This window comes from Nerophis ophidion, linkage group LG09 (genome assembly GCF_033978795.1).
Source record: "Nerophis ophidion isolate RoL-2023_Sa linkage group LG09, RoL_Noph_v1.0, whole genome shotgun sequence".
Lineage (NCBI taxonomy): Eukaryota > Metazoa > Chordata > Actinopteri > Syngnathiformes > Syngnathidae > Nerophis > Nerophis ophidion.
In genome coordinates this window covers 24,861,097-24,933,185 of record NC_084619.1, presented here as the reverse complement: position 1 = coordinate 24,933,185, position 72,089 = coordinate 24,861,097, and the positions used below count along the sequence as shown (strand labels likewise).

General features: G+C 40.9%; 2 protein-coding genes across 4 annotated transcripts in view; one reads left to right on the top strand and one right to left on the bottom strand.

Annotated features, from left to right (window-relative positions):
* Positions 1 to 17,503: 17,503 nt before the first annotated feature.
* tsnax (translin-associated factor X) lies at positions 17,504 to 50,098 on the bottom strand. Of its 2 annotated transcripts, none has more exons than XM_061910651.1 (6): positions 49,725 to 50,098; positions 47,819 to 47,902; positions 47,625 to 47,739; positions 45,052 to 45,182; positions 26,183 to 26,292; positions 17,504 to 18,516 (listed from the first exon to the last, which is right to left on the bottom strand). In XM_061910651.1, the coding sequence occupies exons 1-6, from the start codon at positions 49,738 to 49,740 to the stop codon at positions 18,139 to 18,141; spliced, it is 834 nt and encodes a 277-aa protein (XP_061766635.1). In that variant the 5' UTR covers positions 49,741 to 50,098; the 3' UTR covers positions 17,504 to 18,138. The 2 variants fall into 2 exon arrangements, with proteins under 2 accessions (XP_061766635.1, XP_061766636.1); XM_061910652.1 differs by lacking the exon at positions 17,504 to 18,516 and adding an exon at positions 18,579 to 18,950.
* Positions 50,099 to 63,586: 13,488 nt separating this feature from the next.
* egln1a (egl-9 family hypoxia-inducible factor 1a) overlaps positions 63,587 to 72,089 on the top strand; it is an 86,082-nt gene continuing 77,579 nt past the window's right edge. Inside the window, exon 1 of one of the 2 annotated variants that reach the window (XM_061910650.1) lies at positions 63,587 to 64,619. In XM_061910650.1, coding sequence (XP_061766634.1) covers positions 63,927 to 64,619 — 693 coding nt within the window. In that variant the 5' untranslated portion in view covers positions 63,587 to 63,926. The remainder of the gene's footprint in view (positions 64,620 to 72,089) is intronic. The other variant, XM_061910648.1, reaches the window with a different exon arrangement.

Sequence of the window (72,089 nt, the reverse complement as noted above, 5' to 3'; positions counted from 1 at the left end):
CATATATATATATATACATATATATATATATATATATATATATATATATATATACATATATATATATATATATATATACATATATATATATATATATATATATATATATGTGTGTGTATATATGTATTTATTTTTATAGCCAGGCCACCAGCCAAAATATTTTAACCCAATGCGGCTCCCCAAGTCAAAAAGTTTGGGGACCCCTGGTCTAAACTGTCATGTCGGCTCATGCTTACATTATTATTAGTGCATCTCCTGGGAGTCAAGTTCCCCCCTGTCTCTAAAACCTAATGACGCCTCTGTTTCAAACTTCAATCAATGGTCCTTGAATGCATCATAGTTATGTGCAATGAGATGCAAAAGTGAAACTTATACATAACTTCCTCCTATGCTGCCCCTGATGGATTTATTATGGTTGTACATTTCTTCTATCACCTCACCCTTGGTCCAAAATACTATGTAAAGTGGGTGAGTGCAACATTTTCATTCAGAATCTTCACCAAAAATGTATGTTGGTTTTCATAGACTGTCTCCATTATGCACATGTTGGTGACTCAGTCGTTGCCCTTTTTTATCGAGTACAGCTGCACAATAAGCCATCATAAAAAACGTGTAGCATATAGTGAAAGTCCAAACAAAGTCAACCAGAGCACTAGTGTGTGTTTTCAGTTAGCCAAACCCATCCATCCATTTTCTACCGCTTGTGAAGTGAAGTGAATTATATTTATGTAGCGCTTCTTTTCTAGTGACTCAAATCGCTTTACATAGTGAAACCCAATATCTAATTTTGACATTTAAACCAGTGTGGGTGGCACTGGGAGCAGGTGGGTGAAGTGTCTTGCCCAAAGACACAATGGCAGTGACTAGGTTGGCGGAAACGGGGATCGAACCTGCAACCCTCAAGTTGCTGGCACGGCTGCTGTACCAACCGAGTTATACCCCCCTGTCCCTCTCAGGGCCGCGGGGTTGATGGAGCCTATCCCAGCTGCACTCTGGACAAGTTGCCCTCAGTGGAAATATGGCGCTCAGAGAGAGTCTCACTGCCACCTTGATGGCAGAGCTGGAATTTGCCTCCGGTAAGAGAGATGCACGTGCTGCTTGCAGTCTGCCCCTTCAAATAGATAAGGCACGCTCAGATTACCCTAAAGATTAGATCTACCTAGTAATTCCCTGCTGATGTAAAGAGGGGAGGGGCGACCAGAACACGCATGACTGTACATAAGCCTATGTGGAATCACGACAGTGTGACGTGTTGTGCCGCAACACTGCCTCATGACTTCTTATAGAATAGAAAAGAAATAGGCTTTTCCAAAACCCAAAACCAGTGAAGTTGGCACGTTGTGTAAATCGTAAATAAAAACAGAATACAATGATTTGCAAATAATTTTCAACTTATATTCAATTGAATAAACTGCAAAGACAAGATATTTAATGTTCGAACTGAGAAACTTTTTTTTTTTATTCAAACAATGATTAACTTAGAATTTAATGGCAGCAACACATTGCAAAAAAGTTGGCACAGGCGGAGCCGATGGTCCGACAGACGGGCAGGGCATGCTGGCCCAAGATGGCGGCAAGGAGGCGGAGGATGCGAGCGAGAGGCGAGGCGTGCCGAAAGCGACGCCACAATCAAGTTCAGGTGCGTGGATCGCGCACCGGGACACAATTAATATATCTCCTAACTGTATAAAATGGGAGAAGGAGGGGAGAGCAGCAGAAAGAGTAGGAGAGCCGGCAGCAGCGACCGAAGAGCGAGAGAGAGCTAGACGGCGACGACGAAAGCGACCAAAGAGCGAGAAGCAGAGGAGGAGCTGAAAAGCAACCCGGCAGGAGACAGCTTTATTGAAAAATAAAACCTGCAAAAGAGATGTCCTTCCTTGGTGGTCAGTGGAACCCGCACGACTACGACAGTGAGGTACTGTCACAATGGTCTTTCTTTTTCACAACACTCCGTAAACGTTTGGGAACTGAGAAGACCAATTTTTGAAGCTTTTGAGGTGGAATTCTTTCCCATTCTTGCTTGATGTACAGCTTAAGTTGTTCAACAGTTTGGCGTCTACGTTATGGTATTTTAGGCTTAATATTGCACCACAGATTTTCAATGGAAGACAGGTCTGGCCTACAGGCAGGCCAGTCTAGTACCCACACTCTTTTACTATGAAGCCACGCTGTTGTAACACGTGGTTTGGCATTGTCTATGCTGAAATAAGCAGGGGCGTCCATGATAACGTTGCTTGGATGGCAACATATGTTGCTCCAAAACCTGTATGTACCTTTCAGCATTAATGCTGCCGTTACAGATGTGTAAGTTACCCATACCTTGGGCACTAATAGACCCTCATACCATCACAGATGCTGGCATTCCAACTTTGTGCCTATAACAGTCCGGATGGTTCTTTTCCTCCTTGGTCCAGACGACACGACATTCACAGTTTCCAAAAACAATTTTAAATGTGTACTCGTCAGACCACAGAACACTTTTACACTTTGCCTCAGTCCATCTGACATGAGCTCAGGCCCAGCGAAGCCGGCGGCATTTTTGGATGTTGTAGATAAATGTCTTTCATTTTGCATAGTAGAGTTTTAACTTGCACTTACAGATGTAACGACAAACTTTAGTTACTGACAGAGGTTTTCCGAAGTGTTCTCGAGCCCATGAGGTGATATCCTTTACACACTGATGTCGCTTTTTGATGCAGTACCGCCTGAGGGATCGAAGGTCACGGGCATTCAATGTTGGTTTTCAGCCTTGCTGCTTACATGCAGTGATTTCTCCAGATTCTCTGAACCATTTGATGATATTACGGACCGTAGATGGTAAAATCCCTAAATTCCTTGCAATAGCTCGTTGAGAAATGTTGTTCTTAAACTGTTGGACAATTTGCTCACGCATTTGTTCACAAAGTGGTGACCCTCGCCCCATCTTTGTTTGTGAATGACTGAGCATCTCATAGAGGCATGCTTTTAAACCCAATCATGGCACCCACCTGTTCCCAATTAGTCTGCACACCTGTGGGATGTTCCAAATAAGTGTTTGATTAGCATTCAAACACAACTTTTTTGAAACATGTTGCAGGCAGCAAATTTCAAATGAGCTAATATTTGCCAAAAAATAACAAAGTTTTAAGTATCTTGTCTTTGCAGTCCATTCAATTGAATATAGGTTGACAAGGATTACTGTTTTTATTTACGACTTACACAACGTGCTAACTTCACTGGTTTTGGGTTTTGTATTTTCATTTCACATTAAGAACAACAAAATTGCGGAACTCTGATGGCAGAAGCAGCCAAGCAAAGGCGCTAACCACAATCCATCAGGAGCAGTTAGGGGTTTGGTGTCTCAACGATGAGCTCGCCAGGCTTGGATGGAATCAGTAACCTGCTCAGTGGAGTGTCCGCCCTGAGATCAGTATGTTGTGAGTTCAAACCCCGGCTGAGTCATACCAAAGACTATAGAAATGGGACCCATTACCTCCCTGCTTGGCACTCAGCATCAAGGGTTGGAATTGGGGGTTTAATCACCAAAATGATTCCCGAGCACAGCCACCGCTGCTGCTCACTACTCCCCTCACCTCCCAGGGGGTGGAACAAGGGAATGGGTCAAATGCACAAGGTAATTTCACCACACCTAATGTGTGTGTGACTATCAGTGGTACTTTAACTTTAACTTTAACCCACTGGTTGCAAGGCAGCCACTCTACCCACTGATTGCAATGATTAATGTAAACAATAATTTGTGTCAGCTTGCAAAAAATGTCCGTACTATTTGTCGATGTAACACAAGTGCCATGTAGCACTTTTATTTAATTTTTTTTTTTTTTTTAAATGTAGATTTAAGTGAAGCAATTGAATTCAAGACAAAAGTCATAGCAAAGTCTGGCGTTTGCCAGCAGTCTCTTGTCTTTAATATAGGCAAAAGTGATATTAAACATTAATCCATCAATTTAATTTGTCTTTTAAATGCATTGTGTGCTACATGATAAAATAATATTTGTATCTATAAAAGTGTTTTGTGCGCATTTTCATACATTTATGCTTTGAACAACACCTTTGGAACGGACCAATCACAAAAACCGAGTATACCATTTTAGAACAATACAGCTTGCGCGGCATATAGATTAATGATCAGCTAGATAAAATAGATAACCCATTTTTAGACCAGTTGATCTGCCATTTATTTTATTTTCTCCTATGCCCCCCCTCTCCCTTGTGTGTGTGTGTGGGGGGGGACAGGATGAAGTGCTGGCTGTCCAGAGTCAGGACCCGGGGTGGACCGCTCGCCTGTGCATCGGTTGGGGACATCTCTGCGCTCCTGGCCCCACTATGATAAATGGGTTGTACTTGTATAGCGCTTTTCTACCTTCAAGGTACTCAAAGCGCTTTGACACTACTTCCACATTTACCCATTCACACACACATTCACACACTGATGGAGGGAGCTGCCATGCAAGGCGCCAACCAGCACCCATCAGGAGCAAGAGTGAAGTGTCTTGCTCAGGACACAACGGACGTGACGAGGTTGGTACTAGGTGGGATTTGAACCAGGGACCCTCGGGTTGCGGACGGCAACTCTCCCACTGCGCCACGCCGTCTATTATGTTAAATCCACTCTGGACTGGACTTTCGTAATATTATGCTAGACCCATACGACGTCCATTGCATCCGGTCTCCCCTAGAGGGGTGGGGGTCACCCACATCTGCGGTCCTCTCCAAGGTTTCTCAGTCATTCACATTGGCATCCCACTGGGTTGTGAGTTTTTCCTTGTCCTTATGTGGGCTCTGAACCAAGGATGTCGTTGTGGCTTGTGTAGCCCTTTGAGACACGTGTGATTTAGGGCTATATAAATAAACATTGATTGATCATTGTTTGATAATGAGACAACACACAAGCATTATTGTCTAAATAACTGGCAACAGAAGTGAGTAGCAAGACAATTCTGTACTGCCTCCAGTTAAGTATGCATGAGTGCTGCTGGAACTCGGGAGCAGCGGTTCATTCATCAAACCATGAATGCTAATAAAATAAAATACTTAATAAGATAAGATAAATGCTATTATATATATCATTGTTGATTTAGGTGTACTAGTATCTATCGTATTTGTGATACACAGCTACAGTTAGATATACATTACCGTATATATATATATATATATATATATATATATATATATATATATATATATATATATATATATATATATATATATATATATATATATATGTGCAGCATAATGACAACTTGTGTTTCTTGTGTTTAATGTATGTTTAAAGGCCTACTGCAATGAGATTTTCTTATTCAAACGGGGATAGCAGGTCCATTCTACGTGTCATACTTGATCCTTTCGCGATATTGCCATATTTGTGCTAAAAGGATTTGGTAGAGAACATCGATGATAAAGTTCGCAACTTTTGGCCGCTAACAGAAAAGCCCGGCCTTTACAGGAAGTCGCAGACGATGACGTCACCCATTGATGGCTTCTCACATCCTCACATTGTTTTCAATGGGAGCCTCCAACAAAAAAAGATATTCGTACAGAGAAAACGACAATTTCCCCATTAATTTGAAAGAGGATGAAAGATTCGTGTTTGAGGATATTGATAGCGACGTACTAAAAAAAAAAAAATTAAAAAAAAATAAAGTAAAAGAAAAAAAAGCGTGATTGCATCGGGACGGATTCAGATGTTTTTAGACAGATTTACTAGGATAATTTACTAGGATAATCCCTTATATTTCTATTGTGTTGCTAGTGTTTTAGTGAGTTTAATAGTACCTGATAGTCAGAAGGGTGTGTCCACGGGTGTCTTGACGCCAGTGTCTGATGGAAGTCAACGGCAGCTGTACGGAGGGCACAAGCTCAGCTGATCTCCGGTAAGTGGCGACTTTTTACCACAATTTTCTCACCAAAAACTGCCGGTTGACATGTGGTCAGGATCCTTGTTCGCTTGACTGCTGTGATCCATAGTAAAGTTTCACCTCCGGGAATTGTAAACAAGGAATCACCGTGTGTTTGTGTGGCTAAAGGCTAAAGCTTCCCAGCTCCATCTTTCTACTGTGACTTCTACATTATTAATTGAACAAATTGCAAAAGATTCAGCAACACAGATGTCCAAAATACTGTGTAATTATACCGTTAAAGCAGACGACTTTTAGCTGTGTGTGTGTGCAGCGCTCATATTTCCTAATAGTCCGTGACGTCACGCGTACAAGTCAGTTTTCCGCTACGTTTTCAACAGGACACTTCGCCGGGAAATTTAGAATTGCAATTTAGTAAACTAAAAAGGCCGTATTGGCATGTGTTGCAATGTTAATATTTCATCATTGATATATAAACTATCAGACTGCGTGGTGGGTAGATGTGGGTTTCAGTAAGCCTTTAAGTGCATGTAAGAAAACACAATAAATACTGTTTACATCAAACTCTGAATATGATGAACCACCAAATGTGTCTGAAGAAATGCAGGAGGAGAAGTCTCAGCAGACAATGAAGTCTTTTCATCCTCCTTTCATGCATTCAGTTTGGCGGACCAATGATGGACAAGACTCAGCGATGAAAGGCTGAGTTTCTCAACAAAACAGCGCGTTGTCTGCACTCCTCGGCCACACTTTGCATGCGAAGGACAGGATGCGAGCCGAGCCTTGCATGCAGAGGGAGATCACCTGCTCCGCATTAAACAGTAGAAGCATTTAATGTCCTTTGGGAAGCAAATGAGCTGACCTGCTTACTTGGAAGACACCTCATGAACCTGAGAGGTTATCAAGTTGAATTACTCTCAACAGAAGATAGTCTTAACCTAAGGGGGCGGGGCTGAGGGGGTCTTTGGGGGTTAAAATAAATGCTTACATATCTGTTTGTCACCGTGTCTTTAGATTTAAAGCAAGTTATCCATCTTTTTGTACCATTAGAAAAAATATTATAATCAAATACATGTGTAATGAAGGGATCATACATCAATATTCATATGGATTCACTGTTGTTTTGGCAGTGATGGGCAGCTTGACTGCATATTCCAGTACCTTAGGGGTAGTTTAGCTACTTTTTAACGAGTAGCTATTCTTGTATGTTAACTACAAAACCCAAAACCGGTGAAGTTGGCACGGTGTGTAAATTGTAAATAAATAAAAAAAGAATACAATGATTTGCAAATCCGCCCTGCGATGAGGTGGCGACTTGTCCAGGGTGTACACCGCCTTCCGCCCGATTGTAGCTGAGATAGGCACCAGCGCCCCCCGCGACCCCAAAGGGAATAAGCGGTAGAAAATGGATGGATTTGCAAATCCTTTTCGACTTATATTAAATTAGAATTGACTGCTCCTCTCTGAGCTGCCACCTTATCGTGGTAGAGGAGTTTGCGTGTCCCAATGATCTAGGAGCTATGTTGTCCCGGGGCTTTATGCCCTCTGGTAAGGTCTCCCAAGGCAAACAGGTTCTAGGTGAGGGATCAGACAATGAGCAGCTCGAAGACCTCTATGAAGAAGAAAAAACATGGACCCAGATTTCCCTCGCCCGGACGCGGGTCACCGGGGCCTCCCTCTGGAGCCAGGCCCGGAGGTGGGGCACGATGGCGAGCGCCTGGTGGCCGGGCCTGTTCCCATGGGGCCCGGCCGGGCACAGCCCGAAGAGGCAACGTGGGTCACCCCTCCAATGGGCTCACCACCCATAGCAGGGGCCATAGAGGTCTGGTGCAATGGGAGCTGGGCGGAAGCCGAAGGCAGGGCACTTGGTGGTCCGATCCTCGGCTACAGAAGCTAGCTCTTGGGACGTGGAACGTCACGTCACTGGGGGGGAAAGAGCCTGAGCTAGTGCGCGAAGTAGAGAAGTTCCGGCTGGATATAGTCAGACTCACTTCAACGCACAGCAAGGGCTCTGGAACCACTTCTCTCGAGAGGGACTGGACCCTCTTCCACTCTGGCGTTGCCGGCAGTGAGAGGCGACGGGCTGGGGGGGCAATTCTTGTTGCCCCCAGGCTCAAAGCCTGCACGTTGGACTTTAACCCGGTGGACGAAAGGGTAGCCTCCCCCCGCCTTCGGGTGGGGGGACGGGTCATGACTGTTGTTTGTGCTTACGCATCAAACAGGAGTTCAGAGTACCCACCCTTTTTGGGAGCACTCGAGGGAGTACTGGAAAGTGCTCCCCCGGGTGATTCCCTTGTCCTCCAGGGGGACTTCAACGCTCATGTTGGTAACGACAGTGAAACCTGGAGAGGCGTGATTGGGAAGAATGGCCGCCCGGATCTGAACCCGAGTGGTGTTTTATTATTGGACTTTTGTGCTCGTCACAGTTTGTCCATAACAAACACCATGTTCAAACATAAGGGTGTCCATATGTGCACTTGGCACCAGGACACCCTAGGCCGCAGTTCCATGATCGACTTTGTAGTTGTGTCATCGGATTTGCGGCCTTATGTTTTGGACACTCGGGTGAAGAGAGGGGCGGAGCTTTCTACCGATCACCACCTGGTGGTGAGTTGGCTGCGATGGTGGGGGAGGATGCCGGACAGACCTGGGAGGCCCAAACGCATTGTGAGGGTCTGCTGGGAACGTCTGGCAGAGTCTCCTGTCAGAGAAAGTTTCAATTCCCACCTCCGGAAGAACTTTGAACATGTCACGAGGGAGGTGCTGGACATTGAGTCCGAGTGGACCATGTTCCGCACCTCTATTGTCGAGGCGGCTGATTGGAGCTGTGGCCGCAAGGTAGTTGGTGCCTGTCGGGGCTGCAATCCTAAAACCCCTTGGTGGACACCAGCGGTGAGGGATGCCGTCAAGCTGAAGAAGGAGTCCTATCGGGTCCTTTGGCTCATAGGACTGCGGAGGCAGTGGACAGGTACCGACAGGCCAAGCGGTGTGCAGCTTCAGCGGTCGCGGAGGCAAAAACTCGGACATGGGAGGAGTTCGGGGAAGCCATGGAAAACGACTTCCGAACGGCTTCGAAGCGATTCTGGACCACCGTCCGCCACCTCGGGAAGGGAAAGCAGTGCACTATCAACACCGTGTATGGTGCGGATGGTGTTCTGCTGACCTCAACTGCGGATGTTGTGGATAGGTGGAAGGAATACTTCGAAGACCTCCTCAATCCCACCAACACGTCTTCCTATGAGAAAGCAGTGCTTGGGGAATCTGTGGTGGACTCTCCTATTTCTGGGGCTGAGGTCGCTGAGGTAGTTAAAAAGCTCCTCGGTGGCAAGGCCCCAGGGGTGGATGAGGTCCGCCCGGAGTTCCTTAAGGCTCTGGATGCTGTGGGGCTGTCTTGGTTGACAAGACTCTGCAGCATCGCGTGGACATCGGGAGGAGCCAGATGAGGTGGTTCGGGCATCCGGTCAGGATGCCACCCGAACGCCTCCCTAGGGAGGTGTTTAGGGCACGTCCAACCGGTAGGAGGCCACGGGGAAGACCCAGGACACGTTGGGGAGACTATGTCTCCCGGCTGGCCTGGGAACGCCTCGGGATCCCCCGGAAAGAGCTAGACGAAGTGGCTGGGGAGAGGGAAGTCTGGGTTTCCCTGCTTAGGCTGTTTCCCCCGCGACCCTACCTCGGATAAGCGGAAAAAGATGGATGGATGGATGACTGCAAAGACAGTATATTTAATGTTCGAACTGAGAAACTTGTTTTTGCAAACAATCATTAACTTAGAATTTAACGGCACCAAAACATTGCAAAAATGTTGGCACAGGGGCATTTTTACCACTGTGTTTCATGGCATTTCCTTTAAACAACACTCAGTAAACGTTTGGGAACTGAGGAGAGCAATTTTTGAAGCTTTTCTGGTGGAATTATTTCCCATTCTTGCTTGGTGTACAGCTTAAGTTTTTCAACAGTCCGGGGTCTACGTTGTGGTATTTTAGGCTTCATATTGCACCACACATTTTCAATGGGAGACAGGTCTCAACTACAGGCAGGCCAGTCTAGTACCCACACTGTTTTACTATGAAGCCACGCTGTTGTAACACGTGGCTTGGCATTGCCTTGCTGAAATAAGCAGGAGCGTCGATGATAACGTTGCTTGGATGGAAACATATGTTGCTCCAAAACCTGTATGCACCTTTCAGCATTAATGGTGCCTTCACAGATGTGTAAGTTACCCATGCCTTGGGCACTAATACACCCCATACCACCACAGATGCTTGGGCGCTAATGCACCCCCACAGATGCTTGGGCGCTAATGCACCCCCATACCATCACAGATGCTGGCTTTTGAACTTTGCGCCTGTAACAATCCATCTTAGATGAGCTCAGGCCCAGCGAAGCCGGCGGCGTTTCTGGATGTTGTTGATAAATGGCTTTGACTTTGCATAGTAGAGTTTTAACTTGAACTTACAGATGTAGCGACAAACTGTAGTTACTGACAGTGGTTTCTGAAGTGTTCCTGAGCCCATGTGGTGATATCCTTCACACACTGATGTCAGTTTTTGACGCAGTACCGCCTGAGGAATACAAGGTCACGGGCATTCAATGTTGGTTTTCAGCCTTGCCGCTTACGTGCAATGATTTCTCCAGATTCTCATAACCTTTTGATGATATTACGGCCCGTAGATGGTGCAATCCCTAAATTCCTTGCAATAGCTGGTTGAGTAAGGTTGTTCTCAAACAATTTGCTCACACATTTGTTCACAAAGTGGTGACCCTCGCCCTATCCTTGTTTGTGAATGGCTGAGCATTTCATGGAAGCTGCTTTTATACTCAATCATGGCACCAACCTGCTTCCAATTAGCATGTTCACCTGTGGGATGTTCCAAATAAGTGTTTGATGAGCATTCCTCAACTTTCTCAGTCTTATTTGCCACTTGTGCCATCTCTTCTGAAACATATTGCAGACATCAAATTCCAAATAAGAAAATATTTGCAAAAAATAACGTTTTCCATTTCGAACTTTAAGTATCTTCTTTTTGCAGTCTACTCAATTGTGTTCTGTTTTTAGTTACCATTTACACAATGTGCGAACTTCTCTGGGTTTTGCACTTTTAGACCCATGTAGCAGAGTAGCCTACATTAAAGCTACAAGCTACCAAGAGAGAAAATGGACTGTGAATCCAGGAGAAAAAATACGAAGAAAATACAATTACCTGGATGAACGAGAACATCCATATTGATCGGTTGGTGTTAAGGCAAGACACTAGGGACTGGGCAATCAGAGGCAAGATAAGAAGGTGGGTGATCGAAACTATTAAAGCAAAATCATAACAGTCACACACTCATGTCACATGACGACAAGGGAGTCAGAGACAAGCTGACGAATAAAAAAAAAAAATACTTGGCAGTTAGATTCTCCTTTAGTGATGAAGACGTTAGCCATATATATATATATATATATATATATATATATATATATAAACACACACACACACATATTAGGGCTGCGAATCTTTGGGTGTCCCACGATTCGATTCAACAATGATTCTTGGGGTCGCGATTCGATAATATATCAATTTTTTCGATTCAACGCGATTCTCGAATCAAAAACGATATTTTTCCAATTTAAAAGGATTCTGTATTCATTCAATACATAAGATTTCAGCAGGATCTACCCCAGTCTGCTGACATACTAGCAGAGTAGTAGATTTTGTTGAAAAAAAGCTTTTATAATTGTAAAGGACAATGTTTTATCAATTGATTGTAATAATGTAAATTTGTTTTAACTATTAAACGAACCAAAAATATGACTTATTTTATCTTTGTGAAAATGTTGTACACAGTGTGTTGTCAAGCTTATGAGATGCGATGCAAGTGTAAGCCACTGTGACACTATTGTTCTTTTTTTTTTTTTATAAATGTCTAATGATAATGTCAATGAGGGATTTTTAATCACTGCTATGCTGAAATTATGACTAATATTGATACTGTTGTTGTTAATATTCATTTTTGTTTCATTACTTTCGGTTTGTTCTGTGTTGTGTTTCTGTCTCCTCTCAATTGTTCCTTTTTATTGCAGTTCTGAGTGTTGCTGGGTCAGGTTTGGTTTAGTAATTGGATTGCTTTGTTATGGTATTGCTGTGTATTGGTTTGTTGGATTGACAAAAAAAAAATAATATATATATATATATATATATATATATACACATAAAAAAAATCGATTTAAAAAAAAAAAGAATCGATTCTGAATCGCACAACGTGAGAATCGCGAATCGTATCCGAATCAATTTTTTCCCACACCCCCAATATACATATATATTTATACATATATACATATACACATATATACATATATATATATATATATATATACATATATATATATATATATATATATATATATATATATATATATATATATATATATATATATATATATATATATATATATACATACCTCGTTTCCATATGAGTTGGGAAATTGTGTTGGATGTAAATACAAACGATAAAAAGATCACAATGATTTGCAAATCTTTTTCAACCCATATTCAATTGAATGCACTACAAAGACAAGATATTTGATGTTCAAACTCATAAACTTTTTTTTTTTTTTTGCAAATAATAATTAACTTACAATTTCATGGCTGCAACACGTGCCAAAGTAGTTGAGAAACGACATGTTCACCAATGTGTTACATCACCTTTTCTTTCAACAACACTCAATAAACCTTTGGGAACTGAGGAAACTAATTGTTGAAGCTTTGAAAGTGGAATTTTTTCCCATTCTTGTTTTATGTAGAGCTTTAGTCGTTCAACAATCCGGGGTCTCCGCCGTCGTATTTTACGCTTCATAATGCGCCACACATTTTCGATGGGAGACAGGTCTGGACTGCAGGCGGGCCAGGAAAGTACCCGCACTCTTTTTTTTTAACGAAGCCACGCTGTTGTAACACTGTTCTTGATGAAATAAGCAAGGGCGTCCATGATAACGTTGTTTGGATGACAACATATGTTGCTCCAAAACCTGTATGGACCTTTCAGCATTAATGGTGCCTTCACAGATGTGTAAGTTACCCATGGCTCGGGCACTAATACATCCCCATACCATCACAGATGCTGGCTTTTGAACTTCGCGCCTATAACAATCCGAATAGTTATTTTCCTCTTTGTTCTGGAGGACACCACGTCCTCTGTTTCCAAATATAATTTGAAATGTGGACTCGTCAGACCACAAAACACCTTTCCACTTTGCATCAGTCCATCTTAGGTGAGCTCGGGCCCAGCCAAGCCGGCGGCGTTTCAGGATATTGTTGATAAATGGGTTTGGCTTTGCATAGTAAATTTTTAACTTGCACTTACAGATGTAGCGACCAACTGTAGTTATTGACAGTGGTGTTATGAAGTGTTCCTGAACCCATGTGGTGATATCCTGTACAAACTGATGTCGGTTTTTGATGCAATACCGCCTGAGGGATCAAAAGCCCGTAATATCATCGCTTATGTGCAGGGATTTCTCCAGATTCTCTGAACTTTTTGATGATATTACGGACCGGAGATGGTAAAATCCCTACATTCCTTGCAATAGCTCATTGAGAAATGTTGTTCTAAAACTGTTCGACAATTTGCTTACAAAGTGGTGACGCTCACCCCATCCTTGTTTGTGAATTACTTCGCATTTCATGGAAGCTGCTTTTATACCCAATCATGGCACCCACCTGTTCCCAATTAGCCTGCACACCTGTGGGATGTTCCATATAAATGCTTGATGAGCATTCTTCAACTTTATCAGTATTTAATGCCACCTTTCCCAACTTCTTTGTCACGTGTTGCTCGCATCAAATTGTAAAGTTAATGAATTCTTTTCAACAACAAAAATGTTTATCAGTTTGAACATCAAATATGTTGTCTTTGTAGCATATTCAAGTAAATATATGGGTTGAAAATTATTTGCAAATCATTGTAGCTGAGATAGGCACCAGCGCCCCCCGCGACCCCAAAGGGAATAAGCGGTAGGAAATGGATGGGTGGATGTATTCCGTTTGTATTTACATCTAACACAATTTCCCAACTCATATGGAAACGGGGTTTGTATATATATATATATATATATATATATATATATATATATATATATATATATATATATATATATATATATATATATATATATATATATATACATATACATGTATATACATATATATGTGTATATATGTATATACATATATATTATATATATGTGTGTGTGCATATATGTATATATATATATATATACATATATATATACATATATATACATATATATATATACATATATATATATATATATATATATATACATATACATATATATATATATATACATATATATATATATATATATACATACATATATACTGTATATATATATATACATACATATATATATATGTATATATACATCCATCCATCCATTTTCTGCCGCTTATTCCCGTTCGGGGTCGCGGGGGGCGCTGGCGCCTATCTCAGCTACAATCGGGCGGAAGGCGGGGTACACCCTGGACAAGTCGCCACCTCATCGCAGTATATGTATATATACATACATATATATATATATATATATATATATATATATATAAGACATGCACCTGGGGATAGGTTGATTGGCAACACTAAATTGGCCCTAGTGTGTGAATGTGAGTGTGAATGTTGTCTGTCTATCTGTGTTGGCCCTGTGATAAGGTGGCGACTTGTCAAGGGTGTACCCCGCTTTCCGCCCGACTGAAGCTGAGATAGGCGCCAGCGCCCCCCGCGACCCCAAAAGGAAATAAGCGGTAGAAAATGGATGGAAAATGGATATATATATATATATATATATATATATATATATATATATATATATATATACAAAACCTTAGTTTTTAGTTGTTTACCTTGTAACCCCAAATCAAAACTGCTCTCTCCTTTTAAAACTTCCCAAAAAAATTTAGGAACACACATTAGTGTGAGTTGAGTTTGTCAAAAGTTTAACTGCACATAACCATTACCAACTGTTACCAAACAACAGACAAGTCATTGTTGTTGTTTTTGTCAAGATATAGATAAATGTTGTTTGTTTTACTGTAGGTCGAAAAGATGAATAACATTAAAGGGATGGGCCAAATAAAAGGCTAACTACAATACTTACATACAGTTGGGTGAGGGGACCCCGAAAGGCAGTGGTAGTGTGTCCCCAGCTTAATGACAGTTAATTAGTAACAGACCCTTATTTGAGTCAGTTTGTACACTCTCAGTTACATCAACATCGATAGTATACATGTGGGTCCATATATAGAAATGCTGGTAAATGTAGCTTTGATGTAGCAAGCTACTTTTGAAGCTTGTAGTGTAGCTTGCAACAGTTCTCTGGGGATAGTTTCTTTAACTGCAATGTGGCCCCCAATGAAACGAGTATGACACCCCTGCTTTGGGTTCAAAGTTAAGTTAAAGTACCAATGATTGTCACACACACACTAGGTGTGGCGAAATTATTCTCTGCATTTGACCCATCACCCTTGATCACCCCCTGGGAGGTGAGGAGAGCAGTGGGCAGCAGTGGTGCCGCGCCCGGGTGATTCAACCACCAATTACAACCCCTTAATGCTGAGTGCCTAGCAGGAAGGTAATGGGTCCCATTTTTATAGTCTTTGGTATCACTTGGCCGGAATTTGAACTCACGACCTACCGATCTCAGGGCGGATACTCTAACCACTAGGCCACTTGATTAGAATGAGTGGTCCTCCCATTCCTCAAACCAGAAATCAATCAGGTATTTTTGACATATTGTATCCCTCCATCCACCAATGCATTGTGACACCACAGAAGCTATCTATCCATGTCATGAGATCACACATACTGAAAAATTAAAGGATGCAGGGGGCCACTAGGATTATTCTTACTTTTTATTTTTACTTATATTAAACACACTAACATACCAACTCCAGTGTAGCCATGCTAATGGGTTAAATATGGTAAGTGTGGTATCTTATTCAGACCTTTAATATTGCAACTTTGTCAATGTGGCCCGAATCCTACTTCATAGTGTTTCATGTTAAATGTGCACAGAACCTTCCCTGGAGGGAAGACCAACTAAAATCTTCTGTGGGTTGCAATAGTCCTCCAGGCTGCACTTTGTGGACATAGTTATGTCTAATAGTCCTTTTCTTTGACAGTCCATATATGTTGACAAGTATACATGGGACGCAAACACCTCCTTTCTCACAGCTATCGCTACGCAACTGCCAGTTTGAAAATCCACAGCAGCCACAGAACACCCCTGCTACCACCAATCCCCCACGACCCCACCCTCCCTACTTGCGTCGGTTGAGGTGTTGTATATTGTAGCCCTGCAAGTTGTTCTGGGTATTTGTTCTCTTGTGTTTAAGTTGTATTACGGTGCGGAAATTCTTCCAAAAAGGGTTTGTCATTCTTGTTTTGTGTGGGTTCACAGTGTGGCGCATATCTGTAACAGTGTTAAAGTTGTTTATACGGCCTCCCCCAGTGTGACGTGTATGGCTGTTGAACAAGTATGTCCTGCAGCCACTGACGTTGTTCCGCACAAGTCTCACCCAACATGATATAGAGCCGGCACATTGGTTGTGTGATATAAAAGCGTGCGCGATGACATGTAGTGGAGTAGTAGTCTTCTTTTGGGGTGCGCGGAACCCTGGAGGTACTTGTAGGTATGCCAAGGGACAAGTGAGATTTATTAAAAACATTGTAAAAAAAACAGCAGCAATTCATAAATCCTTTATACATATGTTTATTGAATAATACTTCAATGAAGTATGAATGTAAGTTCATAAACTGTGGAAAAATAATACAACAATCCAACTTTCAGTGTTGACGGCTAGACTTTTTGTGAACATGTTCCATAACTATTGATGTTAAAGATTTGTTTTTGTGTGAAGAAATGTTTAGAATTAAGTTCATGAATCCAGATGGATCTCTATTAAAATTCCAAAAGAGGGCACATTAAGTTGATGATTACTTCTATGTGTAGAAATCTTTATTTATAATTGAATCACGTGTTTATTTTTCAACAAGTTTTTTAATTACTATTATATCTTTTTTTCCAAATAGTTCAAGAAAAAACACTACAAATGCAATATTTTGCATTGTTATACAATTTAATGAATCAGAAACTGATGACATAGTGCTGTATTTTACTTCTTTATCTCTTTTTTTCAACCAAAAATGCTTTGCTCTGATTAGGGGGTACTTGAATTTAAAAAATGTTCACAGGGGGTACATCACTGAAAAAAAGGTTGAGAACCACTGTTGTAGAGGACGTTAAAGGCAGTGCAGTCACGGCAGCCCTTAATAATGTCGGCCAGGTGAAAGTTGGGAAAAATTCGGGAGAATGGTTGCACCGGTAGATTGTCGGGAGGTGCACTGAAATTCAGGAGTCTCCCGGGAAAATCGTGAGTATTGGCAAGTATGTTGCCAGGGCGGGAAAGCCATTCATAGAAGGTGAATTTATTTAAAAGTGCATGTTAGATTTTTTAAGAAATCTTTTCTTGCGGCTCAGCCTCACCCAGTTTCTGCATCCAGGTAAATTGAGTTTGAGACCCCTGGGATAGACCTACAGTGTGTGATTTTTCTCTCCAAGCATGCAGCTAGTGACATCTACCAGCAGATGGCAGGCTTTCCCTTTTATTCAAAATACATAACTCCAGTGCGTCAAGATGAAAAAAAGATTATTTTGCAAAAGCATTTATCAAAAACATAAAGTATCACTTAAATAGAGCTTGTGCAAAAGCTCTACAAGCTGTAAAATGAATGCGTACAAGAGAAAATTCAAAGAATTTCCAATAATTTGCAACATTTCATGATAGTTTATATAGCAAAAGCTATAGACACAAGTGACATGACTTATAGGTGATGAGATAACAGGAAGGGGTGCTCCATGCCAACCATACAGGGGTTGTTTTGCGTGTGTGAGCGTGCATGTGCGTCAGAAGGCTGCCATAGAATGGGCCTGAACAAAGGTCACATGTTCTACCTTAGATTATCTGTGTGTGATAGGGGAAGGGGAGGGCAGAGAGAGACATAAAATAAACACACACGTTATCAAAGAAACCTTAAGTCTTGCAAAGCAGGTCATACTTGGCGTAGAATCATTATCCTTATGAAACAGCTGAAGTCATCATATCTTCATCTTGAGAAAAAATATGTTGCAACGTTTTATTGTACCGGTAATATGAAAGAACATCATTAAACGTAAGAAAGTACAGTTAACTTGGGCTATATTATAGAAACGTTTGTAAAATAATTAGACCACACCTTCCTCTGTGTCCATGTGAGCGTTCCGACTGGAGAAGACGTCAGCCAACATGTGTTTGGGAATCTCAGAACCACGAACTCTTAGGGTGTAACAGGCGTCCTCCACTTTGCCCAGGCTCTGACGCAGCGTGTGAAGCTTTTTGGAAACCTCATAAGGACCAGTGTTCCCGATGAAGGTGAAACCATCGTGGATCTGGCGCAAGAACTGGCTCAGCTGGAAGGGCGTGTCGATGTCACCATTGCCCACGCTACTAATGCACAGGCGCATCAGCTCTCCCGTCAGGTCTGCTATGCCCAGCAGATAGTCTGACGGCACCACCTGGAAGGTCAGGACCTGAGCTCCCGTTGGCAGTGTGTCAGCAGAGACCTGAGGGTGACACAACTTTTGAAATTGATTTGTTGAGCCTTGGAAAATAAATGACTAATCCATCCAACCATTTTCTACCGCTTATTCCCTTTTGGGGTCGCGGGGGGCGCTGGCGCCTATCTCAGCTACAACCGGGCCGAAGGCGGGGTACACCCTGGACAAGTCGCCACCTCATCACAGGGCCAACACAGATAGACACACAACATTCACACTCACACACTAGGGGCCAAGTTAGTGTTGCCAATCAACCTATCCCCAGGTGCATGTTTTTGGAAGTGGGTGGAAGCCGGAGGGGAACCCACGCATTCACGGGGAGAACATGCAAACTCCACACAGAAAGTTCCCGAACCTGCATTTGAACCCAGGACTGCAGGAACTTCGTATTGTGAGGCGGACGCACTAACCCCTCTGCCATCGTGAAGCCCTATAAATGACTAATAAAAAACACAATTGACACTGAATATTGACGCTATGACATCTATATCACAGTATATATTGCCGCCTCTTGCGATAACGATTTATCACAAAATATTATTTGGCATATAAATGATAACAGAACCCTTTCAAAAACAGTTAAACATGCTCCTACTTTAGCTGCTTAAGGTATGCAACATTTCTATTATTCAATCAATCAATCAATGTTTACTTATATAGCCCTAAATCACTAGTGTCTCAAAGGGCTGCACAAACCACTACGACATCCTCGGTAGGCCCACATAAGGGCAAGGAAAACTCACACCCAGTGGGACATCGGTAACAATAATGACCCAGTGGAACGTCGGTGACAATGATGACTATGAGAACCTTGGAGAGGAGGAAAGCAATGGATGTCGAGCGGGTCTAACATGATATTATTAATCCACTTGTTAATATCTGGTTATGTACTGTGGTAACACGGTTCTATCTACACTTCTGTTAAAATGCACAAAGCACATATTCTTCTACTTTATATTTTTTTTGGGTGCTATTACAAGTTTGGGTATCAATCCACTACCAAGACCGTTACAGGGGCAGTATTGGTCTTACTAATGCGGGTACAGACACTTAACACTTTTAAGATAATTTAATGATTTAATTCTTAAACGCAATTATTAAATTTAATAATATCCTTATTCATAATAAAGTTAATAGTACAAAGTTATTAAACAAAAGCAAAAACTACTTTTGGCTTTTATTTCCTCGGTTTGAAAACAAAAAAAATATTTTGTGACCAAAAAAATATATTGATATAATCACCATAGTAAGAACTATATACTGCTACTATAACTGGTATTGTTACTATCGATATTTGTATTGATCTGCCCACCCCGTTTACATTTAAGCGTTCTGTTGAGCTGTTTGCTATGTCTTTTTTAAATCCTCCTCCGGTGTGTGGTGTAGCATGTTTAGCTATTAGTTTATTTCTGCCATGCAGACAAAGATTACTGACTTAGAAGCGGGTTTGCACTGTCTAGGGATATTAGCAGCTACTGAGCATCTGCATTGTATTGAGGACGCCTTCATTCGCATGTTGCTGTCAAATATTTGGTACACAGCTAGAATGTGTCTTTGCATTATCATGATGTAACAATAGTAATAAAAGCTCTGTCATTGGCAACATTTATACTGTTTATAAGACACAACCCTAATAATACCTAAAAGCACATTAAACAAGTAGCACTACACAATGTTGACCTTCTTCTGTGGTTCGGCTATTTTAAAAAGCATAAACGGTAATTATGTCTTCATTGTTCCAGGACTCAACCAATCATAATATTAGGTGAACATGAATTAAATAATTTCTGACTGAGGCTGGTAGTATAAAAACACATAAACTAATAATGGAGGGACGGCGTGGCGCAGTGGGAGAGTGGCCGTGCGCAAACCGAGGGTCACTGGTTCAAATCCCACCTAGTACCAACCTCGTCACGTCCGTTGTGTCCTGAGCAAGACACTTCACCCTTGCTCCTGATGGGTGCTGGTTGGCGCCTTGCATGGCAGCTCCCTCCATCAGTGTGTGAATGTGTGTGTGAATGGGTAAATGTGGAAGTAGTGTCAAAGCGCTTTGAGTACCTTGAAGGTAGAAAAGCGCTATACAAGTACAACTCATTTATCATTTATCATTTATAACTCATGCACTTTGACTCTGACAGACATACAGTGGAGCAAAAAAGTATTTAGTCAGCCACCGATTGTGCAAGTTCTCCCACTTAAAATGATGACAGAGGTCTGTAATTTTCATCATAGGTACACTTCAACTGTGAGAGACATAATGTGAAAAGAAACCCAGGAATTCACATTGTAGGAATTTTAAAGAATTTATTTGTAAATTATGGTGGAAAATAAGTATTTGGTCAACCATTCAAAGCTCTCACTGATGGAAGGAGGTTTTGGCTCAAAATCACACGATACATGGCCCCATTCATTCTTTCCTTAACACAGATCAATCGTCCTGTCCACTTAGCAGAAAAACAGCCCCAAAGCATGATGTTTCCACCCCCATGCTTCACAGTAGGTATGGTGTTCTTGGGATGCAACTCAGTATTCTTCTTCCTCCAAACACGACGAGTTGAGTTTATACATACCAAAATGGATACATGGATGATACAGCAGAGGATTGGGAGAATGTCATGTGGTCAGATGAAACCAAAATAGAACTTTTTGGTATAAACTCAACTCGTCGTGTTTGGAGGAAGAAGAATACTGAGTTGCATCTCAAAAACACCATACCTACTGTGAAACATGGGGGTGGAAACATCATGCTTTGGGGCTGTTTTTCTGCTAAGTGGACAGGACGATTGATCTGTGTTAAGGAAAGAATGAATGGGGCCATGTACCGTGAGATTTCGAGCCAAAACCTCCTTCCATCAGTGAGAGCTTTGAATGGTTGACCAAATACTTATTTTCTCACCATAATTTACAAATAAATTCTTTAACATTCCTACAATGTGAATTCCTGGATTTTTTTTCACATTCTGTCTCTCACAGTTGAAGTGTACCTATGATGAAAATTACAGACCTCTGTCATCATTTCAAGTGTGAGAACTTGCACAATCGGTGGCTGACTAAATACTTTTTTGCCCCACTGTACTTAAACAATATACAGTATATCCCAGTCTCTACATGCTTCAATGTGAATGAGATTGTTGAAGAGGTCCAGTGCTGAAATGTAAAAAGATAGCAACTTTCTCCCAATCTAACAATGTCTAAAATCACTGTACAAGAACTAACGTGAGGGTACAAAGTGCAAAGATGAAATAATTATAATAATGGATTGGAATCATACAGCGCCTTTCGAGACACTCAAAGCACTTAACACTGAGAATCCCATTATTGAGTACACATTCACATACTGGTGGTGGGAAGCTACGTCTGTCGTCACAGCTGCCCTGGGGCAGACTGACGTTTCCGTCAGTCACTCACTATGCCCTGAGGCCACCACCAAACAGTCATACGGCAGGGTGGGTCTTACCCAAGGACACAACAGGAGTGACTGGGCTGAAACATATGAAGTTGTAATTGTGCCTTAAATTTGAGGTAGCAAAGGAAGATGTCGAGCACAGAAAAAAAATATTGTGTAAGCATCTACACTACATTTTAAAAAGAAGTTAAACTCAAGCGAAAAATACAATTGTTTAAGGGAAACATTAAAGGAGTCAATTCATGATTTTTATTCTATTTTTAAACACTTCTTGTTGGTCTGCATAACATAGATTTTGCTGTAAAGACCTATCTTTACGCCACTTTCTGGCTGCTTCTAAAAACGGTTCATTTTGAGAGGCGGAGTTGTTAAATGCATATGAAGCTCTCCTTCCCACACCCCCTCACGCTGACTATACTTTCGTCACCGCCACACAGCTATGTTTGGTACAGCAGTTGTTTTTTGTTTTACTAAGACTGTATGGAAAATAGACACCGGTGATTGCCACCAGCGATCTAATTTTTTGTTGACTTTCACCACAACACAACATTTCAGATGATATAGCGAGACCAACAGCTCACCGTGGTTCCGTGTCAGCTCAAGAAGGGTAAAGATCACGCGACAGACAGAACATAATGAAGACCAGCCGGGAATTTCTGGTACGATATGATGGCTAAGGTTTTTCACTAACTGGTCCATTGCCGAACACACGAGAAGAAACTCATCCAATAAAAGTAATTTTTAGGAAAATCATTCTCTATTGTGCCAGAGAACGGTGACGCTATTGTCTTACAGTAGAAGGCTAAGCTGGCTCCACAACAAATCGAGCTAATATTTTATAACATATCATTCACACATTTCTAACCTACTGTTATATTTTACCATTTCATTGTCTCTTCCAATGCCATAAATAAGAGTCACTGAGCCCGCAATTAAAAGTAGTTTTTTGGAAAATCTCTGTTTTTGTGAAAGGTTGTGGGTGAAGCAGGACTCTTCTTGGCACACACTCGAAGTGACTTCTTATAAAAGGCACAATACCATGAATCATTAAAGTTAAAAGTAAGCCACTTCTTACTTCAGATGAGACTAAAATTTGTGTAGTGACTTGTGCTGGTTAAAGCAACCAACAACAGAGCTTCATTGGGTTTCTTTGTGGAGATTATGTTGTGGCACAGTTGGATTTGCATAAATCAAAATAGGCTGACTCGCGCAAGGACGTTTGAGTACATTTCTACTGTATGGATAAACCACTGACGTTGAAAGAAGTAGGAAAGAAGGCAATATTGTTTCATAAATATCTATGCAATGCCTCAACAGTTCGATTTAAAATTTTCCGGACTTAAGCAGATCCCTAATACACATAAGCACATACCAATAGGTAAGAAACGTTGGTTTTGCATGATAGGGCCCTTTTATTGTGTTTTGTGCTCAATATAAATGTTCCTTATTATTCAAATTTATGTATAATAGGGCTTAAAAGTGTGACGTGGAAACGCAATGCATCATGGGTCTTACTGCATCGGAATAGCTTCTTTACATTGGGTTTTTATTTACCAAATTCCAAATATGTCATGAACGTGCAGCATCAATAACTGTCACAATGGTTATCGTGATCGCTTGAGGAAAAAAAAAAAGATTTGGTAAAAGATTTGCATTTCCAAAGTGAAAGCAAAGTTGGGAAACTTGGTTAGTGAACAAAGAAACAAGACGAAGAATGCCTGTAATATATCAGCCGTACAAAATGACAAACATCCCAATTAACAAAATCACCTGGAACAAGATAGTGTGTTCACAGCATATTCAGACTGATAAGTTTGAATCAAAGCATGTTTTAGTCTGTTTTACGCGTAGCATTAGTTAGCTGTTGCTTATTAAGTGTTCAATTAAAATAGCTGTGGTGCTGCTTCTAACACCATATAGTGAAAAAGCATGTTTCTGTTTACTTTTAGTCATGACTAAGCACAAAATGAAGACAAAAACAGCCCATTGATTTATTTCGGGGAACCTTGGTTATGAAACGAGGCCGGAAGACCTCACACATCTTGAATACATTAAAGAAGAAAATTGAAGATTACACACAATTTGAACAAAGACTTTGCATTCTGAAATTATTTTCCGCTGTTAAAACGGACTCCGTTGACAAAATATAGACAAGTTTAGTGTCACTTTAACTTGATTCAAATCTCTTGACCATCGGGTGTGCTCATTACTCATATGAGTCAATGCCAATATTTTTTATATTTTTCCAGGCAGCGAGCCTTTAGAATAGAGTACAGTTTGTCTCGGTACTGTCCCTTGTTTTAATTATATTTCGTACAATCCATTTAATTGAGTGCGTTGCCCACTCTCACATTGCAAACAAAGCCTTTATCCAAAAAGTATGCCTACCCAGCCCCCACAATGCATTGCAAAATCACGTGGCATTTCGAGCCCTACAAATACTTCTTTCTGCAGAGCCAGCTCTCTTCCCTCCTCTCTCCCTACCTCTGCACATTCAGCTTTTTTCTCTACGCTCACTCAGGTTTTGACAAAGTGTTACGCATGTGCCAAAAAGGCAACCAATATTAGAACTGGACTGGAATGTATGCTCTGACTGGCTGTTCTATCTCCAATTAAAACGTTTGTTACATTATTCAGGAAGTTTTGTTTACAGCTAATGGAGTCAATAATGTCTGTGGCCGTGATGCTTTATCAATTTGGTTACATGAACATATGATAATATGAAGGATAACATTTTATAAACATTTTGAAGTTGTTTTTGTCCATTTGTATGCAATATAATAGAGATGTAACAATATAAATATGAAAACAATTCATATCTCTGGTATTTTGTATGTATGTTGTATGATGCATGTTGAATGTGCTCAAAAAGCACTTGTACACACTGAAATCTTTTGACCAAGTTATTTAAAAATAAAATAAATTTAAAAAAGACGGTTAAAAACCCCCACTATTTTGCATGTTTTGTGTTTTTAAGCTTCACTGCTAGTGTTTTAATGGCTAAGCTTTTACTGTTTTAAATATTGGTTTGTACTGTAGCACTTTAAGATTTATTTGAATGGAAAAGTGCATAACAAATAAAGCCTATTATTATTATTATTTTAGGTGTTGTGAGTGTGAATGTTGTGAGTCTATCTGTGTTGGCCTGCGATGAAGTGACGACTTGTCCAGGGTGTACGCCGCCTTCCGCCAGAATGCAGCTGAGATAGGCTCCAGCACCCCCGGCGACACCGAATGGGACAAATGGATGGATGGATGGGTTGTGTCCTACCGTGTTCAGTGGTCCATGAACGCACCGTAAAAACACCTTCATCTCTCAAACCTCAATCACTCAGACTAAGGGAGCAGAGCTTGTAGGTTCAATGTGCACAATTAAATAGCTTAGTTGATCAGAGAACAATGTTTCTAAAAGTTTAGGTTAAGGTATGTTGTTTCTTAATTTGGAAAGATGTAAACGTTTCTTGTTTACACGTTAGTATTTATGTTAGCGAGCAGGTGCCAGTCAGTCCGTGAGGTTATCAAAGTGAGGTTATCAATCACAGTGTTTCGATCACTTTATTTTAGAACAGGAATATTAACCGTCGGAAATGTAATCATGGTTATCAATATTACGGTTTATCGTTACATTCTGACAATTTAAAAAGTGATTGAATCCCAAGCCCAAACAGCTAATCATCTGGCACATATGTATTGCTTGTGTGCCAAACTGGGCAAGTGCAAAACAAAAACCTGAATGGGTTTAGAGAAAAAAAAGAGATGAATGCGCAGACAACATTGGTTGAGAGAGAGAAGAGAGGGATAATAGTAAACATGCACACACATTTATTGAGCACAAATACATTTATATTCGCTCAAATAATGTTTTAACTTGAATTTTTTTTTCTTTATCTAAATATAATGTACAGGCTTGCCAAATATATTTTGCTAAACCTACTACCAAAATTAAGGCACAATTTTTAACTCCATACTGGAGCCAGTCAATGGGCTTAGACTGACTGCATGCCAATCCGGGCAGTAAACAACCATTCATTCACATCCACACCTACAAGCAATTCAGAGTCCTAAACAAACTAACATGCATGTTTTAGAAATGTGGGAAGATGCTGGAGGGCCTGGAGAGAAGATGTAAACTCCACACAGACATGACTTGCCTTTCTTATGCAGTGTTAATCTATACGCCATTGATCTGCCACATTCAATTCATTAGCCTTCACATTTCAAATCTATTAAGGAGTGCAACATAAAATTCCACTGATACAAATATACCTTGTCTCCTGTCATGAACACCAGACTGGCGTTGATCTGCTCCAGACTGATGAGGCTGCGATGACGGATGTAGTGCTGGAAGGAGGCAGCTTCCACATACTCCTGGATTCCTGATGCATGAAAGCCACATAAAAATGAATCACTCACTGCTATACAATAGCATCTGAAGCTGCTGCATCGCCTGGCATAATATTGTCAGTGATACAATGTGGCACTGGATTTACACAAAACGCGGAAAAAAAAAACTAAAAAAAAGACAAGAAGCTAGAATGCATATCAAGCCAAGTGTGTGTAAACACTACAGGCTATCTGCAGCGAATAGATCACAGATCAGATAATGATTCAAACCTGTTTCCTGCCACTGTCTTTTGATTGAACAACAGTGGCCATTTTTTGTGGCAGGCTGAGATGACCCCTCATTTGTTTTCTGGCGCTGTCTAAACAACAATCAAATAATCACAGGACGGAAGACTTTGTGTCTGAAGTTTACTTTTGGAGCGGCAATTGAACTTCAAAGAGCTGCTATCTCACTCCAGCTAACTGCACAGCCAGTACAAGGGTGTGCTTCGCCTCTTTTTCGCTCATACTTGCTTTGCGCTCCCTTCATTTGGGTTTCACAAGATGTTGCGACTGAAACATACTCCAATTAGATAATTTTTTTTGCATTGAATTACCATGCAAGAAGGTGAAACAATCACCATATTTTCCTGGGACAGTTTCCGAGAAAAACAGTTAAATGTGCCAGGAATTAAAAAAGCATTAAGTCATTGATGGTGGAAATAACCCAAAAGGGATAAGCGGTAGGAAATGGATGGATGGAATAATCCAGTAATGTTCGTTAACTTGCATGTAATGTATTTTAAAACCCCTAAGCAGTTCTTTGAAAAATGCTTATGTGGCTTTTTCTCTCCAAATGTTGGCTACTGTGACACAATCATTTCCAAAGCTACACTTAACAGGCTTTTCTTAACGTCATCTAATGTACAAAATGTATTCGTCTCGCTAGCAGTTATATTAACAATGCAAGATTGGAGAAATGTGCAAAGATTAGGGGATTACGCACACTTGACATGAGACCAAAAAAACAATAAAATACTTTTAAACAACAAAAGAAGCCATTTGCAGGAATATTTATCATCCCATGAATATGTTGCCATTTTAATGGAAAAGGAAATAAAATGACAAACATGAATTTCATTTGTCAAAGCAAAATGTATTGCTACGTAACACTTAAGTTTAATTATCACACCCCACATGGCTGGCATATTTTGGTCTTGACCCCTGTATGTTTGCAAATTTTCCAGTTAAGTTAATTAAAGTACCAATGATTGTCACACACACACTAGGTGTGGTGAAATGTGTCCTCTGCATTTGACCCATCCATTTGTTCAACCCCTGGGAGTTGAGGGGAGCAGTGAGCCGCACCCGGGAATAATTTTTGGTGATTTAACCCCCAATTCCAACCCTTGATATAGAGTGCCAAGCAGGTAGGTAATGGGTCCCATTTTTGTAGTCTTTGGTATGACTCGTCCAGGGTTTGAACTCACAACCTAACACTCTAACCACAAGGCCACTGAGCAGGTTGCACATTTCTAATAAAATTTTAACAATAAGATGTTGAAAGTGATTGGGTGAAATAAAAGCTTTCTTCGCAGTAAATGTAATCCTGTTGGTAGGTAATTGAAAGTGGGTATTGGGTGGTTAGTTTTGAAATTATTTAAAGCCAGAGCAGGCAAAGTGCCTGTGAAGGCCCTGTTAAAAACCGCAATGTTTGTTATAATTATTATTCTCCCACTTTGGGCACATTTTTGAGGCACTCAGCAGACACGAAAACTTCCCAAATTTTGCACAGATGACCGGTAGTGGTCTAATTGGATATTTCAGAAATCTCGAAACTGAAAATCAAAATTTGGCTCAATAAGCCCCCTTTTAAGTTAGAAAAATTGAGCCTTTGGTTCCAGAATCACATATCGTCAAAAAAACGCTGGAGACGTCCTAAATGACAGGACACACATTTTTTGAGCATTTTTTGGGAAACTGTTGTTATACCCAATCATGGCACCCACCTGTTCCCAATTAGTCTGCATACCTGTGGGATGTTCCAAATAAGTGTTTGATGAGCATTCCTCAACTTTATCAGTATTTATTGCCACCTTTCCCAACTTCTTTGTCACGTGTTGCTGGCATCAAATTCTAAAGTTAATGATAATTATTAAAAAAATGTTTATCAGTTTGAACATCAAATATGTTGTCTTTGTAGCATATTCAACTGAATATGGGTTGAAAATGATTTGCAAATCATTGTATTCCATTTATATTTACATCCAACACAATTTCCCAACTCATATGGAAACGGGGTTTGTAATACAAATCAACTACAGGTTTCCCAAATGTGTTATAATAAATTAAGCATGATGAGTTGAGCATATGTCAGCATGTGGCCCCACTTTTAACTATTTTTTCAAACACTTAGTGCAAACTCTTACTTACAGTAAGTCATTAATTTGACTTTGTAAGTCATTATTTTAGTATCTCAGGTAAGTAGGACTTTTTTGCTTTTACTTAACGGAAAAAATATCGAGATATATATCGTATATCGCCATTCAGTAAATGGAGCGGAAAACACAACCAAAAGTTGTAGGCTTCCTCACGCGACGAAGTCGGCCTATTTCACCACAGTCTGTAGTCTATTGCCTCCCCCAAGCTGTGGTGGCAGTGACGAGGTGGAGACGTGATGGCGACAGGCCAAGTTAGACCGATTCTTACACCCACCCACCTACCCCCTTCCCATGTCCCCTCTACCTGGCGAGTCACCACCTTAACTAACACATTTTCTGGGGGGAAACATTGCTAAGGTCATGTGTACCGCAGCGCATTTTTTGCCTCTTTGTGGTCCAAAATAATCCTTACACTTGCTCTGATCTTCCTGAAAGTTTTGATGGCGGGTCGGGGCGTCGAGTGGGATTTGACCGCAAGTGTTGTGCGTGCCGGCCGACTCGCATAAACCCTGTGGTGCATAGGTGGCGGGGCCCGTTCAACACTGCTCGCAGCTTTAATGTTATTAATATTATCATTATACTTGCACCACTTTGGACGCCTTTTTTGAGGCCCTTAACGTTCAAGAAAAGACCCCAGATTTTGCAGGCGCGTCAGGTATGGTGAAAAACCTTGTATCTTGAGGGTCCTGAAAATGAAACTTTAAAATTTGCTGTCTAGGGCCACCTTTAAAATTAGAAATAAATAGCCCCGCCAACCAGTTTCACATATTGAAACGAAAATTGCTGGAGACGTCTATCATGACGGGACGGACAAAAGTCTCAAAAAGGGGTTGTACTTTAACGAACTCCTCCTCTGCACTTTGAACAAACGAGTCGTGGTTAAAATTACAGACACTACACAAATAGTTGATGATATATTGCGAACACTTTGCTCCGAAGGTTTTTCTGCCATTTTTTGACAAAAAAAGGGTCATACTTTAGCAAACTCCTCTAACGGACTTTTCCCGATTAAGTCCCGGTTAAAATTATAAGTACTACACATTGAGGTGATGATAAATTGCCAACAGATTTTGCTTACGCCATAAAATGTGGTCATGGTCTGGCGCCAAAATTGGCTTGGATGGCTTTTGGCCTTTCTACATGAGACGCTAAGAACAAAGTTCCACAAAGTCAGTTTTTCATCCTAACTGGTATAAATGTTGATGATGACCCCCTGAAGTGCCCGATGGCTCAATACCTGTTCGAATCTATTTGTAGTGGGCGGGGCCTGACAGCAAAGTCTGCCCCATACCATCACCATTCTTACTGCCATTATTGCACTTTTGGAGATCATAGACTTATACAAAATAATGTCAATGATAAATTGTTGCAGTTTACTTCTTCTTATGACATGATGTGGGTGTGGCATCGCGCCAAACTTTGATCTAATGGCTGACCATAAAACACGAAACGTTAATAACCCGGCTCCACAAGTTCAGATCTTCGTCATAATTCGTACAAATGTTGATGGTATCCTGAAATGCCCGATAGGTCAGAACTTGTTCATAGCTATTCGAAGTGGGCGCAGCCTGATGGCGAATTCTGTCCGCAGCGCCCCCTGCAATCCCAAAAGAGAATAAGCGGTAGAAAATGGATGGATGGATGGACCATTACCAATGAAACTGTCATTACTTCATTTTAGATGATTGGTTCTTCAACTGAACTGACGTTAGGTTTTAAAGTCGGGGTCTGACCCTGCCTTGATTTAATGTCACTCTACCAGCTTCACCTTGTGGTGAAAAATTATAACTGTTGTAACTTTCTTACATATGCTCCAATCTTCCTGAAATTTCTGATGGTGGCTTACGGTAATGGATGGAAGGCAACTGCATTGCAGCTGCGGTGCCAAAATCGCCCCCTTGTGGTGGAAAATCACAACAGTCTAACTTCCTTCGACATGCTCCGATTTTCCTGAACTTTTTGATGGTACGTTGTGGTGAAGGGTAAACTGCATGACAACTGTGGCGCATTTATCACTCCCTGGTAGTGAAAACGTATAACTCTCACAACTTATGTCAACATTCTCCAATCTTCCGGAATTCTTTTATGGTTGGTCGGGTTGTTGTGTGGGACGCATCTGCATACAGTAACTACAGCGGAGTCTTTATCACACCTTAGTGGTGAAAAAGTATAACTGTAATAACTTCTGTCCATATTCTCCAATCTTCCCACATTTTTTATGGTGGGTCCAGGTGTTCCGCGGGACCAAACAGTTTGACTACTGCAGGGCCTTTTTTGCCCCATTATGGTAAGAAATTATAATGCTCATAACGTCCATCCACATGCTCCAAACTTCCCTAAAATGTTTATGGTGGGTCAGGCTGTTGTGTGGGAGGCTACAGGTGGGTCAGGCTGTTGTGTGAGAGGCTACAGCATAACTACTACGGCACCTTTATCGCCCACTAGTGGTGAAAAAGCATTAATCTCATAACTTTCGTCCCCATTGTCCAATCTTCCCGAAATGTTTTATGGTGGGTCCAGGTGTTGGGTGGGACCTAAGAGCATGACTACAGCAGTGCCTTTGTTGCCCCTTATTGTAAGAAATTAAAAATGCCCATAAAGTCTGTCCACATGCTCCAATCCCCCCAAATGTTTTTATGGTGGGTTGGGGAGTTGTGTTGGAAACTTACGCATAACTACTATGGCGCCTTTATTGGCCCGTCATGGTGAAAATTTATAACTCCCATAACTTCAGTCCCAATGCTCCAATCTTCCCAAAAAGGTTTATGGTGGGTCAGGCCATTTGGTGGGACACAACTGCACAACTACTACGGCGCCTTTATCGATCTCTGCAGGTGAAAAATTATAACTCTCAAAACTTCAGTCCACCTGCTCAAATCTTAACAAACTTTGTTATGGTGGGTCGGGGTGTTGGGTGGGACCTAACAGCATGAATACTGCAATGGCATTTTATTGCCCCATTGTGGTGAAGATTATAACTCACACAACATCCTTCCACTTGCTCCAATCTTACCAAATTTTCTGATAGTGGGTCAGGGTGTTTGGTGGGACCCAAATACATAACTACTAGAGGTGAAGAATTAAAACTCTCATTACTTCGTTACTCATGCTCAGATCTCCCTAAAAGTTTTAATGGCAGGTCAGGTTGTCGGGTGTGACTTGACTGCAAGTGTCATGCGCGCGGGTGGACTCGCATGAACCCCACGGCGCAAGGTGGGCGAGGGACTGTTAAACGCTGCTCGCAGCTTTAATTATTGTTTTTTGTAGATGTGTACTGTATTTTGTATATTACATGTCGATGTATATTAGGTGCGGGTCCCTATCCATAAGCTCTACGCTTCCAGGGATTCCCTTTTTACAAAATTGAATCTGATATTAACAATACAAATAATACTGTAATGTAATGATTACGTTGGTAAAATATATATATATTTTTTTAATTGTCCATTGTAAATTGCACTATTTAAAGGCCTACTGAAATGAGGTTTTCTTATTCAAACGGGGATAGCAGGTCCTTTCTATGTGTCATACTTGATCATTTCGCGATATTGCCATATTTTTGCTGGAAGGATTTAGTAGAGAACATCGACGATAAAGTTCGCAACTTTTAGTCGCTAATAAAAAAGCCTTGCCTGTACCGGAAGTAGCAGACGATGTGCGCGTGACGTCACTGATTGTAGGGCTCCTCACATCCTCACATTGTTTACAATCATAGCCACTAGCAGCTAGAGCGACTCGGAGCGAGAAAGCCACAATTTCCCCATTAATTTGAGCGAGGATGAAAGATTCGTGGATGAGGATAATGAGAGTGAAGGACTAGAGAAAAATAAAAAAGGAAAAAAAAAAGGCAAGAGCAATGAGAACGATAAATAAATGATAATAAATGGGTTGTACTTGTATAGCGCTTTTCTACCTTCAAGGTACTCAAAGCGCTTTGACACTACTTCCACATTTACCCATTCACACACACACTCACACACTGATGGAGGGAGCTGCCATGCAAGGCGCCAACCAGCACCCATCAGGAGCAAGGGTGAAGTGTCTTGCTCAGGACACAACGGACGTGACGAGGTTGGTTCTAGGTGGGATTTGAATATGTGACCCTCGGGTTGCGCACGGCCACTCTCCCACTGCGCCACGCAGTTATTAGACACATTTACTAGGATAATTCTGGAAAATCCCTTATCTGCCTGTTGTGTTACTAGTTTTTTAGTGAGATTATTTAGTACCTGAAAGTCGGAGGGGTGTGGCCACGGGTGGGATGACCGCCAGTGTCTCTGAGGGAAGTCACGCAGCTGCAGCGGGATGCAAGCTCCGCTGATGTCTACGGTAAGAGCCGACTTATTACCACAATTTTCTCACCGAAACCTGCCGGTTGACATGTGGTCGGGATCTATGTTCGCTTGACCGCTCTGTTCCATAGTAAAGCTTCACCTTCAGGAATTTTAAACAAGGAAACACTGGCTGTGTTTGTGATTCTAAAGACAGCTGCAGTGCACCGCTTCCCACCTCCATCATTCTACTTTGAGTTCTCCATTATTAATTGAAAAAATTGCAAAACATTCAGCAACACAGATGTCCAGAATACTGTGTAATAATGCGATTAAAGCAGACTACTTATAGCTTGGATCGGGCTGGAAAAAAATGTCCGCTACAACCCGAGATGTCACGCGCACACGTCATCATACACGTCAACACGTCAACAGGATACCTCGCGGGAAATTTAAAATTGCAATTTAGTAAACTAAACCGGCCGTATTGGCATGTGTTGCAATGTTAACATTTTATCATTGATGTATAAACTATCAGACTGTGTGGTCGGTAGCAGTGGGTTTCAATAGGTCTTTAACTGTGAATAAGATATAGAATAATATTTATGTAGCTTTTACATACATAAAACAACACTTTTGGAGTTGAAATAAATCATCAAATGTAGAAAAAATTAACAAAACATTGTTATGAGCATCACTGATTGTAGGGATCCTCACATCCTGTAATGTGAGGATGTTCACTCTGTTGTGATGCCACCCAACAGAGTGAGGAATAGCAAAAAAGAAAAGTGTAACAACAACCATAGAGACGGAAATTAAACTTGTTATGCTACAGGATATGTTTTGGCTGCTCATTACAATATGAACAATACTATTAATTAACTTCAAAAATTACTTTTACTGGTCCGATGTGAATGTAAATGCAAACAATCCAAATGTTTGTACAAACCCTATTTCCATATGAGTTGGGAAATTGTGTTAAATGTGAATATAAACGGAATACAATGATTTGCAAATCATTTTCAACCCATATTCAGTTGAATATGCTACAAAGACAACATATTTGATGTTCAAAATGATAAACATTTTTTGTTTGCAAATAATCATTAACTTTAGAATTTGATGCCAGCAACGCGTGACAAAGAAGTTGGGAAAGGTGGCAATAAATACTGATATAGCTGAGGATTTCTTATCAAACACTTATTTGGAACATCCCACAGGTGTGCAGACTAATTGGGAACAGGTGGGTGCCATGATTGGGTATAACAGTTTCCCAAAAAATGCTCAGTCTTTCACAAGAAAGGATGGGGCGAGGTACACCCCTTTGTCCACAACTGCGTGAGCAAATAGTCAAACAGTTTTAAGAACAACATTTTTCAAAGTGCAATTGCAAGAAATTTTGGGACTTCAACATCTACGGTCCATAATATCATCAAAAGGTTCAGAGAATCTGGAGAAATCACTCCACGTAAGCGGCATGGCCGGAAACCAACATTGAATGACCATGACCTTTGATCCCTCAGACGCCACTGTATCAAAAACAGACCTCAATCTCTAAAGGATATCACCACATGGGCTCAGGAACCCTTCAGAAAACCATTGTCACTAAATACAGTTCGTCGCTCTATCTGTAAGTGCAAGTTAAAGCTTTACTATGCAAAGCGAAAGCCATTTATCAACAACATCCAGAAACGCCGCCGGCTATGGTGGCAATTAATACTGATAAAGTTGAGAAATGCTTATCAAACAATTATTTGGAACATCCCACAGGTGTGCAGGCTAATTGGGAACAGGTGAATGCCATAATTGGGTATTAACGCAGCTTGGGAAACGGTCACCACTTTGTGAACAAATGCGTGAGCAAATTGTCAAACAGTTTAAGAACAACATTTCTCAACAGGCTATTGCAAGAAATTTAGATATTTCACAATCTACGGTCCGTAATACCATCAAAAGGTTCAGAGAATCTGGAGAAATCACTGCACGTAAGCAATGATATAACGGACCTTCGTTCCCTCAAGTGGTACTGCATCAAAAAGGGACATCAGTGTGTAAAGGATATCATCACATGGGCTCAGGAACACTTCAGAAAACCACTGTTAGTAACTACAGTTTGACGCTACATGTGTAAGTGCAAGTTAAACCTCTACTATGCAAAGCGAAAGCCATTTATCAACGACACCCAGAAACGCCGCCGGCTTCGCTGGGCCGGAGCTCAGCTGAGATTGACTGATGCAAAGTGGAAAAGTGTTCTGTGGTCTGACGAGTCCACATTTCAAATTGTTTTTTGGAAACGGTGAACGTTGTGTCCTCCACACCAAAGATAAGAACCATCAGAACTGTTGTAGATGCAAAGTGGAAAAACCAGCATCTGTAATGGTATGAGGGTGTACTAGTGGCCAAGACATGGGTAACAACTGTGAAGGTACCATTGATGCTGAAAGGTACATACAGGTTTTGGAGCTACATATGTTGCCATCCAAGCAACGTTATCATGGACGCCCTTGCTTATTTCAGCAATACAATGCCAAGTCACTTGTTACAACAGCATGGTTTCATAGTAAAAGAGTGCGGGTACTAGACTGGCTTGCCTGTAGTCCAGACCTGTCTCCCATTGAAAATGTGTTGCGCATTATGAAGCCTAAAATACCACAACGGAGACCCCGGACTGTTGAAAAACTTAAGCTGTACATAAAACAAGAATGGGAAAGAATTCCACCTGAAAAAGCTTAAAAAATGTGTCTCCTTAGTTCCCAAAGGTTTATTGACTGTTGTTAAAAGAATAGGTGATGAAACACAGTGGTGAACATGCCCTTTCCCAACTACTTTGGCACATGTTGCAGCCATGAAATTCTAAGTTAATTATTATTTGCAAAAAAAAATAAAGTTTATGTGTTTGAACATCAAATATCTTGTCTCTGTAGTGCATTCAATTGAATATGGGTTGAAAAGGATTTGCAAATCATTGTATTCCGTTAATATTTACATCTCATTTCCCAACTCATATGGAAACGGGGTTTGTAACAAATACGAATGTTTTGTACAGGGAGGTAATGTATACAAAACATCCGTATGATAAATAAACACAAATGACAGAGCACTAAAATGTATGAAAACATTAATACAATTGTAAAATGATTGTCCTCACAGTGTGTTTAAATAGCACAAAAGTAATAGCACATTAAAAACCTGTATGCCTCTTGCTGTTAGACATCTGTCCGGCATGTCAGAGGTTGAATAGGATTACTTTATTTTAGTTTCATTATCCATCCATCCATCTTCTACCACTTGTCCGGTTCGGGGTCGTTATATAGTGGTTATAGCGGTATAGCTCGGTTGGTAGAGCCGCCATGCCAGCAACTTGAGGGTTGCAGGTTCGAGCCCCGCTTCTGCCATCTTAGTCACTGCTGTTGTGTCCTTGGGCAAGACACTTTACCCACCTGCTCCCTGTGCCACCCACACTGGTTTAAATGTAAAAATTAAATATTGGGTTTCACTATGCAAAGCGCTTGGTGAGTCACTAGAGAAAATTAATGAATTATATGAATGAAGTGAATTATATGAATATAATTCACTTCACTTCACGTCACTTAAAGGCCTACAGAAACCCACTACTACCGACCACGCCGTCTGAGAGTTTATATATCAATGATGAAATTTTAACATTGCAACACATGCCAATACGGCCGGTTTAGTTTACCAAATTGCAATTTTAAACTTTCCGCGAGGTATCCTGTTGAAAACGTCGCGGAATGATGACGCGGAATGATGACGCGTGCGCGTGACGTCACCGGTGGTAGCAGACATGTTCTCCCAGCACCAATCACGGCTAAAAGTATTCTGTTTTTATCGCATAATTACACAGGGTTCTGGAAATATGTGTTGCTGAATCTTTTGCAATTTGTTCAATAAATAATGGAGACTATAAAGAAGAAAGATGTTGGTGGAAAGCGGTGTATTGCAGCCGACTGTAGCAACACAAACACAGCCAGTGTTTTCTTGTTTGTTGTGAAGCTTTACTATGGAACAGAGCGGTCAAGCGAACATGGTTCCCGACCACATGTCAACCGGAAGGTTTCAGTGAGAAAATTGTGGTAATAAGTCGGCTCTTACGTAAACATGAGCGTAGCTTGTGTCGTTCCTCCTGCAGCTGTCAAAGAGGCAGCTGCGACTTTCTTGGCTCCTCCATGGCTTCCGTCAGAGACACTGGCGGTCACCACACCCCTCCAACTTTCAGGTATGACTATATAATCTCACTAAAACACTAGTAACACAATAAGCAGATAAGGGATTTCCAAAAGTATCCTAGTAAATATGTCTGATAACATCTGAATCGCTCCCACTGCCCTCGTCTTTTTTTTTTCTTCTAGTCCTTTACTCTCACTATCCTCATCCACGAATCTTTAATCCTCGCTCAAATTAATGGGGAAATTGTCGCTTTCTCGGTCCGAATCGCTGTAACTGCTGGTGGCTATGATTGTGAACAATGTGAGGATGTGAGGAGCTCTGCAACCAGTGACGTCACGCGCACATCGTCTGCTACTTCCGGTACAGGCAAGGCTTTATTATTAGCGACCAAAAGTTGCAAACTTTATCGTCGATGTTCTCTACTAAATCCTTTCAGCAAAAATATGGCAATATCGCGAAATGATCAAGTATGACACATAGAATGGACCTGCTATACCCGTTTAAATAAGAAAATCTCATTTCAGTAGGCCTATAATTTCTCTTTGAGACTTTCATGTTAAAACGACAACTAGGGATGTCCCAATCCGGTATAGAAAATCGAACTATCGGTTTACATCTAAAATCTACGATATCAACGCTTCAATAGTAGCAGTACTTGTGCAAAGCAGGACAGCCAGTTAACATCCAAATGTCCTCTACCGCTAATAATCATACAAGGTTGTTCTCTTTGTAGTGAACTAATTTATAAAAGGTAAACATGGGAGGCTATAGGCTACTAGGAGCGAGCAGCTGAGCACACTAGCTAAGCATATAGAGCAGGGGTCTCAAACTCAATTCACCTGGGGGCCACTGGATGCAGAGTCTGGGTGAGGCTAGGGCGCAATAATTTCTTTTTTTTTTAAATGTTGCCTACTCCTCAGCATGTCTAGTTGTATAATGACGTTTCAAATTGTATCCATTGTGCACCGCAACTTTCTCTGTGCAAATAATACACGTTGGGGTGCCCCCGTGCTCAACAAATAAATATTGCATCTCCCACTTTTCCTGGAATTGTCTTTGCTCATCACTAACCTTTCTCTTCACTGCAGGCTTTGAAAAAGACATGTTCGGGTTGTGGATCATATTTGTATTTAGCCGAAACACGTAGATTAATGTTATTTCTGCAATGTGTGTCGTTCCGCTTTTCCTCCCTATAGCAACGCGGCGGTCGGCGGAAAATAGCCGGGAAAGTACCGGGATAGCAAGTGCAAAAAAAGTGACGGCTCCCAGATTGTTAGCTGGCGTTATATAGAAATAAATGTAGTGTTCATCGTGTGAGGGAATGCAAATTAAATCACAAAAAAAAATAATAATAATAACGGTTTGAATTGGTCCAGGTTATCAGGGACCGTTATTACTGACGGACAGGTGTTCCGATGTGACTGCAGCCAGGAACCTAAGAAAACCCTCTTCTCCATGGCAACGTCTCTATTGCTTTCACTCATTTGCCACTTTTCCACTAACGCAGGGGTAGGCAACCCAGAACGTTGAAAGAGCCATTTCGGACCCAAATAACACAACACTGTATAGTGCCATGAATTGATTTACGTGGACCCCAACTTAAACAAGTTGAAAAACTTACTCGGGTGTTACCATTTAGTAGTCAATTGTAAGGAATATGTACTGTACTGTGCAATCTGCTAATAAAAGTTTCAATCAATCAAAGCCATTCATATAAGACTTGCGGGGCGCACTAACATTAAACTTTCATATTAAGGTGGGGGCCTCAAAATAACGTCTCGCGGGCCAATTGCATGTCTGAGGCCCCTGATATAGAGTAATCGAACAATGTTGCAGTCTAAAACACCACATTTGTAATCATAAACAAGTATCAAATAATTATAGTTTCATATTATTTACACATTCAAAGTCTCCATGGCAGAGAGGCATGTATGAAAGTATTCCGTAACAAAAGTGTCTGGATCATTTGACTTACTGCATCATGAGCTAAAAGTAATGACTTACTGTGGCCACTAGGTGTCGGCAAAAACAATCACCACTCTACTTCAACTTAAAGACAACATACGTCCATTGCAGATAGTTAATAAATAGGTTAGTGTTTTTCCAAATGTAACATGGTTCTTGAAGTAATTTTACTTGATCAAACATTCTCTAACATTCCAGTCTATAAAATAATAAAAGTATGTATTCTTTGTGTTGATATTATATTTGATCCATATCGGCATTGGCCAATAATCAAGGCTCCAATATCGTTATCGTATCAAAAGTAAAGAAGTTGTTTAGGAACACCCCTACCTAAAACATTCCTATTTAACACTCCAGTTAATACATATTTTATGATGGTGGCAGTGTGAGTTTGAAATTAAGTCAAGGGGGTTTGTTAAGGTTTAAATACACATTATTTTTTATGGGAAAATTGTTTTAAAAAAAGTTAATCAACATCCCAGAACTGATCGTGTTCTCCTTTGACGTTTCCTCTCCTAGTCCTGCCAGGAAACTACTCCTAATATATATTCTGATTAAACTGCAGCATTACCTCTGATAACTCAGACACGTAAACTAAGATAAAAACTCAATAGGGGCTTTTAGACACAATGTATTGCATAACACTCTGCATACAGTATATGTTTGACTGGCACAGTGGTTCAGTTTGGAAAATCCCCACTACTTGTAAATGCACTGTCTTGGTCTAATACGTGCTTATCATAGTGCAGCACTGACCTGTTATCAGCAGCAATTAGATTAATATTTTGCCCTCAATATATTTAATGGCTTCTCTATGAAACAAGTGGAGTCCGGGACCAGATTAGCTACAAATCATGCGTCAAGAACTTTAGTAAAGAGAATTTTTTTTTTTTAAACGGAGAGAAAAAAAAACAGGTCTAATTGGTGGGAACTGCCACTGGTCACGTCGCAGAGGATGCAGCATTGATTCCAGAGTGACTACAATCTAAAAATGACTTCCCCCATGAGCTAGATAACAGCTCACCATAGCTCCCAGAAACAGTTTGCCTCCAAATTCTGCAGACATTTTGGCTGCGCTAAACAAGAACTGATAGTGATGCAAGTGGAAAAACAACTTTATCAGAGGGTGTTCCTGTTTTAAATGCAGTCCTGCACCAATGTCACGCTCTCACAATCAGTCAACACCATCCAATTAGAGCAAAGTATGGATACTGGGGTCATAGTCTTGAAGTGTAATTAAAGAGATGTCATGTTCTTTGGCGAGAGCTTGATTTTAGTTCAGTAATGAATCAATAGGCAAACAGGCTATGCCATCTGCAAAACTCATTTTAAGTATGTGAATGTAGATTGATAGATACATAGATAGATAGATAGATAGATAGATAGATAGATAGATAGATAGATAGATAGATAGATAGATAGATAGATAGATAGATAGATAGATAGATAGATAGATAGATAGATAGATAGATAGATAGATAGATAGATAGATAGATAGATAGATAGAACGTTATTGATTCCTTCAGGAGAGTACTATCATTGTTATTCAGTTGATCTAAAATATACAAAGAATGTGCTGTATATGTGTCCAATAATTTGGCCTTGCTTTATATTTACACACACACACAGGACTGTACAGTATATGTTATGACAATGTTATGACAGTTATGACAATACTGAGAGCAAATTCAAATAACATAAAATAATAGTAGAGTATTTAGACGTAATATCAATAATGCAAATTTTGTTTCCAAATAGATTCATCCTACACTGTTTAGTAGAGGTGGGAATCTTTGGGCATCTCACGATTCGATTCTATTCCGAATCTTGAGGTTAAGATTTTATACAGAATAAATTCTCGATTGAACACGATTCTCGTAATACATATTTTTGTATATAAATTATAATAAAATATTGTCAAAACAGGTTATAGGTTAACCTCTTGGCTGTTGATGTCCGACTTATACACAGTGTTGGCCAAAAAAAAAAAAAAAACATTTTTCAGAGTTTCTGCAGGTATCAGCTAATCTTATTTGATGCTTTTTAACGCCATTTAAACAATTGTAATGCCCATGTCCGACTGCAGACAGTTATTATATATATTCAATGGCTTACAAGTAGGGCTAGGCGATACTGTATATCAAATATCAATCAAATACAATCCACTTTATTTGTATAGCACATTTAAACAACATAAATGTTTCCAAAGCGCTGCACAACAATAATAAAAAGAATATTCAAATATTATACTTGGCTCCACCAATGACTGAATAAAAAATAAAACAAATATAAAAACAATATAAAAATAAATATGAATAAAAACGATTTTAAAGGGTAAAACCAATTAAAATAATAAATCCAAATCAAAATTTTAAAAAACACAGAATATACTAGATATATCGTGGGTTTGTCTCGGTGCGATACAGAAAATGACTATATCGTGATATTCGAGTATACGTTCTCATGCAGTTGCTTTTAGCTGCGGGCATTAAACTGCATGCGTTTCTCCCTCTTTCTTGTCTCTCCTTCTCACAGAGACTTAAAACAAGCGCACCTTCTTACACGTGTCACATACTGTCATGCTCACGTGACAGTGTGTGACACGTGGTAGTGACATGGTAACATTAGCTATGATGCTAACGGTGTGGTGCGGATGGTAATACGAGAGAGAGAAGATGCGAATCTGGTAACAAATGGAGGAAGAATCAATTCCCAAAAAAAACAGCACGGGGTCCATCGTCTGGCGGTGGTTTGACTTCAAGCGGTAATATGTTGGACATTTATGCGGCAGAAGTTTTGCTACAAAAATAAGCAGCACTGCTAATTTGTAGCATCATTTGAAAAGTCACCCACTAGAGAATGAAGAGTGCTTGAAACTGCATTTCAACATCTCCGTTCGGTGCCACACCCACAAAATTCCGAAGCAACTATTTCCACATAAACACCGTAGGACATATACTATTTGATATTCAGCTCATTTTTATGTGACACTTATTGAAATATCTTGTGTGACATCCCGCACAAAAGTGCACTTTATTTGTTTTTAACTATTGTAGTGGCGTTCTGTACAAAAAGTACACTTTCATTTAGTGTGGTTTTGATATGTCATCTTAGTGACATCATGCACAAAAGCGCACTAATAGTTTGTTTTAAAATGTCTCTGAAAATCTTGCAATTTCTGTTTTGAAATGACATGAATGTTTGTGCCACTGCTTGATAACTGTTTAATAAATACAGTTTTTATAGTATGTTTTTACTACTGTAATTGGAACGTAAATCACTTAATTATCCAACATAAGTAAACAAAAGCTTTACATTAGCATTCACAAATGACGACGAAGAAAAACATCAAGGTCATGAAAACTTCCCACACTCTAAAATACATTATAAAGACAATTTCCATCAAAGACAAAATAAAAAACATTTTATTATGATACTTATGTTTTATTTTATTTTATTCTTGTTTTACCATGCACATTTTTCTTTTATTTCTTCCTTGTGAAAGTTTTATTTCAATTTCTTAATTACTGTATGAAAGTTTTTGAGAATAATCTTTTCTATGTACATATTGTGACAAAATGTTTAGAAACATGTTTACTTGTATGTAAGTCTGGGCCAATAACACATTTTGCTCAAAGATATATTGACCCGCAAATTATTGCCAATAAACGATATTATTGCCATTATTTTTTGAGACCAAATTAACCACTGATGACAATACATCATATTACTGGAAGTATAGCTTTTCAAATGCAATTACCTTGTATTTATTGTATATTTAACATTGTAAATGAAATGTAAACATTTTTAAATACAAAGTTAAATAAAACAAACAAATAATAACAATACAACATACTTTACCTGTAGGCAAAACTTCTAACTTGGAAAAAAAAACATCCCAACCAAAATCCATTAAAATAGGTTCTGTCTCTGTTAGGAAATACAAATACACAAATACAAATACACACGACCAAAACAATAAACTAAATGGCTAAATAAAGTAAAGGTGACCAAAATGATCACGGTTATCAATGTTATCGTGGTATTGTTGAATGTGCTCAAAATGTACTCATACACACTAAAATCTTTCAACTAAGTTGTATTTTTTTTTTTAAATAACTAAAACAAATAAACGATTTACTTTCTTGGCAGAAGAAACATTAGTATTGTTCTGGCTTCATAAGACCCATATTTATTTTATTTGTGTTTAAATATGTTAATCTTTTTTTGTAATTTATAAAGGGTGATCAGTTGATTCACGTCCAGTTTATGTAACGTTACGTGAGTTCAATTCCTGTTGAACAGAGTTTGTATGTTTCTTAACTTCACACTGTTGAGTTGTCGCTTAGTTGTTTAAATACTAATGTGTTTGTACAAGTTTAGATCGGGGAATAACGTATTGACATACAAATACAGTAATACTAACAATCGGGAATTTTAAAGCGGTTATCATTACTAACATTTATTTGTAGTACAAATGCCCGCAGCAGCAGAAACCAATGCAAAAGAGTGACCATTCTTGCAGACTGTCTCGCTCGCCAAGCACGGACGTTAATTAAAAAAACACAAACTTTGATATGAACCTAAGAGCCACGGGTCCGCCTCACTTCACAAAGAGTCAAAACACTTGATAAAGGATAAAAAAATCCCCCCCTTTCTTTTAATTCCGCTAGGTCACAAATGCGTGCAGCTGCTGAAACCGATGAAAAGCATGAATGCTCTTGAAGCATGCACATGGTGATTAATCGACGCTGGAAAATTTACCGACTTAATTTTCATTTATCGTCGGTTAATGAACATTTCAAATACTGGCCCAGGCCTACTATATGGATCTGATTTCTTAAATTGTATGTCTCATATTGTTGTTAAAATAAAGTTAGAAGAAAAGAGCTGTGATTGGTAACATTGATACGACATCATTTCCAGGGTTCGCACAGCCCATCTTTGCAAATGTCATCTCCTGCGGTTTCGTTGTATCGAAATGATTCATTCCAACACCAACATTAAAGCGAGTGTCGTTTCAAATGCCATTGTTTAATACCGCCACTACGACACACAGGAAGCTCTCTCTCTCTCTCTCTCTCTCTCTCCCTACTATATGGATCTGATTTCTTAAATTGTATGTCTCATATTGTTGTTAAAATAAAGTTAGAAGAAAAGAGCTGTGATTGGTAACATTGATACGACATCATTTCCAGGGTTCGCACAGCCCATCTTTGCAAATGTCATCTCCTGCGGTTTCGTTGTATCGAAATGATTCATTCCAACACCAACATTAAAGCGAGTGTCGTTTCAAATGCCATTGTTTAATACCGCCACTACGACACACAGGAAGCTCTCTCTCTCTCTCTCTCTCTCTCTGTCTCTCTCTCTCTCTCTAGTCAACACGAGTTGTGGTTGCTTACACAGGAAAACATGTGGAAAAGGATTGTAAGTAGATCTCTCCTGCTCGTACCGAAACAAAAATTGTTGGTGACTGAAAAGATGCCCCCTCCGTTCAAGTAATTCCTCTGTCAAATAAATGTACTCAGATGCTGCAAGTGATGAACAGACTGAGACCTTTTGTTTCCAGTTTGAAAGCCAGGGCCAAAGAAAAGAAAAATGTCGCTGACAACAAAGTTGTTAAGTTCATTTTTATTCATCGTTCAATTTATCGACTTACTATCAGCCCGGGCCTACAATTGTATTAATTTTAATGCCTCTGGACATCAAATTTCATGTTTTAATGCTATTTAAGGGTTAATTTTTGCAAAATCCATTGAATTACTTTTATGCTTTTTGATAACCCGCGGAAACCCTGCTTTTAAAAATGTTGAACTTTAATCTGCACACATCAATTAATTTGTCTTTTAAATTAATAATTTCCATGATTTTTGTCATGCACAAATATTCCCTGACATAGAATAATGTTTGTGAACAAGATCTGCAGTGTTAAAGTCAAACATACCTGCAGTGAATGCTCTGTGAAACTGAAAGATATCCTCTCCTTTCAGCTCTTCAGCAATTTGACCAATTTTCTGTCTGACGCCATCCAGTTTTCCATCTGCCTCATTCAAAACCACCTCGACATCTGGAACACTTTTAATTAAAAAAAAAACACCACAATAAGAACGGATACAAACAAAGAACAAATAACAAATTTCCATTATCATGCATTCCAAATTCAGATTTGTAGTCCATTACTTCAGTCCAGACTAAAAATTAAAAAAGGATAGTTGGTGGTCATTTAAGCGTGGTCTGGTTTGCGTTGCATGTTTTCCAGCAGCCCAAATAATGCCTGTATTTATTCATATGCACAAAATTGCACCTCAGTTGGACTGTTTTTGTGTAGTGTGTATTGTCCATTCTCACACACCCAAAACAACATGACGTCATCTGAGTCACATACTGTAAATGCATAAGACTTTCCTTTTTATGGCAGAATATTTTTTTACCAGCCTACATTTTTAAACAGCTACATCATTTCCTAAATCTTAAGAAATGTTTTACCTGTATAAGAGCCCACACATAAAAGGTTAAAAAATCTGTCATTTAGCAGTTTTCGGCCCTGGTGATATGGCCTAAACATAAAATCTAAGATTGTTTCTCCTCATTTTTTAAGATACCAATGAATACAAAAATCACATAGATAATTCAAAATCAAGTTTTTCTTTCATTTTATTAAAAACCAGTAGTTTGAAATTGCACTCCATGCACTGCTTACTCTTAGCAAAATTCTAATTTGTTTGTTTAATGTTGTTCTTTACAAACCAGATATAAATTTTCCTTTTCGCATAATAATTTTCAAATCAAGAGCTTCCTCAGGGAGGCAATACATCTGTCTTGAGCAAATCACTCCTGTTAACAAAAATGTGGTATTGCACATTACGTGCAAATGAATAATAATTTTCATCACTGAGATCAATAAAGTGCAAACTTAAAACTTTTGTTTTAAATAAAATACTTCTGTAAACAAACAGGTAATGTACATTTTATGCAAATAATCAAGTAAAACATTAAGATGACACTGTAGTTTTAGTAAGTGGATAAATGCAGGCCTTTACATTCTACGCGCATCACATCTTGGCAATGTAAAGAGCGACTGATTTAGTGATCTCTTAAAGTGTTGTGTTCCTTTCTCATCATACATTTTACCTTGTGTAAATTATTCCACCACAGTAAGTTGTCTTTTAATGGGAGTCTGTATATTATTGCGGTCTTGTTCGCCTCATAAAGAGTTGCATTTTTTGCACTCGACAGGAGGGTTGTGTTACAGATGCAGGTATAATGTAAGTTTGTTGTGCTGCTGCCTTTTTAAACACACTTTGCAGCGTGCTGTCATTTATTCCACACCTGTTGCTGCAAATATAATATACACTTTTATTTTCTTTGGAACAAACGTCTCGCTCTCGTTTGCGTTAGCCATGTTTTACTAAGTGGGTGAATCGACGTCAAGAAAATAAGGGTTAGGGCGGGAGCTACGGAAGCTCCAGGGAGGAAAAAGTATGCCCGAGCAACGGGAGAAAAACATTTGATTTTTCATTTTTTTTAATCGTCTTCTACAAAAACTTGAATTTATTAATAAAATGTATGTGTCGCCCAGGACTAAGCTGTTTTGATCTTTGTGTGTGTGGTATGCTACGATAAATATAAACAGATAACAGCAGACACTTACTGTTTCTGTACTAACACCAACTCAGAATCAAGTCCTCCAAAGCCAAAATCTTGCGTGAACCAGCGTGATTTAAAGGGGTTGGCAAGTTGATCTAAATATCAATCGTATCGATACCAAAATAGATAATACATTGAATCAATACCGATCAATATATAAGACACATAAGAGAGGAGGGAAAGATAGTGGTCTAGGGGATTATTTTTGAAAGAAAATAAAGTAAAAAAGAAAAGACTACAGAAAAAGTCATGGAGATTGAGGATTCAGGCTGATGATTTTAGGTTGTCCTGAAGAATTTGCAGGTAATCCTCCTTTTTCATTGTCCTATTTACTCTCTGTAAAGCACCAGTTCCATTGGCAGCTCAATACGCCCAGAGCAAAATACTACCACCACCATGATTGACGGCCTCACCTTTTCTCCTCCAAAAATATTGCTGAGTATTCTGGCCAAACAGCTCAATTTTTGTTTCATCTGACATCACATTGACAAACATAAGACCTTCGGAAGGAAAGTTCTGCGGTCAGATGAAACAAAAATTGAGTAAACAGCTCAAGATTTGGTCACATTTTTAGTAGACCCAAAATAAATTCATAAAAGAAACAAACTTCATGAATGTTTCCTGTGACCAACAAGTATGTGCTCCAATCACTATCACAAAAAAATAAGAGTTGTAGAAATTACTAGAAACTCAAAGACAGCCATGACATTATGTTCTTTACAAGTGTACTTTTGAGCACGCCTGTATGTGTTATTGTCTAACATAAGGATTGTGAATAATAAGCAGAACTCCAAAAAAGTGCAGTTCCCCTTCAACCAGACCAAAAAATGTGTGACCGCACTCTTTCCAACTTCAGCTGGATGTACACACCTTGTCACTCTGTGCAAAAGAAAAATTGTCCTCTTGCTCTCAATGGTGACGTCTCGACTGAGCTTGACAAGGCGTTCGTGTTTGTCATGTTTGGTGTCAAGCTCCTTCTGGAAGACTTCAAAAAGAAATGCATGTAAAAAAATAGCACTTGTTGCAGGTGAAATGTGTCATCTATATAAAGAGGATGTAGGTACCTTTGAAGGCGGCAAGGACAGGCGAAGACAAATCGGCACTTTGCTGATGAGCTCCATCACTCTTTTTCTGTGGACGTCCTTCAACTGTAAATGGAGCAGAAAAGCGACAGATGATGTTGCGACATAGTAGGATAGTTTAAACGACTCTCAAGTGTCCATGTGCTGTGAAACATTGTATCAAAGAAGTCCCCAATTAATTTATTCCAGCTTTGGTCTTTAGGGAGATGCAGGATCCTAGAAAATGTTGATGTTATTGAGATAATGAGCTTTTGTCGTCATTGGTGTATAGCAGGGGTCACCAACGCGGTGCCCGTGGGCACCAGGTAGCCCGTAAGGACCAGATGAGTACCCCGCTGGCCTGTTCTAAAAATAGCTCAAATAGCAGCACTTACCAGTGAGCTGCCTCTATTTTTTAAATTGTATTTATTTACTAGCAAGCTGGTCTCGCTTTGCTCGACATTTTTAATTCTAAGAGGGACAAAACTCAAATAAAATTTGAAAAGCCAAGAAAATATTTTAAAGACTTGGTCTTCACTTGTTTAAATAAATTCATTTATTTTTTTACTTTGCTTCTTATAACTTTCAGAAAGACAATTTTAGAGAAAAAAATGCAACCTTAAAAATGATTTTAGGATTTTTAAACACATATACCTTTTTACCGTTTGAATTCCTTCCTCTTTTTTCCCGACCATTTAAATCAATGTTCAAGTAATTTTTTTTTTTATTGTAAAGAATAATAAATACATTTTAATTTAATTCTTCATTTTAGCTTCTGTTTTTTCGACGAAAAATATTTGTGAAATATTTCTTCAAACTTATGATTAAAATACAAATAAAAATATTCAGGCAAATCTAGACAATCTTTAGAATCAAATTTAAATCTTATTTCAAAGTCTTTTGAATTACTTTTAAAATTTTTGTTCCAGAAAATCTAGAAGAAATAATGATTTGTCTTTGTTAGAAATATAGCATGGTCCAATTTGTTATATATTCTAACAAAGTGCAGATTGGATTTTAACCTATTTAAAACATATCATCAAAATTCTAAAATGAATCTTAATCAGGAAAAATTACTAATGATGTTCCATAAATTATATTTTTTATTTTTTCAAAAAGATTCGAATTAGCTAGTTTTTATATTCTTTTTTTCGGTTGAATTTTGTATTTTAAAGAGTTGAAATTGAAGATAAACTATGTTTAAAAATTTAAATTTCATTTTTTTCCTGTTTTCTCCTCTTTTAAACCTTTCAATGAAGTGTTTTTTCATCATTTATTCTCTACAAAAAAAACCTTCCGTAAAAGGAAAAAAATGTACGACGGAATGACAGACAGAAATACCCATTTATATATATATGTAGATAGATAGATAGATAGATAGATAGATAGATAGATAGATAGATGTATTTATTAAAGGTAAATTGAGCAAATTGGCTATTTCTGGTAATTTATTTAAGTGTGTATCAAACTGGTAGCCCTTCGCATTAATCGGTACCCAAGAAGTAGCTCTAGGTTTCAAAAAGGTTGGTGACCCCTGCTGTATTGGGGGTTAACATATAAGAACCAGAAAACACTTGAATCAATTAACATTCATCCATCCATTTTCTACCGCGTATTCCCTTTTGGGATCACGGGGGGCGCTGGCGCCTATCTCAGCTACATTCGGGCGGAAGTCGTCGTACACCCTGGACAAGTCGCCACCTAATCACAGATAGACAGACAACATTCACACTCACAACCATAAAATTGGGGCCAATTTAGTGTTGCCAATCCACCTATACGCAGGTGCATGTCTTTGGAATTGGGAGGAAGCCTGAGTACCCGGAGCGAACCCACGCATTCACGGGGAGAACATTAGAACAAGTATCATGGATGTGAAACAGCCGTGAATGTTAAACTCTGAACCTACCTTGTTGTTTATTCATACCGTCGGCGTTGCTGTACACTAAAAACGAGTCAATGTTGAACTGTTCCTTTTCGAGCGGTTTAAGTAATGGAAACTAGTGAAATGATTCAGTGTGATCACACATATTAGCGCTGGTGTTAGCTGGCACCCTCGATAGCTTGACGGGCTGGGGGGCGGAGGGTCTTAACTCGAGCGCCTGAACAATTCGTTCGACTTTTATCTAAACTGAATATACACTAACTGTACTGTAAATACGTGAAAATAAATATATTGCAGTTTCACTGGGAATTAATAATGTGTGTCTTTCTCTTCAGGCAGTTCGACTGTCTCGTTTGTTTATTGTCCGGGGGCTTTTGCGACGTTTTCCTGCGTGTCCGGAAGTGTGCAGAGAGGAGCATTGTGGGAAATGTAGTCATTTAAGAAAAGTAGGGCAGCTTATTTTTTTAATCGCCAGTTGTTTTGTTTGTGCTCTCTTAGGTGACAAAATACAAAACACATTTTTCATAATTAATATGACATGGAGAAGAATACAAACACTTCTAAGAAGATCACATGCAAACTCCGAGAACAAATGTAAACATTTCAGCTGTTGGTGGTGAATCATTGAAACCTATCAAAGTAAAGTTCAAGTATAGACGTCATTGAATACGTATTAATGCAATCTGCACGTATATATAAATGCACTTGTATTCGCCTTTTTGAAAACTATTGAGCCGACACTATCATGTATTAACGAGGACACGTACTGTTCATCCACGATTCTTAAAAGCAATGTCATATGCAGACATTGCACATGTAGTCAGTCACAATGTATTATTTATAAATATAGGTGATGTAATATGCAGCATGTATTTGGAGCATGTGTCCACGGGGATACAAAGTCAATAAACTCATGTGGCCTTAAATATTACAGTGAAAGGGAACCCTTTTGGAAAAAAAAATATGTTGTTGAGTGATAGGAATGTCACAAATGCAAGTCTGGAATGATCAAGACAACACTGTGCTGTGACGTCGAGTCGTGCTGCCTTCAGGAACTCCCCCCAGGCTCATACATTCAAGTTTTCCACGATGTGGTCATTCATTCACATAAAATGCACGTGTTGAGGAAGTAACTTTTTTTTTTAACATACTTTCCTATCAACTTTTCAAGAAAATGTATGTTTTTAAAAGGACAGCAACGCTCAAAATTGATGTAAATATCATGTTCATTGTTGTGGTTTGCGAGAGTGAGCGCTACCATAAGCTACAATCAATGCAGCTGTGTTTTTTTTTTGTTTTTGTTTTTTTTTAACAGAAAAACTATACTATCTCTTCCCTCCGGGTACTCCGGCTTCCTCCCACTTCCAAAGACATGCACCTGGGGATAGGTTGGTTGGCAACACTAAATTGGCCCTAGTGTGTGAATGTGAGTGTGAATGTTGTCTGTCTATCTGTGTTGGCCCTGCGATGAGGTGGCGACTTGTCCAGGGTGTACACCGCCTTCCGCCCGATTGTAGCTGAGATAGGCACCTGCGCCCCCCGCAACCCCAAAAGGGAATAAGCGGTAAAAAAAAATGGATGGATGGATGGACAATACTATCTCTCTGGAAAGACTCTAGATTTACAAATGGATTGGAGTCATGGAGTGTACAATTCTTTCTATTGATTGCTCAAAAGTAGGGGTGTCCAAGATGAAGCTCAGGGCCACACACAAATTATGGCTCATTTTTATTTCAACCAAAGGGGGATATTACATTTTTGGTACCAAGTAAATATTGTACATGGATACTTTAAAATATATCAACAGTTTATTACTGTACTTGAACATTTTTCAAGCTCCATCCATCCATTTTTCTACCGCTTGTCCCTTTCAGGGTCACGGTGGGTACTGAAGCCTATCTCAGCTGCATTCGGGCGGAAGGCGGTGTACACCCTGGACAAGTTTCCACCTCATCGCAGGGCCAACACAGAAATTGAATGGAATTAGTGGATCATGATTATGATCCTCCCACCTTCAAAGACATGCACCTGGGGATAGGTTGATTGGCAACACTAAATTGGCCCTAGTGTGTGAATGTGATTGTGAATGTTGTCTGTCTATCTGTGTTGGCCGTGTGATGAGGTGGCGACTTGTCCAGGGTGCACCCCGCCTTCCGCCCGGTTGTAGCTGAGATAGGCACCAGCGACCCCAAAGGGAATAACCGGTAGTAAATGGATGGATGGACAAATAGTTCACAGGACAAAGTTTTTCAACAAACTTATTTTCGGACAATCTAACATCAAAACAACAAAAGTATTCCTTTTTGTCATCCATCCATTTTCTATCGCTTGTCACTCTCGGGGTCGCTTAGGAGGGGGGGTGACGGTCGTTGTGCTGGAACCTATTTCAGCTGCACTCGGGCTAAAGCACCCTGGATAAGTTGCTTTTGTAATACATACAATTGTTTAGGCATAAGTTGATAGTTGTTAAACCCGAATAAAGCTCTACTGTGTCCAATAACTTTGTTCCCCACATTTGTAAACATTATATAAATATATAGGATATAGATCAGGGGTGTCAAACTTGTTTTCATTGAGGTTTGCTTGTAACTATCAGTATATACAAACACAAATGTATGATTAACTCATTATTATTGATTCAAAAATACACAATTTATGCATATCATGGAAAACTTGCTTGAAAACCGTAAGTCAAGGGTACAAGCAGATATTTAAGTTTTTACTTTTCAAAACCAAAACAGTGCTAGGAATATCCTGTTGCAGAATTTTCTGTCAACATAGAATAAATACATCCATTTAACAAAAAGGAATGGAATGCTTTATTGACACTGCAGGCTTTCGCAGGCCACTTGAAATTCTGACCCAGGTCTGACCCCTGGGCCTTGAGTGGTTCTCCAAATGTGGCAGTGGCACGCGACGGGCTACATGTAGTGGTACGCTAAAGAATCACTTAAATATTTAAACACAGTGTTTCTGTTCAAACTGTGTGTAATGTTACAGTAACCAAAAATATTAAATATACTTGTAAAATAAAACATCTGCTTAATTTTTATGAATATTAGTGTAGCGGGGTCTATTATGTCAAGTAAATAATGTATCGTATAATGTTTTATTATTGTTATAATTACACAAAATGTGTAAGTTACATGTAAATACCTGAAGGTTGTTTGATGTTTTGTCAATGTGGAACCATTGTCGTATTATCCCTCCTACTGCAATAATTGCTGTGACACCTGTTTCTTTATATGCGTTGGACACACCTTTCTACTCCCCTTTTGTCCACGATAATGGGAGAAGTAGGCGTACATGTGGGAAAAAAAATTAAAAGTGCATTTATTGTTTCGTTAAGAACTTAAAGTTCACTATTTGTTGTTTTTTTACTATTCTATTTGTGTAGGGGCTCGACGATGACAGAAATATTTTGGCAACAATTGTATTTCCTGTATTGTCAGGTATGTTTTTATTTCACCGTTGTACGTTACTTGCCCTTTTGTCCATGATGACGGGAGAGGGGCTCGACGATGGCAGAAACATCCTGACAAAAATTGTATTTCCTGTATTGTCAGTAAAGTGTTCAATCATTACACACAACGCAGAGGAAGAGACCACCGGTTACACTTAGGCTATGTGTACACTAAGCCGGCAGATAACCCTTAAACAATTAACTATTTAGCCTAAGCCCCGTTTTAGCCACACTAAATCAAAGCAGACTGTATCAGTTATTGTCCGCTACAGTGACGTGCTGTCAGGGGAGGCAAGTGAGGCACTGCCTCACCAGGTGGCTTAACCATGAGATGTTCCAAAACAAAGTAATAATATAAAATAAGTTTTAAAATTTCTCGTTTGGTTTATGCTTTCTATGTGATTTAGGTGTGGTTCCTGTATATTTTATAATTTTCCTGATCAGTATAATGCAGAGGATGAGAAGTGAGGCGGACACAAGCGGTGCCTCCACTGCTACACACAGTGTGTATTGGGCGGGTGAGCGAGGGGGCGCATGCTTGTTACCACGTTGAAGCTAGCAGACACAGGTCTCTCCAGCGGAAGCCAGCATTTTTTTCTTTTCCTTTTTTTTTTTACTGTATTTATAACAAACATGGCATTTTTATTAAAGTAAGCCGGCGTTTGTGGGTATTTTTTGTCAGATGCAAAAATATTGTTTAATTTCTTGGAATGAAATTGAATTAAATGAATGTTTCTGCCAATATGGAGGATCATATACTGTATCCAAGATTAAATGCTTCTCTAAACTGGACTTTAAGACAAAATGAATGTGATCATACAAAGTACGTTTTCATGGAGGATAGCTATAGCTGCTTCAGATACAAATACAGAAAGGTAATATACACTCACAATACTTGATTTATTTTGTTAAAAGCAAATGGGACCAAAAAGTATTTAATAACAACTTTATCAAATAGTTTTTTTGGCACATTTATCATATCATAATATCATTATGATACATTTTTTATGAAAGCGAATAACTCCCTTTTTTTCCCTGTAACTCTAATGTGCAACTTAAATCAACAATGATGAGAGCTGCACATATGAATTTAAGTAAAAAAAAAAGAAAAAAGAAGAAAAAAAAGTATGTATGCCTCACTTGGTGTTTAGTTCACCGCACGTCACTGGTCCGCCATGTACGTCGTGGACTCAACGTTTAGGTCCAGCGTAAATAGAGTCACCAAAAACGAATGGACAATGAAGGGGAAGGCACAAGAGTGAGAAGTGTCCTGTCCAGATATCTAGATCTTGAGATCTATTGTCGTAAATGTTCCTTGTCAAATTGTGTACTTATCATGTGTCCAATAAAGATTTGATTAATATATGTTGACTCAGCTCCTCTCTGAGCTGCTACCTTACCGTGGTAGAGGAGTTTGCGTGTCCCAATGATCCTAGGAGCTATGTTGTCTGGGGGTTTTCATGCCCCCTGGTAGGGTCTCCCAAGACAAACAGGTCCTAGGTGAGTGATCAGACAAAGAGCAGCTCAAAGACTTCTATGGAATTACAACGAAATGAACCCAGATTTCCCTCGCCCGGACGTGGGTCACCGGGGCCCCGCTCTGGAGCCAGGCCCGGAGTTGGGGCACGATGGCGAGCGCCTGGTGGTCGGGCCTGTTCCCATGGGGCCCGGCCGGGCACAGCCCGAAGAGGCAACGTGGGTCATCCCTCCAATGGGCTCACCACTCATAGGAGGGGCCATAGAGGTCGGGTGCATTGTGAGCTGGGCGGCAGCCGAAGGCAGGGCACTTGGCGGTCCGATCCCCGGCTACAGAAGCTAGCTCTTGGGACGTGGAACGTCACCTCACTGGGGGGGAAGGAGCCTGAGCTAGTGCGCGAGGTAGAGAAGTTCCGGCTGGATATAGTCGGACTCACCTCGACGCACAGCAAGGGCTCTGGAACCAGTTCTCTCGAGAGGGACTGGACCCTCTTCCACTCTGGCGTTGCCGGCAGTGAGAGGCGACGGGCTGGGGTGGCAATTCTGGTTGCCCCCCGGCTCAAAGCCTGTACGTTTGAGTTCAACCCAGTGGACGAGAGGGTAGCTTCCCTTCGCCTTCGGGTGGGGGGACGGGTCCTGACTGTTGTTTGTGCTTACGCACCAAACAGCAGTTCAGAATACCCACCCTTTTTGGGTACACTCGAGGGAGTCCTGGAAAGTGCTCCTCCGGGTGATTCCCTTGTCCTACTGGGAGACTTCAACGCTCATGTTGGCAACGACAGTGAAACCTGGAGAGGCGTGATTGGGAAGAATGGTCGCCCGGATCTAAACCCGAGTGGTGTTTTGTTATTGGACTTTTGTGCTCGTCACAGTTTGTCGATAACAAACACCATGTTCAAACATAAGGGTGTCCATATGTGCACTTGGCACCAGGACACCCTAGGCCGCGGTTCCATGATCGACTTTGTAGTTGTGTCATCGGATTTGCGGCCTTATGTTTTGGACACTCGGGTGAAGAGAGGGGCGGAGCTTTCTACCGATCACCACCTGGTGGTGAGTTGGCTGCGATGGTGGGGGAGGATGCCGGACAGACCTGGCAGGCCCAAGCACATTGTGAGGGTCTGCTGGGAACGTCTGGCAGAGTCTCCTGTCAGAGAGAGTTTCAATTCACACCTCCGGGAGAACTTTGAACATGTCACGAGGGAGGTGCGGGACATTGAGTCCGAGTGGACCATGTTCCGAACCTCTATTGTCGAGGCGGCTGATTGGAGCTGTGGCCGCAAGGTTGTTGGTGCCTGTCGTGGCGGTAATCCCAGAACCCGTTGGTGGACACCAGCAGTGAGGGATGCCGTCAAGCTGAAGAAGGAGTCCTATCGGGTTCTTTTGGCTCATAGGACTCCGGAGGCAGTGGACGGGTACCGACGGGCCAAGCGGTGTGCAGCTTTAGCGGTCGCGGAGGCAAAAACTCGGACATGGGAAGAGTTCGGGGAAGCCATGGAAAACGACTTCCGGACGGCTTCGAAGCGATTCTGGACCACCATACGGCGCCTCAGGAAGGGGAAGCAGTGCACTATCAACACCGTGTATGGTGCGGATGGTGTTCTGCTGACTTCGACTGCGGATGTTGTGGATCGGTGGAGGGAATACTTCGAAGACCTCCTCAATCCCACCAACACGTCTTTCTTTGAGGAAGCGGTGCCTGGGGAATCTGTAGTGGACTCTCCTATTTCTGGGGCTGAGGTCGCTGAGGTAGTTAAAAAGCTCCTCGGCGGCAAGGCCCCGGGGGTGGATGAGATCCGCCCGGAGTTCCTTAAGGCTCTGGATGCTGTGGGGCTGTCTTGGTTGACAAGACTCTGCAGCATCGCGTGGACATCGGGGGCGGTACCTCTGGATTGGCAGACCGGGGTGGTGGTCCCTCTCTTTAAGAAGGGGGACCGGAGGGTGTGTTCCAACTATCGTGGGATCACACTCCTCAGCCTTCCCGGTAAGGTTTATTCAGGTGTACTGGAGAGGAGGCTTCGCCGGATAGTCGAACCTCGGATTCAGGAGGAACAGTGTGGTTTTCGTCCTGGTCGTGGAACTGTGGACCAGCTCTATACTCTCGGCAGGGTTCTTGAGGGTGCATGGGAGTTTGCCCAACCAGTCTACATGTGCTTTGTGGACTTGGAGAAGGCATTCGACCGTGTCCCTCGGGAAGTCCTGTGGGGAGTGCTCAGAGAGTATGGGGTATCGGAATGTCTTATTGTGGCAGTCCGCTCCCTGTATGATCAGTGTCAGAGCTTGGTCCGCATTGCTGGCAGTAAGTCGGACACGTTTCCAGTGAAGGTTGGACTCCGCCAAGGCTGTCCTTTGTCACCGATTCTGTTCATAACTTTTATGGACAGAATTTCTAGGCGCAGTCAAGGCGTTGAGGGGTTCCGGTTTGGTGGCCACGGGATTAGGTCTCTGCTTTTTGCAGATGATGTAGTCCTGATGGCTTCATCTGGCCGGGATCTTCAGCTCTCACTGGATCGGTTCGCAGCCGAGTGTGAAGCGACCGGAATGAGAATCAGCACCTCCAAGTCCGAGTCCATGGTTCTCGCCCGGAAAAGGGTGGAGTGCCATCTCCGGGTTGGGGAGGAGACCCTGCCCCAATTGGAGGAGTTCAAGTACCTAGGAGTCTTGTTCACGAGTGGGGGAAGAGTGGATCGTGAGATCGACAGGCGGATCGGTGCGGCGTCTTCAGTAATGCGGACGTTGTATCGATCCGTTGTGGTGAAGAAGGAGCTGAGCCGGAAGGCAAAGCTCTCAATTTACCGGTCGATCTACGTTCCCATCCTCACCTATGGTCATGAGCTTTGGGTCATGACCGAAAGGATAAGATCACGGGTACAAGCGGCCGAAATGAGTTTCCTCCGCCGGGTGGCGGGGCTCTCCCTTAGAGATAGGGTGAGAAGCTCTGCCATCCGGGAGGAGCTCAACGTAAAGCCGCTGCTCCTCCACATCGAGAGGAGCCAGATGAGGTGGTTCGGGCATCTGGTCAGGATGCCACCCGAACGCCTCCCTAGGGATGTGTTTAGGGCACGTCCAGCTGGTAGGAGGCCACGGGGAAGACCCAGGACACGTTGGAAAGACTATGTCTCCCGGCTGGCCTGGGAACGCCTCGGGATCCCCCGGGAAGAGCTAGACGAAGTGGCTGGAGATAGGGAAGTCTGGGCTTCCCTGCTTAGGCTGCTGCCCCCGCGACCCGACCTCGGATAAGCGGAAGATGATGGATGGATGGATGGATGTTGACTCAGGTGCAGGGACGTGCACATGATTATAGATGGGCAGGGGCTCAAAGTCAGAAAAGGGCAGGAAATTTTTTGGGGGTCCTTTACACAATATGGAAATTAATGTAAAATTAAATTTGCTAACAGGAAGCTAACTACTTAGCTGTGTGTCCTTTGTAGGTAAAAGTGATTGCCATTTATTTTCCATTTCTCCATTTTCTACCGCTTATTTATTTTGTGTCAACAAATTATTGTCATAATCAATCAATCAATCAATCAATGTTTATTTATATAGCCCTAAATCACAAATGTCTCAAACGACTGTACAAACCACTACGACTACGACATCCTCGGAAGAACCCACATAATGAATTAATTCACATTATCATAGGCTTGGAAGACATGAAAAGCAACAACACACTGGTTTATTATTAGGCTATTTATTGTTAAAGATAAGCACTTTAATATTGAACATTGAACAGTGAAACATGAACTTCAAAAAATATATAAAAAATAAATACACAAATGGAAAAAACTTCAATGTGAAAATCTGTCCTTCTTCTCTTAACTTGATGAAAACACCATTAAGTTGTAACTTATGGTCTTTCTCACTTAATGCTCGGACTAAACAACTGAAACGCAATACAACTTTATATGTAAACCTCTACTGTGAGAGAAATGTGATCCGCCGTAAACACAGTGCATTTTATTTTGAAAATTAACCCGGTGTTTTATTTTGTATTTTGTACACTACTTCCTGTCCCGCACGATCCGCTTTGCTCTGTGCGGAATTGATGTGCCGTGCTCAATTGATGCGCTGTGCTCCGACATCCGGCAAAAACAGAATCTGCCACATTGAATAATATAATAATACAGAGTATTTCTGAAATATTACCCATATTAGATGCTGAATAAGTGGACGGCGACTAGACCATAACTCACAGGTTCAAGTTGCTCCACTGTCACGTTCTCCTCAGGCCGCAGTTGACTCTCTATCCTCTCTCTCACTCACTCACTCGCCCTCTCTCTCTCTCTCTCTCTCTCTGGCGGAAGCGCAGGCTGAAACAACCCGGTATTACAAGAAAACATGAAGTTTTTGTACCGCTGTTTTTTGTTTTGTTTTGTTTTTTTACATCCCTAACAGGAATTTATGAATGCTATTTAAAGAAAAAAAAAAAAAACACACACAGGCAGAGGGCACTTTTTAAGACGAGGCAAAAAAGAGCAGGGGCTCAAGCACCCATAGGGCCCTATGTGTGCATGTGCCAGCTCAGGTGTGATTCACTACAATAGGGCCCCACAGCACACTGGATTCCAGTTAATTGAAATACCACACACTGGATATTGTTCAGATAAGTTAAATTTAAGAATTTGCACACAAAGGTGCGCAATTTTCCGTGAATGCCTATTAGGTCTCGTTGCGCTGGCTGACGGAGGGAGTCTTAAACGACCATTGTGTGTGTTTATGGGCAAGGATAAGGTTAGGTGGGATCTACCCTGTACAACCTTAGCCGGCTTAGTGTAGAAGGGGCCTTAGGCCTACTATGCTACTGAATTTTAAAGTTGGTCATTATGGCAGAGCCAGGTGTTTTCTGAGGTGTTATTTGGTAAAAAAATTTGAGAGCCACTAAAATGTATGATATATTTGAATAACGCCACAAAGCACAATAATAAACAGGACAGAATGCCAGCGTCAATACAAAACTGAAATTACCCAGGTATGAATGATATTGACATTATTGACATTAATTTTCAAAATAATCTTATTCGTCTCACCATATGAAATATAACTTACTTCACCGAGTATTGTCCATCCATCCATTTTCTACCGCTTATTCCCTTTCGGGGTCGCGGGGGGCGCTGGCGCCTATCTCAGCTACAATCGGGCGGAAGGCAGGGTACACCCTGGACAAGTCGCCACCTCATCGCAGGGCCAACACAGATAGACAGACAACATTCACACTCACATTCACACACTAGGGCCAATTTAGTGTTGCCAATCAACCTATCCCCAGGTGCATGTCTTTGGAGGTGGGAGGAAGACGGAGTACCCGGAGGGAACCCACGCATTCACGGGGAGAACATGCAAACTCCACACAGAAAGATCCCGAGCCTGGATTTGAACCCAGGACTGCAGGAACTTCGTATTGTGAGGCAGACGCACTAACCCCTCTGCCACCGTGAAGCCCCGAGTATTATCTATTTATTTATTTATTGTGATTACTTATGGAGTATTTTGTGAATAAATTGAGAACAGGAAGTGCACAAAAGTTTTTGCAACTATTATGTAAAAGAAAAGGGGTTGGATTAAATAAGCTCTGCTTCTTCCTACTCCTTTTCGAACATGTTGAAAAGTGAAACTGGAAATTGTGATGTATCATATTGTATGCTTGCATGTTCCAAATAAAGTCAAACTCAACTCAAGTCAACATTTGGATCAATCCGGCCACCTCTACTCATTTATATATTATAGAAAGTACAATATTTGACGATGAGGTTGATTTGTTTGGTTTTTAAAAAATATTATTACTTTTTTGGATCCAGACATGCACCTGGGAATAAGCTAATTGGCAACACTAAATTAGTCCTAGTGTGTGAATGTGAGTGGGAATGTTGTCTGTCTATCTGTGTTGGCCCTGCGATAAGGTGGTGACTTGTCCAGGGTGTATGACGCCTTCTCTATCCGAATAAAGCTGAGATAGGTTCCAGCGACCCCGTACGGGACAAGCGGTAGAAAATGGATGGATGGATGGGTGATTACATATGGTGTATATTGTGAATAAATTGAGAACAGGAAGTGAACTAAAGTTTTAGCAACTGTTATGTAAAAGAAAAGGGGTAGGATTAAATAAGCTCTGCTTCTTCCTACTCCTTCTAGAACATGTTGAAAAGAGAAACTGGAAATTGTGATGTATCACGTTGTATGCTTGCATGTTCGAAAAAAACTCAAACTCAACTCAACTCATCATTTGGATCAATTCGGCCACCTCTACTCATTTATATATTATACAAAATACAATGTTTGACGATGAAGTAGATTTTTTTTTTTTTTTAAATATTATTACTTTTTTGGATCCAGACATGCACCAGGGGATAAGTTGATTGGCAACACTAAATTGGCCTGAGTGTGTGAATGTGAGTGTAAACGTTGTCTGTCTATCTGTGGTGACCCTGCGATAAGGTGGCGACTTGTCCAGGGTGTACGGCACCTTCTACCCGAATGAAGCTGAGATAGGCTCCAGCGACCCCGAATGGGACAAGCGGTAGAAAATGGATGGATGGGTGATTACTTTTGGGGTATATTGTGAATGAATTGAGAACAGGAAGTGAACAAAAGTTTTAGCAACTGTTATGTAAAAGAAATGGGGTTGGATTAAATAAGCTCTGCTTCTTGCTAGGGCTTCACGGTGGCAGAGGGGTTAGTGCGTCTGCCTCACAATACGAAGTTCCTGCAGTCCTGGGTTCAAATCCAGGCTCGGGATCTTTCTGTGTGGAGTTTGCATGTTCTCCCCGTGAATGCGTGGGTTCCCTCCGGGTACTCCGGCTTCCTCCCACTTCCAAAGACATGCACCTGGGGATAGGTTGATTGGCAACACTAAATTGGCCTTAGGGTGTGAATGTGAGTGTGAATGTTGTCTGTCTATCTGTGTTGGCCCTGTGATGAGGTGGCGACTTGTCCAGGGTGTACCCCGCCTTCCGCCCGATTGTAGCTGAGATAGGCGCCAGCGCCCCCCCCCGCAACCCCAAAAGGGAATAAGCGGTAGAAATGGATGGATGGATGCTTCTTGCTACTCTTTTTCAAACATGTTGAAAAGAGAAACTGGAAATTGTGATGTATCATGTTGTATGCTTGCATGTTCGAAATGAACTCAAACTCAACTCAAGTCAACATTTGGATTAATCCGGCTACCTCTACTCATTTATATATTATAGAAAGTACAATGTTTGATGATAAGGTTGATTTGTTTTTGTTTTTTTTAAATATTATCACTTTTCTGGATCCAGACATGCACCTGGGAAGAAGTTAATGGGCAACACTAAATTGGCCCAGTGCGTGAATGTAAGTGTGAATGTTGTCTGTCTATCTGTGTTGGCCCTGCGATGAGATGGCGATTTGTCCAGGGTGTACGCCGCCTTCTGCCCGATTGAAGCTGTGATAGGCTCCAGCAACCCCTCGCAACCCCGAACGGGACAAGCGGTAGAAATGGATGGATAGATGGATGGGTGATTACATATGGTGTATATTGTGAATAAATTGAGAACAGGAAGTGAACAAAAGTTTTAGCAACTGTTATGTAAAAGAAAAGGGGTAGGATTAAATAAATTCTGCTTCTTGCTACTCCTTTTCGAACATGTTGAAAAGAGAAACTGGAAATTGTGATGTATCATGTTGTATGCTTGCATGTTCGAAATAAACTCAAACTCAACTCAAATCATCATTTGGATCAATCCGGCCACCTCTACTCATTTATCTATTATATAAAGTACAATGTTTGACGCTGAGGTTGATTTGTTTTTGTTTTTTTTAATTGTATTACTTTTTTGGATCCAGACATGCACCTGGGGATAAGTTGATTGGCAACACTAAATTAGCCCTAGTGTGTGAATGTGAGTGGGAATGTTGTCGGTCTATCTGTGTTGGCCCTGCGATGAGGAGGCAACCTGTCCGGGGTTTTTTTTTTTTTTTGATTGATTGAATCTTTTATTAGTAGATTGCACAGTACAGTACATATTCCGTACAATTGACCACAGTCACACCCCGCCTCGGGTGAAGGCAATGTAACCTCCGCAAACCAGACTTTCAAACCAAGGATGCCAACAGTTTACAAACATTTATAGAAATCCCAAAAGTGTCAAATTTAGAAACGGCATTTACTTTGCGTAGGTCATTCATTACACACTCGTATAGTGTTGTCTTTTTTAGGAACGAGGACAATGGGGTACACCAGTGGTTCTCAACCTTTTTTCAGTGACGTACCCCCTGTGAACATGTTTTTAATTCAAGTACCCCCTAATCAGAGCAAATCCTTTTTGGTTGAAAAAAAGAGATAAAGAAGTAAAATACAGCACTATGTCATCAGTTTTTGATTTTTAAAATTGTACAACAGTGCAGCTTATAACATAGCGACAGGTGATTAGATAACAAGGCCCAGGTGGGCCATCTACGCACCTGTTGCTGATTTCAAGGCCGGTCCTGTCACACCCTGCTTCGCTGCAGGCCCGCAGGCCACACCCCCTCCACAGTTAGCTTCAGAATAACAATGTTATTACAGAGAATAACATAGTTATTATACTCTAGAGATGTTGGTTTTAATTAAAAATGCAAATGATTAGTTGTGTTCAGTGTAAAAAAATATATTATATGGCTCTTATGGAAATACATTTTAAAATATTTGGCTTCTTGGCTCTCTCAGCCAAAAAGGTTCCCGACCCCTGCACTAAATGGTAACACCCGAATAAGTTTTTCAAGTTGTTTAAGTCGGGGTCCACGTTAATCAATTCATGTACCCTGCCTACCGACCGAATGCAGCTGAGATAGGCTGCGGCGACCCCCCGCGACCCCAAAAGGGACAAGCGGTGGTAAATGGATGAATGGATGGATCCTCGATTCACCACTTGCACATGTTGCCAGCGTCGTCAGCTGTCCGACGACCGCGAAGGCACCGCGAGAGTAGGGGCGCGGCTTCTATGTGACGTCAGAGTGGGTTGCGCCGCAGACGGGCTGGGAACACCGAGCGTCGCCATGCACTGTCCGCGGACCCACAGCTAGCAAACAGGAATGCCTCATGCGGACCTCGAGCCAGGCCGTGTCGCTCCCTCCAGGCGACGAACCTTCGCGTCCTTCCTCCGCTTCAAGATGTGAAGAAGTAGCCAGTGTTATGAAATGTCCGGCTTTTAAGTCTCACTTTCGGCTTTCGCTCGGCGTAGCGTGGCAGAGGAGGTGGATCGCGTCCAAAGTTGTCGGGTTAGCAGGGCGCGTGTGAAGGATCGGACTTAAAGGCGCAGTGCACCCCCCCCCCCCCCGTCGCTGCAAACATGGAGAAGCAGCAGATCGACTTGGAGCGAGATCGCCAGTACTGTGAACTTTGTGGGAAAATGGAGAACCTTTTGAAGTGCGGGAGGTGTCGGAGCTCCTTCTATTGCAGCAAGGAGCACCAGAAACAGCACTGGAAGGAGCACAAGCGCAGTTGTAAGGAGGCGGAGAAGACGCAGCCTCCCAAACAAGAGCAACCACCGCCGGGGGATGAGAAGACGCCGACGAGATGCCCGAAGAAGAAGAATAGCCCCGAGCGGGCGGACAGTAGTGCGCCGAGCACGGACGCGGACGCGGACGCGGACGCACATGGGGTCGGCGAGGAAAGCGCCACCGACACATCCCCGCCTAACGGGCAGACCGCTGCATCCCCGCAGAAGCTGGCCACGGAGTACATCGTCCCGTGTATGAACAAGCACGGCATCTGCGTGGTGGACAACTTTCTGGGCGCGGACGTCGGACTGGGCATCCTGGAGGACGTCAAGGCCCTGCACAAGACGGGCCGGTTCACGGACGGCCAGGTGGTGAGTCAAAAAAGTGACTCCACGAAAGACATCCGCGGGGACAAAATCACATGGGTGGACGGGAAGGAGGCCGGCTGTGAGAAGATCCGCTTTCTCACCACTCGCATGGACGACGTGATAAGACATTGCAACGCCAAACTGGGCAACTACGCAATCAATGGAAGGACAAAAGTAAGTAGACTAACACAGTGCTTCTCAAACTTTTTTTCAGCAACTTCTAACTCAGGACACACTTGGCTCTTCAAGTACCAACATAATGACCAACGTTCAAATACAGTAATGAAGTGAATTATATTTATATAGCGCTTTTCTCTAGTGCAGGGGTCGGGAACATTTTTGGCTGAGAGAGCCATGAAATCCAAATATTTCACAATGTATTTCCGTAAGAACCATATAACATTTTTCAACACTGAATACAACTAAATTCGTGCATTTTTAAGTATGACCAACATTTGTATCGTATAATGTCTCATTCTTTTTAACAATATTGTTATTCTAAAAGTTAACCAATAATAAATATAATACTTCTTACCATTAATGCAACATATTGAACAGGTGCGGTACAAAACAGATGGTTGGATTAAAATGCATGAGAATGTTTTATAATTTGAATGTTATTTTTGACACTGTGATTATCAGCGGAATTATTCATTACTTATCGTATTAAGCAATGTCAGCTGAGATTTATCTGAGAGCCATATGCAGTCATCTGGCTCTAGAGCCATAGGTTCCCTACCCCTGGTTTAAGCATTAGACACCTTTTTACCTGCACCCTGCCCCCCCGCTGTTTCCCACATCTACAAAGCAATTAGCTACCGACTGCCACCTACTGATATGGAAGAGTATTACACGGTTACTCGGCATAGCTCCGTTGGTAGAGTGGCCGTGCTAGCAACCTGAGGGTTCCAGGTTCGATTCCCGCTTCCGCCATCCTAGTCACTGCCGTTGTGTCCTTGGGCAAGACACTTTACCCTCTTGCCCCCAGTGCCACCCACACTGGTTTAAATGTAACTTAGATATTGGGTGTCAGTTTTTAAGGCGCTTTGAGCCACTACAGAAAAGTGCTATATAAATATGAATTATCTGAGAGCCATATGTAGTAATCAAAAGAGCCACATCTGGCTCTAGAGCCATAGGTTCCCTACCCCTGCTCTAGTGACTCAAAGGGCTTTACATTGTGAAAACCCAACATTTAAAGGCCTACTGAAACCCACTACTACCGACCACACAGTCTGATAGTTTATATATCAACAATAAAATATTAACATTGCAACACATGCCAATACGGCCGGTTTAGTTTACTAAATTGCATTTCTAAATTTCTCGCTGAGTTTCTTGTTGAAAACGTCGCAGAATGATGACGCATACGCGTGACGTCACGGACTGTTAGGAAATATTAAAGCTGCACCACTAGCGGCTAAAAGTCGTCTGCTTTAATCGCATAATTACACAGTATTCTGGACATCTGTGTTGCTGAATCTTTTGCAATTTGTTCATTTAATAATGGAGACTATAAAGAACAATGCTGTTGGTGGAATGCGGTGGATTGCAGCTGTCTTTAGCTCCGAGACACAGCCGGTGTTTCTTTGTTGTGAAGCAGAGCGGTCAAGCAAACATGTTTTCTCTACGTCAACCAGCATGTTTTTGGATGGGGACATTGTGATGTATATCTTACCGGAAACATCATTGGATTATTCGCCGTCCTGCAGCAGCTGTCAAAAAAGGCAGCTGTGAGCTTGGCTCCTCGGCTTCTCTCTGAGACACTGCGTGTTCACCGCAGCCATCCGACCTCGACGTATGTCTTCACAATATTTACAATCTCACTATTTAAACAATCTCATTATTAAAACAATAAGTAGATAAGGGATCTTCCAGAATTATCCTAGTAAATGTGTCTAAATACATCTGAAACGCTCACACTGCCGTTGTCCGGAGCCATTGCTTTTATTTTATTTTTTTTAGTCCTTCACTATCAATATCTTAATTCGCAAATCTTTCATCCTCGCTCAAATTAATGGGGAAATTGTCGCTTTCTCGGTCCGAATTGCTCTTACTGCTGGTGGATCCCATTATAAACAATGTGAATATGTGTGGAGCCCTGCAACTCGTGATGTCACGCGCACATACTTCCGGTTAAGGCAGGGCTTTTTTATTAGCGACCAAAAGTTGTGAACTTTATCCATGATGTTCTCTACTAAATCCTTTTAGCAAAAATATGGCAATATCGCGAAATGATCAAGTGTGACACATAGAATGGACCTGCTATTCCCGTTTAAATAAAAAAAATCTCATTTCAGTAGGCCTTTAAGTTACATGTAAACCAGGGGAGCAGGTGGGTAAAGTGTCTTGCCCAAGGACACAACGACAGTGACTAGAATGGCTGAAGCCTGGATCGAACCTGGAACCCTCAAGTTGCTGGCACGGCCACTCTACCAACGGAGCTATACCGCCCCAGTAGCGTAGTAGGCCTAAATATTCATTTAAGGCAGTGGTTTTATTCACCAAGTTTATTTGATGTTTTGGCCACTGTAACATTACAGACAGATTGAACATTAACAATGTGTTTGAATATTTAATCAGGTGATTCTTGGCGTACCACTCGATGGACCGTGTAGCGTACCATAGTTACAGAATAGCCGGCCGGACTAACAGATGCGCACATTCACTTAATGGTCTGAGGCCCCGTTTGCACTAAGCCGTTTTATATACAGGGTAAGTCCCACCTAACCTTATCTTTGTCCACACACACACACAATGGTCGTTTAAGACTCCCTCCGTCAGCCAGCGCAACGCGACCTAATACGCATTCGCGGAAAATGCGCACGTCATAGTCACCTCCAGTGTTGCTTTGTGTGTAGGTTCTTAAATTTAACTTATCTGAACAATATCCAGTGTTGTGGTATCTCAATTAACTGGAATCCACTATGCTGTGGGGCCTTATTGTAGTGAATCACACCTGAGTCATCATAAATGAATCAAATCTTTATTGGACACGAAAGTAAACAATGTTATAAAGAACATTTAAAGATAAAGATAAAGAACAATCCCATGAAGGGATCTAGATAGCTGATCAGGACACTTCACTCTTTTGCCTTTACCTTCATTGTCCATTCGTTTTTGGTGACTTTATATACTCTGGACCTAGACGTTGAGTCCGCGACATACATGACAGACAATAACTGATATAGTGTGCTTTGCCAGTCCAAATGCATTGGGCATTTTCCATAGTCTTCCATCGATTGCCAAGTAATACAAAGCACACGCTACTCGGGCTGGGCGATGTGGCCTTTTTTTAATATCTCGATATTTTTAGGCCATATCGCGATACACTATATATATCTCGATATTTTGCCTTAGCCTTGAATTAACACTTGATACATATAATCACAGCAGTATGATTATTCTATCTGTCTACATTAAAACATTATTGTTCATACTGCATTAATATATGCTCGTTTTAAACTTTCAGGCTGAGAAGGAAATCACAACTAAGTCATTTGACCAAAACTGTATTTATTAAACAGTTATTAGCAGGTGATTTTTCAAATGATGCTACATATTAGCAGTAATGCTACTTTTGGTGGCAACGCTTGTGCCCCACACTTGACAAATTAAAGTTGTCTATTCGACATATTCCTGCTTGAAGCCGAACCACCGCCAGGCGATTGACCCCCTGCGGTTTTTCTTGGGAATGAATTCTTCCTTGGTAGAGTGGCCGTGCCAGCAACTCGAGGGTTGCAGGTTCGATTCCCGCTTCTGCCATCCTAGTCACTGCCGTTGTGTCCTTGGGCAAGACACTTTACCCACCTGCTCCCAGTGCCACCCACACTGGTTTAAATGTAACTTAGATATTGGGTTTCACCATGTAAAGCGCTTTGAGTCACTCGAGAAAAGCGCTATATAAATATAATTCACTTCACTAATTCACACTTCATTTGTTACCAGATTCGTACTTTCTTTCTCTCGTGTTACCACTCGCACGGCTTCGCTAGCATCACAGCTAACCCTATCCATGCTGCTACCTCTTTGCTCCATGAGGGCGTATATGTATGTGACATATGACGGGATGGTTTGTAACGTATGTAAGAAGGTGCGCTTTCGCTCTGTGAGAAGGAGACACAAGAAGGAGTGGGAAGAGCCTGTAGTGTAATGCCCGCAGCTAAAAGCAACTGCGTGAGAACGTATACTCGAATATCACAATATAGTCATTTTCTATATCGCACAGAGACAAACCCGCGATATATCGCATATATCGATATGTCGCCCAGCCCTTCACGCTACCATTTTATTACACACACGGCAGCCTGCATTCTCGTTGAATAAATGGACACATGGAATAAGTTTTTCGGTAAGTAGAATCACAGAATTCGTAAGTTCTCTTGCTGTCTGAGAAGTGTTGTATCCGAAATAGCTGCAATCGCTTTCTCTTTAGGTATTCATGAGTGATTTCCACAAGCGTCTGTACATGTCAAAGAAGCAGAAACACGGCATATCTGGATGACTCGCCTCCATATTTCCAGTGGTTAGCTACGATTTGCAAAACCGCTTTATTATGAATCTGGCTGTGGCGTGTTCTTTCTGACGTCACTTCGTGTGTGAGGCACGGCCTTTCTGGCGTCACTTACTCTCCGAACACAGTTTGTAACTGATCAATGAGTCCATACAAAGCTAAGAGGCGGAGATTCAAGAAATAAATGGTGCACTTACCAGTGTTAAAATTTGATCCGAGGAAGGGGACCTTAAACGCTGGTTTAGTGTGGCTGAATCGGGGCTTATGCTAAATAATTATTTGTTTAAGGGGTTATCCGGCTTAGTGTAGAAATAGCTTGAGTGTGCTTGTTTACCACCACTATTACACAGACAGGAAGTGAAGAAAAAGTGCCACCTGCGACTCTGTCATGATAGTCTGGTTATAAAGGAATCAACTGTGCTTGTTTGGTCAATTGTGAACGCAGTGCAGGACCAACAGGACCCGAACCTCTTGAGAAATGGGTCTCGGACAAGTCCTGAATAAGGCAAGTGTGAAACGGCACCGCACAAAAAACGCCTGATATGCTGTTAGCAAATGCAAGCCTCACCAGGTGCTGCATAGCAAAAATAACATATTTTTGCCCAAAAGCATAAAAAAGTGCAGTAGCACCTTAATTTACGAGATGAATTGGTTCAGTGACAGAGCTCTTAATTCAAAACTCTTGAATCTCTAATCAAGATTGCAAATGGAATGAATTAAAATCAATTTAACTGGTGTTTGGCCCTCCAAAGCTGCACAATTTTAATATGAAATATGTTTTTTAATAAGAAAAACTAACTTTAAGATGAGACATTTTGGGTAAAAAAAACAATACAATCGAATGTACTACTAAAACCACAGTTTTATGAAGTAGTGTAACAGTAATGTACACCATTTACTTTGGAGAGTGGACTTCTACGGTATCTCCTTCAAGCAGCCTCTGTAAAACACACCATCAGCAGCTTCTCCATATTTTCATGGAGGAATGTACATGATATTATTTTATTATTCTTGGCTGGCGTTGGACTCACTGTGTCAGTATGGTGCAGACTCGCAGTCGTTTATTCAAATTGCTTTGCCAAGTTGGCGACACATTCATGCTGAGGTACTACGAGGAAGCAGAGCTTATGTTCATTAAGTGTTTACTGTATTCTGCTCATAGTAATGTTACTAATAGTTGTGACATGTAAAGGGCTGGGATGCTTATTACAATTTTTGTATGTCTACGGACTTTCGACACATTTGTACAGCCACCAGAGTTTTTTCCACTCTTTTTTTCCGCTTTGTGTGTTTGAGAACCCTGGAAAAGACATCACCTTCTGATTGGTCCTGCTTCTTACCCGTGCTTTGTCTGCGTAACCAATCCGATAGAGCCATGGGCAGAGAGGCGTGACTGCATCTGAGTCAAAAATGCCTGAATTTACATGACGTCACTTCAGGCTCGTTAAATTTCCGTGGTGGTCATGATAGTGTTTGTTCTCAATGGGTACAAGGTGTCATTTAGCCTTTCTCGAAGAAAAAAGCCCTATGCTTGCATAATTTTCAGCTGTACAAACCGTTCAAATCGCAAAAAGGATAAACGTTTCAGAGAGAATGCCGTGACCACGTGATGGCAACCAACAAAAAAACAACTGGACTTTGTTTTTCCAACTGGGAAAAAATGCACTTTAAGGCACTTTTTGTTCAATATCTATCTAAGTTACATTTTTGCATACAGAAATGAGAGTTCATTTTCTATTTTTGTTCGTTTATTTATTTAGAAAATCTAAAGGCCCGATTGTAGCTGAGATAGGCGCCAGCGCCCCCCGCGACCCCAAAAGGGAATAAGCGGTAGAAAATGGATGGATGGATAAAAGTTATTTACCTTCCAATTACAATACAATGGTAAACATTTCTACGGTAATGACAAATAAAAGTTTATATAATTTTAAATAGATACTTGCATTATTTTTGTATATCATATAATCATTACATTATAATCACTGTATCGTGTTTCTGTTTTTTTCTTCAGTTTAAGAGCATGACGTAGACAAAATCTCTGAGTCTGCATAAAGCCAAACATTTTTTTAAAGTAAACTACTGCATATTCTTATAATGTGTGGTACTTTGACACAAGTATGTGTTGACAGTCTAAAAGTAATACTGTTTTGTTCACAGTTTTATGTATTTGTATATACATTTATGCTTGTGCAGCCCTTTGAGACACTTGTAGTTAAGGGCTATATGAATTAAATTTGATTGATTGATATATATAATATCTGAAAATTGCAATCCCAATTTTTGTAAGAAAAATCGCAATTAGGTTTTTTTTTTTCCACAATCAGCCCAATTACAGACCATATGACAAATGAACATCATGACACACAAACATACACATTAACACCAGCAGGTAGTTATGTTAAAAATGCAATATTTAGTTAATTTTTTGCGCACTACTGACTAATAATACCCCAAAATTTTGCCGCAGAAAAAAGGCGTGCGTGATCACCGGAACAGTTCTGTCATAATTGGTTGTTAAGTAAGCCAGGGGTGTCCAAACTACGGCCCACAGGCCAAGTGATCTTGCTACTCCCTGTGTTGTAAGATACAATCGATGGTCAATGACTGTGTATTTCATTTGGAAACAAATTGAGCACAGCATCATGACCCTATTAAAACAAATTTTCCCAGTCATGGTGTAAATTAACTATAACAAATAAAGTCAACACCCGTCCGCACATAACACACCTCCTGTTAATTGAACTTTCTGGACATTATAAATCACGTTCAAGCACTATGTAATTTCAAATTACACATATATAATTTCACTACAGTGCATGGTGGGTGAAATGCAAAACTCTCTCTCTACACTTCCCCATGTTTGGCACATTTTAGCTGCTTGATATTTCTGATTAATTACAAAACATTAAAGGCCTACTGAAATTATATTTTCTTATGTGAACAGGGATAGCAGGTCCATTCTATGTGTCATACTTGATCATTTCGCGATATTGCCATATATTTGCTGAAAGGGTTTAGTAGAGAACATCGACGATAAAGTTCGCAACTTTTGGTCGCTAATAAAAAAGCCTTGCCTGTACCGTAAGTGGCAGACAATGTGCGCGTGACGTCACGGGTTGTGGAGCTCCTCA

Bases quoted from the DNA above. Each gene is read 5' to 3' on its own strand.
- tsnax (XM_061910651.1), bottom strand. The intron at 47,740-47,818 runs GTACCTACATCC...TTCTTTTTGAAG, and splicing joins TGTCCTTGCCGCCTTCAAAG to TCTTCCAGAAGGAGCTTGAC. The intron at 45,183-47,624 runs GTGTGTACATCC...TTTAATTAAAAG, and splicing joins CTTTTGCACAGAGTGACAAG to TGTTCCAGATGTCGAGGTGG.